Consider the following 72,089-nt stretch of genomic DNA (forward strand, 5'->3'; position numbering starts at 1 on the left):
TTTATATTTTATAGATTTCTTAGGTTTTTTTAAGTACTATTTATCCTATATGTAGTGATAGTTTGACATTTTATTTTCCAATTTGGGTCCCCTTAACAACTATTTTTTTTATCTAGTATCTATACAAAATCTTCAATACTGTACTGAATTATAGTGGTGAGAGTTGGCAGACTTGTATATGATGTTAGAGGGAAGATTTTTAATTTTTTTTTAACCACTGAGTATAGTGTTAACTGTTGGTTTTTGGTAAATTTCTTTCTTTACCTATATTTAGGGAAGTTCCTGCTACTCACATTTTATAAAGAGTTTCGTTTTTGTTTCTCTAATGAATATGTGTTGGTTATTTTTAAATGCAGACCAAAACAATGAAATATCATCTCATGCCAGTGAAATTGGCACACATTAAAAAGAAGAAAACATTAATATTGTATGGATGTGAGGAGAAAATCATCCATTGTTACTGGGGATGCCAACTGGTTCATCCTCTTTGAAAACAATATGGACATTTATTAAAAAATAAGAACTGAGCTTCCATACAAGCTAATAGTTTCATTTATTGGCATATGTTCTAAGGGTCCAAAAACACAATTTTGAAAGTGTGTTGCTGCCTTTATGTTTATTTCAGTGCTATCACAATAACCAAGACCTGGTGAGAAAAATCTAATTATCCTATAACAGACAGTTAAAGAAACAATGGTATGTATTCATAATGGACTTGACTATAAGGAAAAATATAAAAATCGTTCAAGTTGCTGCTACATGCATGAAACTGGAGACTATCCTGGTGAGTGAAGAGTGTCAAATGGAAAGGGACAGATACAGAATATTCACTTGAATTTGTGGTATATAAAGGAATATAATGAGGGAGCAACAAATGACTAAAGGTAAAGAACTGGAGAGTTGATCCACAGAACTCAGCTTAACCTGGGAGGATGGAAGAAATGTGTGTTGAAGGGGTCTTTGGGGCATTGATGGAGAGAAGAAAGTACTCGGGTGATGGATGTTTTGTTGGAACTATGTGTTCATGTAATTATCATAAATATAATATTGTAAATCATAGTACCACAATAAAATGGGGGCAATATATAAAAATAAGCTTAATGACATGTCAACAGTTTTCAAAGTTTGCTAGAATATTATGTGGGATAAAATTGTTCATGTGGATACCATAAATAGTAGAGATAGATATATTGCTTGCCTTGATTTAAAAGAGAGTGGGAATGTTATGCTGAAAATGAAAAGGGGTAGGGTGTGCTATTGAGCTGTAAGTTTGGAGTATGAAAGTTTATCTAATGCTTTTATAAAAAAAATTTATAGCAAATTTTACTTTTTGTTCATTTTTGAACCATACCTGACTATGCTCTGGACCTACTTCTGACTCTCTGCTCATTGCACATAACCGTTCCTTGGACACCATATGCATCTGGGAATCAAACCCAGATTGGGCATGTGCAAGACAAGAACTTTAGATGCTGTACTATCTCCCTGGCCCTTATTGAAAATTTTAGAATTAAATGCGTTGCTTTTATTTGCTTGAATATTTAGACAAAATTATATATAATAGAACTAAATGTCTCTTATTCTTAAGATTCTGACTCTGTTAACTCTTAACCTCATTGTTTTAGGAAGTCATTGTTTTAGTGAGTTAAACAAACCACTCACACAATGACTTCTATAAACAGCATATATAAAACATAAGCTTATTTAATAAGCATGAGGTTTTGAGGTGATGAATTCTTACAGTAAACTAAAGGAGTCTTTAAAAATTAATCTAATTCCTTCTGAAACACTTTTCTAGTGAGATCATGGCATAGTGGGAAGACAATCTAGCTTTGAAAATCCATCAATAGCAGCTATTTTTAATCCGACGGAAATGCCAGTGATAGGTGTCACAAAGTTAATTTGACTAGACGAGATCTGGACTGAAAGCCTTATTGCATAAAAGACTAGTGACTTTTTTCTTTTATCAATTAGCATGAGCAATACTTAAGATTAAGTAGCAAAATGAATGATAATCAAATGTCAAGCTTCTCTAGCTAGCACCACCTATCTGTCTAATGAAAGCAATAGGTAGATTATTATTACCTAATCTAATAGACAGCAATAGATTTATTTATGAGTTATTTATACTTTATAAATTACATAAAAGTGACTTTATAATGCATTCAGTTTGATGAATTTGCAGATATGGATACACTGGTAGAACATCCACTTCCAAAAATCTTCTTTTGTTTCTTTATTTATCTTTTGTGGTTTATGCTTTTACAAATTTCTTTTTTTTTAAATAATGTAGGAGTACTGCTATTTGTTCAGTCATTGATTAAACTGATTGAATTGGGCATGAACTCCACATTACCTTTTTATTTTATTGTATCACCATGAGATAGAGTTACAAAGATTTCATGTTTGAGATTTAGCCATACAATGATGAAACACCCATCCCTCCACCAGTGCACTTTTTCCACCACCAAGTATCACCCCCCACTCACATATATACACATCGCAGTTCTCACCCTGCCTCTATGGCAGACAATTTCCCCAATACTCTCTCTCTAAATTTGGGGCATTAATTTTGCTCGAATTTTCCCACCACCATTCAAGCCTACCTGCCGGGGCAGACACTAAATAATATATTTTCCATAGCAAATTTTGAATATCATGAGAGCTCACGCAGGCACGATTGTAAATGTAAATTTCTAGATTGTAAATGGTTGGGTTCCAGAGACATCTCTGTATGGCACTAATCCATTGGGGATTCAATTAGGAGCCTCTGGGCCAGGGCTGTTGGTGCGCTAAGATGGCATCTGGAGGTAAATTGTGGGCATGACAGCCAGTCTTCTAGGAAGGTGGTGACCCAGGGAGGGAGAGCCGAGGTTCTCTGCCACCATGTGGCCTGGAGATTTAGTCCTGAACCCACATACCTAGGCCTTGCTTTGAAAGTTCTTGGTCACCAGGATTCTATCTGGAGTAGGTGGGGAGACTGCACCTACTCCTTCTGGGGTGCCCCAGTAATATTGACTCAGTGTGGGGCCTGGAGAGATCTCTGGTGCTGTGGTGTTATCTGGGACTTGCTGCTGTGTCTCTGGTCCAGGTCTGTTGGTGTGCTAAGATGGTGCCTGGAGGATAATAGTGGAGATGACAGCCAGTCTTCTGGGTAGGCGGGGACCTGGGGAGGGACAGCCTGGATCATCTGCCAACATGCGTCCTGGAAGTGTAGTCCTGGAACCCGCATATCTAGGCCTTGCTTGTCGAAGCTCTTGGTCACCAGGATTCCATCTGGAGTAGGCGGGGAGACTGTACCTGCTCCATCTGGGGTGTCCTGGTGATATTGGCTCAGTATGGGGCCCAGAGAGATCTATGGTTCTGTGATGTCTTCTGGGACTTGCTGCTGTGTCACTGGGCCAGGGCTGTTGGTGCCAAGATCCACATTACAAAATGTTCAGATTATACATTGGTGAGGTCCATCCTGAGACAGTGGAGTCAGGCTGGGATATGGTGGAAACTTTAGATTGTGGGAGCAAGTGGCTGCCGGGGACTCTGCTTGAGTGGGCACAGCCTAACCCATCTCCTCCAATTTACTCTGGACTCTTTAGCCATGTATGGGTCTCAGCTTAACTGCAGCTTTCGATCTCTTTCAAGATTTATTTAGGGGTCTCTGAGGCAAAGTCAAGGTGGCACTGGAGTTGGTTCATGGGGGTGCCTGACAGTTCTTCCATGTGTATTGGGAAGTGGGGGAGGTAGCCTATCCCAAATCTGAGTGAGCTTGTATAGCTGAGCCGGAGGTGGTTTGTGGGTGTGACACCCACATAGCTAATTTTTGGCAATTTAATTTCTTGGTAAACTTGTTCCCAAGTTGTTGGGGTCTGGCCAAAGACACAGCAGCAATTTTGGGGTATCAGGAAGCCTGAAGGCAACATCAGCCTGCTGATTCATTCCCCTGCAGGTATAGGTTGACCTGTTGGAGGCACCATACCTCTATATCCTTTTACAAATTTCTTATTGTAATATATTGATTTGTTAACCCTAGCGATAACACAGTGGGTAGAGCATTTGCCTTGCTTATGGCCAGTTGGCTGACCCGAGTTCTATTCCTTCATCCCTCTCGGAGAGCCCGGCAAGCTACCAAGAGTATCTTACCTGCACGGCAAAGCCTGGAAAGCTACCCGTGACATATTTGATATGCCAAACACAGTAACAACAAGTCTCACAATGTTACTGAGCCCCGTTCAAGCAAATTGATGTACAACGGGAGGACAGTATGGTGCAGTGCAGGTACTAGTGGCATATATATATATATATATATATATATATATATATATATATATATATAAAGTAAAGGCCCTCCCGTTGATCATTGATTTGCTCGAGCGGGCCCAGTAACGTCTCCATTGGAGACTTTGTTGTTACTGTGTCTGGCATATTGAATACTCTCGGTAGCTTGCCGGGCTCTCCCAGAGGGGCGGAGGAATCGAACTCGGGTCAGCCATGTTGGCTGCGTGCAAGGCAGACGCCCTACCCGCTGTGCTATTGCTCCAGTAACAATTAACATTTTAATGATATAGAAAACTTAGAAGGACTTATATATATTGCAGGGGGAGAGGGATGGGCAGGAATTAAGCCTCACCCAGCGATCCTCAGGACTCACTGCTGGCTTTCTGCTCAGGTATTATTCCTTGTGTATTCAAGAGGTCAATAAGGGATGTCAGGGACTGAACTTGGGTTGGTGGCATGCAAGCGAATCACCCTACCCATGTACTATTGCTCTAGCCCCTTATATTCTATATTTTTGTCTTCTGTTCCAGTGAAATAAGTGTAGCTTTGGGGTCTTGGTGATATAGTTGTTTGGTACAAGCCCTTCCTCTCTAATAGGGTAAAGTTCCATGCCTTAGAGATCTTTTGGGAGTTGCTTTTAGTCCTATGACTGTTTTTTCTTGGCCAGGCTGGGGTCTTTCATTTGTTATGCCCCTTTTCTATTTTAAAAAAGAGTTTCTTATACTATATAAACCACAGATCCAGTAACACTATAAACTTCTACAATGTTCTGATTCTAGTGCTTTTACAACTTTCTCATTTAGTAGTGTAAGTGTGGAAGAAACTGAGAAATGTCTACAGAGATTTTGTGACTGTTCAAGTGTCTCTCCAGGAGGATTTACTTAAGAAAGGACATGTGTAAAAAGACTAAAGAAGAGCCATGCAGCAAAGCAGAAAATGCAAATAAAGGCACAACTCAGAAACACGGAATGAGTTGTATCTTAGGGGAAATGGAAAAGATGAAAGAAAATGGGTTACAAGAGTGAGAACAAAGGTAAGATTTTCAGGTTGTTTGGAGCACCTAACACATAGCTAGTGTACTACCAGGCACTGACCCTGTGTTTTTGGAGGGGCCCTGTCTCATCTGCTTCTTTAAATAAAGAGATCATAGGACTTCCGGGATATGCCTACGTAAGTTAAACCCTTTGTATTGAAATTTCCTGCCCAAAGACCTCTAACCTGCTGTTAATTCCCTTTAGGCTTCTCTGGGTCCATGCTTCCAAGGCCAGATGGCCAATATACAGCAATTTTCAGGGGATAGGACATAGTTTAGATATGTGGTTAAAGTATGCATTAAGGAACACAGATTGTAGCCAGGACTCACAGGAAAATAAGTGAAGTGGGCCCATGGACAACTCAAATCCTTGTGTTTATAAGGACCAGCACAGAAAACTACTCTGTACAATATATATATGCTTCTGTTACTTTTCTGTTATTCTTTAGAATTAAACAAGTAAGCAGACAATATACATTCAAGCTAAGTATGCATTCTTTTCACTACTCATCAGCACCTAAATTTGTGTACCAATATTCATGGGCACCATCAGCCCAGGATTCCATTGGGATTTGATTTATAGGTTTCATACAAATAGAGGGAAACTTCTTAGATCTATGAATAAGTGAGGGTCTCGCAACCTTGGAAGGCATCGATTTACATCTGAACTAGAATTTTCATGAAGAATGGAAAGAAAGACATTGGGGGTCTAAGAAACACCAGCAACCATGGAGTCCTATATATTATTTCTTATTTGTCACTTTATCTATTTATCTATTTTCTTTTATAATAGTTAAGATCTGGGAACAATTCTCGTGTCCATAAAGAGATGAGTAGATAATGGAAATGTAGTATAGATATACAGTGCAATACTATTTAGCCATGAGAAAAGATAAAATCTTGCCATTCACTGAAACATAAATGGAATTGGAGGGTGTCAGGTAAAGTGAAGTGGGCCAAATTAAAAAATAAATTCCAGATTATTTTGTTCATAGGCAGATTATAAAGAAACAAAGGGATTAAATAATTCTCAGTGAAAAATAAACCCTGTGATATAATCAACAAAATTATGAATTCAATTATATTGTGAACTGTGACATCAAGAAAAATAATCAAAAATTGTGCCTTTTTATTATTCAATGACTTATCCTAAAAGTGCTGATACGACTTATCCTAAAAGTGATGATACAACTGAAAAGATAATCTACAGTTTCTCTCTTGTCCATTTCCTTACACACCAGGAAGATATGTGAAAGATCTGTACATATGAAAAAGTGAATAAAACACCTACATTAATTTTTCAGTGTCACCATTGTTGTTGAAACACATGGATGAAGATATTGAAAAATATCAATAGTTATTTGGGTGGGCTGGAGCAATAGCACAGCATTAGGGCGTTTGCCATGCATGCGGCCAGTCAGCCAGCCAGGATGTGATTCCTCCACCCCTCTCGGAGAGCACGGCAAGCTACTGGGAGTATCTTGCCCACACAGCAAAGCCTGGCAAGCTACCCTTGAAGTATTTGATATGCCAGACAGAGTAACAACAAGTATGACAATGGAGACATTTCTGGGCCCGTTTGAGCACATCAATGAACAAAGGGAAGACAGGGACAGTAACAGTAACAATTTGGGTATTGTGTATATGCATTAAATTCTTTAAATATAAAATATTATAAATGTTTATAAATATTTTTAATACATTGCTATTTGCACTTAAAATTGGTGTGCCTAGTCCAAGAATATGAGTCATGTAACAATTTAATTTTTAAATATTTCTTTGCTCAGATAGGAAAGAAAACACATCCATATTCTGATAGAAATGAGAGATGATAAAGTTAGGTACAAGGTATAGATGAATTGGCTATTAGGTATAGAATTGCCAGACTTAGGTATCTTTTTATTCCAAATATTTACAGTTTATTTTATTATGTATATTATATGTATAATTAAATTATATATAAATAAATGTGAATGCCTCAATATTTTCATTTGCTCAAGACCTGGACATATTAATGTTCATTCATATTTGTAATCAACTGCTGTGTGAAAACTAAAAATCAAATCATTCAATTTTTGAGTAAAGGGAGAACTTATACAGACTGATGATTGTTTTCAACAAATCTTCTCTGTCAAAGTCAGAGAAAGTAGACAAACTTACATGAATGTGGAGAACAATGAATTTCAGCCCCTAGAGAAATTCTAGGGCTGAGAGAATGGTGATGACTTGCTCTGGGGTCAAAGAAAGTATAGGTGTAGAACCAGAAATCTACATTTTTAGATATTATATGAGAACTCAGGAGTAGCACAGCACCTAAATGAATAGCTTGGTCTGCAGATAACATGTGGGTAGTCATCAAATCTGGTTGAAGTAAAATAAGTCATCTAAACTTTCAGAAACTACCTTCTATTCTACACGCTGAATGTAAAATCATGGAATGGGTCAAGTCCTTGAACAAAAACATTTACTAGGAGTTTTGCTGAAGTTATAAAGGTGCCTGTCAAGAGTGAGTGCTGGAATGGAGGGCGTATGAGGGTGAACCAGAGAGCATTGGTGGAGTGAGGTTGACACTGGTGTGCTGGGGAACACTTTTCCTCCCAATGGTGGCTGGACACGTTGAGCACTGGGTCTGGGCAGATGTGCAGCGAAGGATAATGGACATGTTATCCTTTCTCTGAAGGATAATGGAGAAACACCCTCTGGGAGCAGCTGATGGCTGTTCCCTTTATTGCCAAACACACACACATATTTTACAGGGGGTCTAGGTTTAAGAGGATGGCCCAATCACATAAAATTTATCAGTATCGGCCTATCACCTTTCCAACTCTTCTTTGCCCTGGTCCAATCCCAATCAAGTCTGGATGCTGCAGTTAGGATGACTTGCTAAACATATGTGACATTTCTGTGTCTAAGGCACATGTGACTAGGAGCTGGAGTGAGGCTGAAGGCCGAAAACAGTGCTGGCTGATGCACTGTTTTTGCCAACTTTGTCCAGACACTCCCTCTTTTGAGGCTTTGCTACTGGGTTGCTTCACTAGGTCAGGTCTTATATGCTCAGTGCCTGTCACCATGCTCCACAACACTGGTAGCAATGGTGCTGCGGTATTGTATGTCCAAAACTCAACTATGAAACTTTGTAAGTCATAGTGCTTTAATAAAATTTAAAAATAATTTGAAAAAAACTCCTTAGAAAATATTTGTTAAAAAAATAAGTCAGGAAATGAAGGGCGCAGAGAAATTTTAGAGAGAAGGAGTCTACTTGTTCTGCCGCTGGCCCTGACAATGCCTAGCATAATGTTGTCCTAGGCCTGCTGTGTCCCCAGAAGTCACCAGCACCTCCAGATATGGTTTTGGAAGGTCTTGATGATTAGATCATCCAAAGAATCTTTAGCCCTGTCAGCCTGAAGAGCCCTGCATCCTCAGGATCTTGAGTTGAACTACAGGACCTTGTTGCTCAAGAATTAGATGGAGAAATGCACACCCCCTTCCAAAAAACAAAAAGCAGGGACCCTTGAAGAGATAGTACAGCAGGCAGGGTTCTCGCCTAGTACATGGTAGACCAGCTTCAATCCCTGGCACCGTAAGAGTGATCCTTACCAGGAGTGATCACTGAATGAAGAGCAAGGAGTAAGCCCTGAGTACTGTCAGTGTGGCACCCAAGCCAAAATAATTATTATTAATCACTTGTATCACTTGTCATCCCACTGATCTTCGATTTGCTCGAGCAGGGGCCAGTAACATCTCCATTCATCCCTGTTACATGCTAGTGTAGCCCAATGGCATCTGTTCACTCCAGGAACACAAAAAGCCTCAAATGGTTTGTTCAGGGTTTTGACGAAGAAGTCTGACCATCTCCCAAGTGGGTGGCCATGCATCCTTTTGACGTCCCGTGGAATCCAGTCAGTAACAGCTCTAGTTCAGCAGTTGTCTTAAATCACATTACATATCTGGACCATCTGATTTTCGACGCCTTGGCAAACAAGACCGTGTTCCTGATTCTTGATCAATGGAGGTCATATCTCCAGATTCCTTCTCTCACTTGAGTGAAATGTGACATTCCAAGCACAGCTCTTTTGATTCCTCTTTGGGATATCTGAACAAACTTCTCGTTCTATTTTTGTAGGGCCTAGGTCTCTGAGGCATTTGTTAGTGCAGGAAGAATGGTGGAGTCGAAAAGATGTGCCCGGAGCCGGGGACTCTTCATCCTCTTAACCACTTCTCTGATGCTTTTGAAGGCATACCACACCACCCTCTTCCTCCAGCGCAGTTCTGGAGCCAAGTCTTTCCTCATGTTGAGTTCTCCACCCAGGTACACAAAGTTGCTACATTCGAAGATGTTTGTTCCATTGAGAGCAAATGGAATGTCAGGGACTAGTTCGTTTTTCATGAACATTTTTGTGAGATTCGGCTGCAGTCCGACCTTTTCACACTCATAGTCGAAGTTGGCCAGCATTTGTGCTGCTTGGCTAATATTTGGTGTTATTAGAATGATGTCATCAGCGAAGCAGAGGTCATGTAGCTGCCAAACGTCTATCTTCACTCCCATTCCTTCCCATTTCAGTCGTTGCATGACTTTCTCAAGGGTGGCACTGAAGAGTTTTGGTGAAATGGTATCACTCTGCTGAACCCCTCTCTTTATGTCGATAATCCTTCCTTGTAGAACGGTGAGGGTATGTAATAAAGCTCCTGGAGGATCCTGATGTACTGAGTTTGAATGCCCTGTTTGGCTAGGGCTTCGATAACTGCGTCAGTCTTAACAGAATCAAAGGCCTTCTTTAAATAGTTGAACTTAAGGCAGAGTGGCATCTTGAACTCTCGAGAAACCTCAAAGAGATTGGTCACCATTTGGATATGGTTGATGTGCTGAATCTTTTAAGGAACATGGCTTTCTCACATGGTTGTCCTTCATCTAGTGTTCTGTCTATTCTATTCAGGATGACTCGAGCGAGCAACTTGTAGACAACAGACAGCAGGCAGATTGGGTGATAATTGCCAATATTGTGGATGTCTCTCTTCTTAGACTACAGAAAAGTCCTGTTGATTTTCCACTGGGACAGAAACTTGCATTCAGACAGAGTATGAAGAGCTGAGGCAGTGTATTGATGACTACTGGTGGGAAATTCTTCAGGTGTTCAGGCCTGACCTTGTCTGGGCTGGGTGCTGTTCACTTCTTTACCAACAAAATGCTGTTTTGTTTTTTTTCCAGAAGGGAGAATGTTGGGAACAACATATCCATCCTGTGGAATTTGGATTGTGGGCAGGTAGACGTGGCTATCAAGGAGATCAAAGTAGAAATAATGGATAATCATCATGGATAATCTTCTCCATTGCTCTTCTGGAAGATGTGATAGATCCATCAGGACATCGGATAGCAGTCATCTTTGTCTTGCAGTTGGTGAAGGACAGGCGAGCATTGTGGAAAATTACAATTGCTCTATTTTCTATTTGTTTTCTAGCAAATTGATTTTATTATAATTTTTATTATTAAATTACTATGGTGTCTTATTATTAAATTATTCCCCAGATGAACACAATCTTTGTATGTCTGTCCCTCTCTTTCTGACTCATTTCACTACTTCATGGTGTTTCACTAATAAAAATTAAAAAAAAAACTCACACAGAAAAAAAAAAGAGTTTCCAAAGACAGGCATCTGTTTATGGCTTTTCCACTCTTGGCATTCCTTGAGCAGTCATGGAGGTGCTGAACCAATTGATCGTATTCCTAGTCAATGTCAATGACAACATCTTCCCACATTGCTGCAATAGTGCCAAAGAGCTTCCAGTTGGTGGTTATTTAGGGACTTCTCTTCTTAAATTTTGCAGCTCTTTCTCCCTGCTCCATGAAGTAGAATTTTTCACAAAGAAGACGGTGATCCAATCTCATTTGGAATTTTGGGACAACAGCAACATTGGTCAGGCAAAACCACCGATTAAATATGATGTGGTAAATTTTGTTGTGGAACTGTCCACCAGGAGACTCCCATGTCCAACATTCAGATTCGGCCTTCTGGAACTGTGAGTTACCATGGATGGTCTTGGTCGACATGATTAACTTAGACAGTATCTCACACTATTCATTCCATTCTAGGCCATGGGTCCCGATGTGGAGTTCTTCAGGCGACCTTTTCAGTCCTATCTTGGCATTAAAATCACCAACAAAGATCTAGTAGAAGGTGTGGTCTTCGTTATAGAACTTCTCCAGCTCCATGTAGAACTTCTCAATTTCTTCTTCATCATAGTTGGATATTGGTGTGTAGACAACGAAGATAGAAACTGCCAGCAATGAGCCACACCTATTCGAGCATAATTGTCCAATTCAGGTTGTTAGGCATTTGAATGAATCAATGCTCATAGCAAAGTTCGTATTGACAAGGACACAGACACCATAATAATTTAATAATAAAAATTGTAATAAAATCAATTTGCTAGAAAACAAATAGAAAATAGAGCAATTGTAATTTTTCTTATAAAACTCAAAAATCAGGACAATAAGAATTGTCATACTAATTTAGATCTGAAACTTCTTAGTTAAGTTCAGTGTGCTTGTTTGTGTGAGCAATTAATGAGTAGTAGAAAAATGTTAAATAATGTTATATTATTTTTCTCTTGAAAAATACTTTAGACTGGTATTGGAAATAATCTTAGTCATAAATGACTATATATGTAGACCCTACTGAGCTACATTTATACACCAGAAGGAAAAAGTAGAATGTCTGTAAATTCTCAAACAATGTACAAAATAAGCAAGAGAAATAGAGAAAAATAATGCTGAAAGTGTAAGAAAATGAAAATATTAAGGAAAACAAAGTTAGTGACCAAAGTATCCCAAATTAAGATTAATTGCAGTTAAAATAAACATATGTTGCATTCAACTACTGTATTAAAATTGCATAATCAAACAATGTGTCCTGCAACTCTTTCTTAATAAAACAGAGATAAAATTTGTGATATTTTCTGAATATAGCTATTAACTGGAGCAAAAGATCTTCACTAAAGTTTTTTAAAAATAGATAAAATAACTAGTAAAAGCATGAGATAAATTATATACACAAAACACACAATAGGTCAAAATATATAAAAGATATCACCTGTATGTGAAAGGTGTAAAATATATAATAAAGCAATCATTGGAAGCATTTGGTAAACAAAATATAGAAAAAAATTAAAACTAGCATTTCAGTGCAAGTTTCTTAAGATTAACCAAAAATATATTAGCAGAAACCTGAATAAAATTCTGTTAAGCTCAGACTACGTAATTTTGCAAGCTCACATTAGCCACAACAACAAAAAGTGATTTTTTTAAAGTTATATAACACTTTCACAAAATATTATTAGAAAGAATACATTATTTTAAAGATATAATTAGGACATCATACCTTGAAAATCAATAACTAAAAATATGTAAATTTATTTACAGACCAAAAAGATAACACTGAAGTGAATTTACTTTCCTTAATTTGGGGCTAGAGCAATAGCACAGCGTGTACGGCTTTTGCCTTGCACGCGGCTGACCCAGATTAGATTCCTCCATCCCTCTCAAAGAGTCTGGCAAGCTACCAATACTATCCAGCCCGCACGGCAGAGCCTGGCAAGCTCTCTGTGGCATATTTGATATGCCTAACACAGTAACAGCAAGTCTCACAATGGAGACGTTACTGGTGCCCGCTCAAGCAAAATCAATGAACAATGGGAGGACAGTGCTACAGTGCAGTGCTATATATGGCAGATACCAGTTTTATTTTGGCACCTCATTTGATAAGCAGAGCAGTACCAAGAGTGATACCTGAGCACAGTATAAGGATTATTCCCTGAACAACAAGGCTACAGCCCAGCTTCGACAAAAGTATAAATTAATTTAGCATCTTATTATTCACTTTATCACTGTCATCCCATTATTCATCAATTTGCTCGAGTGAGCACCAGTAACATCTGCATTCGTCCTAGCCCTGAGATTTTAGCAGTCTCTCCTTACTCATCCTTCCCAACGGTGCCACATTAGAGGCTCTTTCAGGGTCAGGGTAATGAGACACATCATTGTTACTGCTTTTGGCATATCGAATATTCCACAGAAGCTTGCCCAGCTTGGCTGTGCAGGTAGGATACTCTCAGTAGCTTGTCTGGTTCTCTGAACAGGAGAGCTAGATTGTAAGAGGTCACACTGCCGCATGTGGGAGCTTTATTTTATAGTCTCTGGATCTTCGCCTTTGATGGGATTTCATGGAGCTGGGGCAGTTTGTGGGTGTGACTGCCAAACCACGGAAAAATGGGGGATCTGGGTGGAGGAGACCCAGTCCCTATCCGAGCAGGCTTGGAGATCTCAGTCCCGGGACCAATGCACCTTTGTTCCTCTGCCAATTCCTTCATGTGTGAGGTTTGTCTCAGCGTGTGGAGAGTGGCCTTGAGCATGGCTGTGGCTGGGTACCGGAGGTCTTCAGTAGCAAGGCTCTGCTCGGGATGGGGAGGGAAACTAAACCTGTCCTTCTCCCCTCGAGGGGCCCTGGTGAAGACAGCCTGGCACGCAGGCAGAAGACTCTTTAATAACATCTTATTATTAAAAATAAAATTTCAAGTTTTGTGTATTTATTATTTAAGAGAAAATCATAGAAAATTCTCAAATACCTAAAATTAAATGCCATTAGAACCACTATAAGTAAAAATTTATGTCTCAAAGTATTTACAACAAATAATCTACTTCTTTTGACATAGAAAGAGAATGTTGAATTACTCTATCCCCTTGACAATTTTCATTGGGGTTTTGATAAGAGTTGCATTTAATAAATGTGATTTTGCTGTAGCTTGGTCATTTTTCAATTTTAATCTTTTAAACTCATAAGCATGGGATATCTCTGCTTTTCCTACTATTTTTTTAAACAGTGACATAGTTCTTGAAGTACAAGCCTTTCACTTTTTCACCTCTTTAGTTAAGTTAAATCCTAGTATTTACTTCTTTTAGATATAATCGTAAGTGGTATTCTAAAAATATTCCTTATCATTTAGTTCAATGTTTACATGACATACATGTGTTGAAGCAGTCTTACATCTCTAGAATAAATTCTATTTGATATATATGATCCCAAGTGGGATCAAATGACACTTTTGATTTATTAACCTTAATATATTGTTGAAATTTTTTGCAAAATATTTTGATCTGGGGTATTGTTCTGCAGTTTAATTTTCTGTGATAGTCTTGCTTACTTTTTGATAAAAGTTCTCAAAAATTTGTTTGAAATAATTCACTTCTCTTCACTTTTTTTAGAAAAGTTTGAGAAGGATGGGTAATGTCATACTTAAAAGCTTGGTAGAATTTATTACTGAAATAATCTGGTCCTGTGATTTTGTTTTGGAGGAAACTTATTTTGGTTTCAATTTCTTTGTCGGTGATTGATTTGTCCAGGTTTTCTATTTATTCTTGATTGAGTCAGAAGAGGTTGTAAGATTCCGAACTTTTGTCCATTTCTTCAATGTTTTCTAACTAAGTTCCTCGTATGATCCTTTATATCTCCGTCATACTCATTTTATTTTCTCTCCTTTTATTTTTATTCTGTTTACTAGGATTTTCACCTTTTTTTCTGAGAGAATGAAGTTAAGGGTTTGTCAGTTTTCTTTATCTCTTGTGAAGAGGAGTAGTCTTGTGGGGTAAGAAGCTGGTTTTGCTCAGGGTTGACTTATGGCTCTGTGCTAAGGAATACCTTTTGATGATTTATTGGGAACCATATGGGTTATTGGTATCAGAAAGTTGACCATGTCCAGTGAAAGACATGTCTTCTCTTTCTCTCCAGCTCCTTGTTTATTTATTTAAATTTTTTGAAGAAACAACTCTTGGTTTCATTATTCCCTTGTTTTATTTCTGAGTTCTATTTTATTTGTGCCATCAATTATTTTGTTATCTTCTTTCTTCTATCTACTTTTGGTTTGATTTATTGCTTGTTTTCTAATTTCTTTAGATATGTGATTAGGTTGTTTATTCGCATCTTTCTTTTTTTTTAAATTTTTAATTAGTGAATCACCGTGAGGTACTGTTACAAACTTGTCACTGTCCTCCTGTTGTTCATTGACTTGCTCGAGCAGGCCCAGTAACATATCCATGGTGATACTTGTTACTGTGTTTGGCATATCGAATACATCACGGGTAGCTTGACAGGCTTTGCTGTGCGGACGAGATACTCTCGGTAGCTTGCCAGGCTCTTCGAGAGGGGTGGAGAAATCAAACTCTGGTCAGCCATGTCGGCTGCATGCAAGGCAAAGGCCCTACTGCTGTGCTATCAAACTTATGAAGATTCTTATTTTAGTCATACAATAATTATTTACCCATTCCTCCACCAGTGCCCATTGTCCTCCACCAATGTTTCCAATATTCTCCACCCCCACCCGATCCCACCTATCCCACCCCGTGTCGCCTCTTGGCAGGGCATTCCCTTTTGTTCTCTCTCATTTTGGGTGCTGTAGTTTGCAATAGAGGTATTGAGTGATCATTGTGTTCGATCCATAATCTACATTTGGTGTGCATCTCCCAAAATGAACAAGTCCTCCAAACATCTTTTACTTGGTGTTCCTTTCTCTATCTGAGCTGCCTTTTCCCCCAGCATGTGAGGCCAGCTTCCAAGCCCTGGAGCATACATCCTGGTCCTTATCTCTACTACCCCTGGGAGTTAATATCCCATTCTGTTACTATATAGTTCACAGATAAGTGCAATATTTCTATGCCTGTCCATCTATTTCTAACTCATGTAAATTAACATGATACTTTCCATCTTGATCCACTTATATGAAAATTTCATGACTTCATCTTTTCTAACAGCTGCATAGTATTCCATTGTGTAGATGTACCAAAGTTTCTTTAACCAGTCATCTGTTCTTGGGCACTAGAGATTTTTCCAGATTTTGGCTATTGTAAACAGTGTAGCAATGAACATACATGTGCAGATTTTCATACAAAACTCAGAAGATTAATAATTAGGGTTTATTGTATGTTTAAAGTAGATGGTTACAAGTCCCTCCCCCGATGTCCCGACCTCTCTTTTACCCGGAATGACATCCTGTCTCTGAAGTTTTCCATCCTGGGAATGAAGTCTGTCTCTCCCCTATTAGTCTCCCATGAACGCTGACCAGGTCCCATCCTTGAGTCACTCTCTCTCCTGTTTTCAAAGCTTTCCTCAGTCTCCAGCCACGGGCCACAAGTGGCTGATGGAGGTCCCTGCTCTCAACCTTTTGCTGTACCCCTGCAGTCTCTGCCATCCCGTTCTGGCTTCCGTAGTCACGGACCATGGCCATGTGCATGTGGGTGAGTCTCCTGCGTGCAGCACCTTGTCACTACCTGGGTGTCTGAGCCCTTCCTGATCCTGAGCATTTCTGGGTGTCCATGTGTGTAAGTCTGTCCCTCTCTGGGTCTACCTGAACTCAGCCATCTGTCTGGGTGTTCTATCATACTACATGATCCCACATTCTGTGAAAAGAGGGAGGGTCAGGGAGGGAGTGAAGAGAAAGAGAGATGGGACTGGGGACTTCCTTTGATCTGCTACCATATTCCACCCCAGCCATTCCCTGATGTATTCTGATGGACGACCTGTTCCATGGGTGAGTTTTAAAGTGACCAACTAAATTCACTAGGCCCTCCACCTTTCTCCTTCAACTGTATCACCATATCTCAGTCCCTTTTGGCAATTTTTTTATTCGGTTTATTTTGTCTGGTGTCCTTCAAGACTCTTGGGTCTTTTTGTAAATTTTAATTCAATTTTTATAAAGTTGTTCACAACAATTTATCATATTTAATAATGGTGAGTGGAAAACAATCCCATCACCATTACACCTTTCCTCAACTTATTTTGACTATTTCCAAACCCTGCCCCCAAAGCAGAAATAAAATAATTTATTTTGTATTGCTTATTATGAATAATCCACTAAAAACAATCCAAAACACAGTGTGAATATTGTTGTATTTCACCTGGTGCCATTAAGGCCTTCTACAAGAGATTACTAACATGTTGTTAAAGGTTAAGCCTTTTGTGTGTGTACATATATGTCTGTGTGTATATATATATATATATATATATATATATTTCTTTTCCTCCCCCCTGAGATTGGTTGCCATCTACTTTAAACCCCATTAAATATCTTGTGCTACTATTGGTACATCAGTGGTGTAAAGGATGAGATGTCTCTCAGCTTCGAATATGGTTGTGCACTCCAGGAATTTTAAAATAAAAAATACGGTTATACAGCAAATTCACTCATGGGTCAGAACAGCCGTGAGCATGGCAGCAAAAACTCTTCAAAATATACATCTAAAATTAGTAATTTACAATAATTCTAAATATTTAATATCGGCGTTGAAAGAAACAGTTTCATTTTGGTTCAGTAACTTGCTAAAATAAATGTGATAAGATAAATACTATAAATTAAATAAAGAAGATTCAGAAATTCATGGAAAAACAATATTAAACCTACTATCTTAACACTGATATGGGTAAGCTACGTTGTGAGAATATCAAGCTCTCGTGATTATCTACTGTGATGATGATCTGTAATATATGGTAAATGAAGTTCATAAAAGCAGGAACCTCAGCAGTCCCAGAGCTTTTTGTCACTCATTAAACTTTCCAGGTGAGTCTAGGTTTCCAATCGACATTCCTGAAGCCTTTTTTGGAACCAGAAGCAGATTTTCCTCCCTTGTAACTGACAGTGTGCCTGACCTCTGCCATCTAAGTAGACCAAATTTCACATTCCAGACTCTCTACTTTCTCGTCCAAACTCACAGGCTTACAGCTGTACCCTGGACCCATAATTGCATCCCATATTGCTTGTTCCCTGAAGCACAGGCTCGCATGTGTACTGCAGCTGTACTTATTGCATCTCACAGTGCACACATTTGTATCTATTGTCTCTGAGTGAGGAACAGCAAGGAAAGAAAACAACAACACTCAGCTAAACCCTCCCAAACTCACAGAAGGCCTGAGGCAAAGGTTCACCCTCAGAAAATTCAGTGGGAAGCTGCATAGAAGCTCACCAGTCTCAATGAGTGAACATCCTGGAAGGCTGTACCAGTACCAACCAGCAGTTAAAATTCTTAGATACTGACTTTAGAGACATCATGTTAAAGTTGTTTAATGAACTCAAAGAATTGATGGTACAGGTAGTCAGAAAAGCACAAGAAGTTATGAAAGTGGAAATGAAAAACTGCAATCAGAAGTGACAGAAAAAGGGTCAGAAAGCCAGAGCAGCAAAATTATAGCAATCGAGAAAAAGATCAGTGAGCACCAAAATGAGATGCAGAAAAATTATAGTCAACAAACGTAAATGGAGACAATTCTGAAGAAAAATGAATGGATGCCAGCAAAATATGGGATGAATTCTAGAGGAACAATACAAGAATTATTGGAATCTCAGAGAAATAGGAAGATGAACTTGATGTCGTACAATTAGCAAAATAAATTATAGATAATAATTTCCCAGAGAATTGAAGAATATGTGCACCAAGATCCAAGAGTCCCAGTTAATGTCCATGATCCAGAGACTCAGAAATAAAGCCCTCAGAAGAGAGAGCAACATGGATCAACACACCTCAGAAATGTCTCTAGACCCCTTGCCTGTCTGTCTCTTTGAGGCAAACCAGAGGGGCAAGTAAGTTCCCCTCTCTACCCTAACAGAGGCCCCAGAGGAGAAAACCTCCAGCAACTAATTTTGTTTTTCCATTAATTTTTGAATCTTGTTTATTTAAGTTATAGTATATACTTTATAGCATTTATTTTAGCAAGTTATTGAACCGAAATGAAACTGTTTCTTTCAATGACGATATAAAATATTTAGAATTATTGTAAATAACTAATTTTAGATGTATATTTTGAAGAGTTTTGTTTACTTGCATCAATACTAGTTATGGTATTTGCTAAGAAAATTTTGTTTGAAAAGCTGAATGTGTTTATATAGTTATGGTCACTTCTTAAAAGAAAGTTTAAAACAGTTGAAATTTAGTGATGGTAAATCATCATAGATATATCATTTTATATATATATATATATATATGCTTAGTGTAGTTTGAATTGATCTGAAATGAAGGAAACAAAATTAAAGAAAGTTATAACTTTATTAAAATAAGTCACAATTTGTGAATTTAAATAGAAGAGTAGGTATTTAGAAATCCATATATGTAGATGTAATTGTATATAAATCAGAATAATGGATACTTATAAAATAATCCTTTTTACATTAACAGCTTAAGTAGCCTCTTTGCTTTCTTTCTGTTCATCTTAACAATGATTGTATATAATATCACACAAGTAAGTAAAACTCATTCAGATATTCAAACACTATAAATGAAGATTCTCAATTAGTGAGAGCTGGAGTGTCACTATATTAAAAACAAACAAACAAAATGATGATTATAATGTGACAATGCATACAAAATTTAAAGTCCATACTTAAAATTAAATGTTATTTTCTCATCATTTCACAGCTACAGTGTACGTTGAACTTATAATGTTGAAATTTGATGTCAAATACTCCCTACCTGGGGTGGGGAATTGAACCTGGGTCAGCGGCATGCAAGGCAAACATCATACCCACTGTGCTATCGCTCCAGCCCAAAGAACCTAGAACCTCCAGGGTCCATGATCCAGAGACACAAAAAAAATCTCCAAACCGAGCAGCTCATTGCAGAGTTGTCTCTGGATTTTTAGCCAGCCTAACTCTACCCAGGTGCCTTAGACAGGTGTAGGGGTTGTCCCTCCACCTGTCCCTAAAAGCCCCGGTAGCTCCCAACTTTCAGAACCCAATGAGAAGTGCAGATACGAGAGTTCAGTGATGGCAAACTCCAGGCCTCAAGGGACAGGGAATGAGCCGGTTCCCCTTAGCCCCCATCCCCATGGGACCCTGTCTCCAGGCTAATACATAAGCTCCTTAAGGGCCATGATCCAGAGACACACAAAAGGTCTCCAAAAAAGCAGCTTGTGTTGAAATTTCTTCAGACACTAATTATCTGAAAATTTGAAGTCAATATAATAGAACATTTAATAAATTTAGTTATAAAGGATAGTGGAATACTTTTGCATGATACAACAAGGATGAAATTTGAAAAGCTGTCCATTGAATAAAAGCAAAAGCGTATGGTCTCATATTGTTTGGTTCCATATACATGAAATGTCCATAATAGAAAAATTCAGAGTGAAATACCTGAAGTTAGGAGGTGTGGTGCAGAAAAAAAGGATTTAATGTTTGTGGTGTTTCCCTGTAGAATGATGAAAATATTGTGGAAGTAGATAGTGATGATACAATGTACTAAATTTCCCTGGAATTCTTAATAAAATAAAACAAAGGATCCCAGTCCCTCTTGATAGCTTTTAGGTGATTCTGCTGTTCTCTTATCGTAGGATGTAAATTTCAGAGAGACGATAACCTAATGAATATAAACATTTTGATAGACTTATAATTTACTTTTTTTTCCCCCTTGGGTCACACCCAGAGATGCACAGGGGTTATTCCTGGCTCTCCACTCAGGAATTACTCATGGCGGTGCTTGGGGAACTGTACGAAATGCTGGGAATCGAACCCGGGTCGCCCGCATGCAAGCTAAACGCCCTACCCGCTGGGCTATCCCTCCATCGCCAAGCTACCGAGAGTATTCGACATGCCAGACACAGTAACAACAAAGTCTCCAATGGAGACGTTACTGGGCCCGCTCGAGCAAATCGACGATCAACGGGAGGGCCTTTACCTTTTTTACCTTATAATTTACTTTGGTCTCAGGCTTGATCACATTCTACTTATAGTGGATGGCTTTAGAGGAAATTAATTATATACATGATGATAGTATAATATTTATATGTTCTTGTCATTAACTTTGGGCTGAAGCGATAGCACAGGGGTAGGGCATTTGCCTCGCATGCAGCCAACATGGCCGACCCGAGTTCAATTCCTCCGCCCTTCTCAGAGAGCCAGGCAAGCTACTGAGGGTATCTCGCCCGCACGGCAAAGCCTGGCAAGCTACCCATGACGTATTCAATATGCCAAACACAGTAACAATTGTCACAATGGTGACGTTACTGGGCCCGTTCGAGCAAATCGATGAACGGGAGGACAGTCATTAACTTTAGATATTTATATGAAATCTAAAATATATCTGTAATAAATTTATATAAAATAACATTTATTTGTCACATATAGCCATAAAGTTATATAAAATGTGAGATGTATACAGATATGTAAATATTAATACATATTCACATAACATATTCATATTTACATATCTATTTAAATAATGTACTTGAATGATACATTACTTATAGTATACATAAATGTACTTATAGTATACATAAGTATGCACTATTAGATAACATATATAATACATTAATTGCATAATTAATATTCTTATATATTTTATTTGGGATCTATACCAGACAGTGCTCAGTGGTTACCCCTGATTCTTCACTCAGGGATCACTTCTGGTGAGTTGGTGGGAGCATACGGTTTTCTGGGGATTAAACCCAGATCTGTGTGTGCAAGATGTGCCCTACCCACTGCACTCTCTCTCTGGCACCAATATATCTATATATTGCAATTATACATTGCACATATATTTACTATTTTGGGGTGTTTTCACACATAATATTTATGCATGTATAGTCTAAAAAGAATCTGTTAAGGTGCCATGATTAACAACGTTATTCCTGGTTGAATTTTAAGCTCAGCACTAATCCTTCCACTGCTGTTGACTTTCTTTCCCTGGTCCGCTCCCTCCAACACCCTAGTCTGCCCACTGGAAGACACAATTTTAAGTTTGGTTGTTTCAGCTGGTTCTCATGTTTTCAGTGTTGGCGGCTCTGTGGTTTAGATGTATGCATGTAATACAGCTCTACACCACTCATGTGCCCAAATCCCCTTGTTATCTCCCATTTACCTCTTCTTAATCTTCTCGAATTTTTTTTTCCTTCCCTGGGTTTTCTCATATTATACTGGGTCAAGGTTAATCTAGGTATCCCCCCTTTAATATCTTGTATTCCATGAGCCTGTTATTCTATATACCACTGATACATGAGATTATTCAGTATTTGTTCTTCTTCTGACTCACTTCATCTTAACATGATATCCTCCAGTTCCATCCAAGATGCAGTGAATTGCAATCTTTCATCCTTCCTTGCAGCTGTGTAGTATTCTATCATGAGTATACACTACACTTTCATTATTCACTCATCTGTTAGTGAATACCTAGGTTGATTCCACACCCCAGCTATTGTGCTTGTTCAGTGCTTTAATGAATAATGGTGCAGTGAATAATTAGGCAACACATTACATAATGTGTTAACTATGTAATTAATAATATTATTTGTATCATTTTAACTCTGAATATTTTATTTTATATTTGAACCTTCAATAAATAACTTATCTATATCTTAATTTCAAATATATACACATTATATATCTCCATAAGTATATAAAATCTAATTTGTCTTCCATTTCAGTGTATATAAATATAAAAAATACACAGTTTAATACACAGTATATATCTGTGTATGAACAACACCATGATTTAATGTTTATATACATTAATGAATTTCAAATGTATAAAAAATATATCCTAGTCATGTATGTGTAAATAAACATACCTGCATATATACAAAGAAAAGTACTTATTTAAGCAACTGAACAGAGTTCTATATAATAAAAATATTTGTGTCTCACTGTTTTACTAGGTGCAAGTATGTTTAAAACATCTACTTCTTTTAATGGTAGGTTGTTTAAATTTTAAACATTTTTGCCATTATTCGGATCCAAAAGTATATGTCAAATAAGATTCTAGGGAGAAAAACATTTCAATATGTACATTAAATATACAAAATTTATTTTTAAATCCATGAATTATTTCTGAAGTGTGTCATAGAAATTTTGGGATCCATAAATGAATCAACATGAGAAACATGGTAGTCTGACGTGAGAGTGCGCTCCCACTGATTGTAAATTCTGATAGTTAAAACAGCAATTGACTAAATATTATAGGTAAGGTAAAGGTAAAGGTAAAGGTAAAGGCCCTCCCGTTGATCGTCGATTTGCTCGAGCGGGCCCAGTAATGTCTCCATTGGAAACTTTGTTGTTACTGTGTCTGGCACATCGAATACTCTCGGTAGCTTGCCGGGCTCTCCGAGAGGGGCGGAAGAATCGAACTCGGGTCGGCCATGTTGGCCGCTTGTAAGGCAAGCGCCCTACCCGCCATATAGCAATTGACTAAATCTTATAGAGTTAGCCAAAGTGTATATTTTAGTTTATATAAGCAAGTAGCAAAATTTAGCATTTTGGATACTTATATGGTAACTTTCAATCCCACTCTTAAAAACATGGAAGTCTCACAGGACATAAAGAAAAGGCTATAGAATAGACTGCACTGTTCTCATCCGGGATCTGGATTTTATAGTCTCTGAGTCTTGGCCGCTGATGGGATTACACGGCGCCAGGGGGCCAGGTGGTGGGTGTGACCCCCGCCTACTGGAATTTGGAGGATCTGGGTGGAAGATGCTCGACTCCAATTCGAGTAGGCTTGGAGGTCTCGGCCCCGGAACCCGCGTAGCTTTGTCCCTCTGCCAGTACCTTCATGTGTGCGGAGAGTGGTCTCAGCATGGTGGTGGCTGGTCCTGGAGGTCTTTGGCTGCCGGAGCCCTGGTCGGGGCGGGGAGGAAAGCTCAACCCGCTCCCCTCTGAGGGGCTCCGGGAAGGAACACCCAGGCGCGGGGGCAGAGACTGCACTGTTCTCGTCCGGGATCTGGATTTTATAGTCTCTGAGTCTTGGCCGCTGATGGGATTACACGGCGCCAGGGGGCCAGGTGGTGGGTGTGCTATCCGCACACATGAAGGTACTGGCAGAGGGACAAAGCCACGCGGGTTCCGGGGCCGAGACCTCCAAGCCTACTCGAATTGGAGTCGAGCATCTTCCACCCAGATCCTCCAAATTCCAGTAGGCGGGGGTCACACCCACCACCTGGCCCCCTGACGCCGTGTAATCCCATCAGCGGCCAAGACTCAGAGACTATAAAATCCAGATCCCGGACATCTTAACAGAACTTTTTTTTTATGACATCTTATTGTCTTATTCCTACTTTGGACAAACTTGCAGGCTATCGAATGTAGCCTGCCCACAGGGCAGAGTCTGGCAAACTCCCCGTGGCGTACCAAATATGCCAAATACCAGTAACAATGATGGGTCTCATTCTCCTAAATAGCCTTGAATATAATCTCAGGGCTAGGATGAAAGAGACGTTACTGGGGCCTGCTCGAGGCAATCAACGAATAACAGGATGATGAAATGAAATGAAAAATAGAATAGACTTGACCCCAGGTCATGTTTTGCATACACCTGACAAAGATTTGATTTTAATAACCATGATAAGATAAGAAGCAGAGATCAAACTTATCTGTACAGGATGGGAGTTACACCTAAAACCTTCATATTTAATGAAAGAGTGGATAAGGATAATAACTACTGGTAAAAAAGAACAAGAGAAAATTCTCTTGCTTCTAGTTGGGGTATGAAAAAGCTAAAGAAATGAGAATTTGGGACTCTGAATCTCCATTCACAGTGATTGGTTGAAAATGTATCCGTCTTTCTGAAGATGGAAATAGAGAAAATAAAGTGAATCATCAAAGTTGTATCTGGATTCAAAATCACAAAAAGTTTTGCCTATGTTTCCCTTAATATAACTTATGGATTCAGTTATGATATTGACATCTTTCATTTATTTTGAATTAACTTTTATGCATGTGTGAGATAGGGGGTCTGAGTTCCTAATGACATTGGATGAAGAAATTTTTCTTGCTCCACTTCATGTGATCTGCTCCTTTGTCATAGGTAGCTCTACATATATCTGATGATCTGTCTTTTGGTTCTCAGGACTATTCCATTAGTCCTTACTTTAGATCCACACTGGTATGAGGGACTAATTTATTGATGCTGAAATTTGAATTTCCCTGATAAAAAAAATGTACCTAACTTATTATCAGGGAAATTCAATCACAACATTAATGAAATAGAACCTCACACCAGCAAGACTAGCACATATCAAAAAGAATAAAAACAATTAGTGTTAGCAGGAATGTGGGAGGAAAGAAACTGCTGGTGGACATGTCAACTGATTCAACATTTGTTGAAAACAGAAACTAATAATTCAACTTTCATATGACCTAGAAATTTAACTTTGGGGTACCTTCACCAATGGCACAATAACTCTATTCTGAAAAGATCATGTATGCTCTTATGTTCATTGCAGCACTGTTTACAACTGCTAGAATCTGGAAACAACCAAGTGTCCAAGAATGGATGATTGTGTATAAAAAACCTGGTTATATATAGAGTGGAATATATGCTGCTACTTGTCTATAAGAAAAAGATGAAGTCATGCAGTTGGGTGCTAATTTGAAGTATCTGATTCAAATCAAGCTGGTGAATGACCAAAGATTACAAAACCTGATAAAGCAGGGGGAGGGGGAGTGTGAGGAGGAAGAAAGGAAGGAAAGACAGAAGGAAAACAAGGGAGGAAGGGAGGAAGGAAGGAAGGAAGGAAGGAAGGAAGGAAGGAAGGAAGGAAGGAAGAGGAAAAGAAGGAAAGTTCCCAGAAATTTAGGTCTTAAAACTAAAATTCTTTCTTAAGAAGTATATCTTAAACCTGACTTAGAGGATTTCCACAGATAATGTTTATATAAACATTGTAAAAACAATTATAAAATAAATTATTAAATAAAGCAATACCGGGACTGGAGCGATAGCACAGCAGTAGGGCGTTCGCCTTACAAGCGGCCAACATGGCCGACCCGAGTTCGATTCCTCCGCCCCTCTCGGAGAGCCCAGCAAGCTACCGAGAGTATTCGATATGCCAGACACAGTAGCAACAAACTCTCCAATGGAGACGTTACTGGGCCCGCTCGAGCAAAAAGCAATACCAATCTATAATAAATATCATAATTATATATATATCAGAAAAGGCATCAGATGTTATAATTATCAAATGAGCCATAGCAAAAAAGTACATCTGTGTATAAATATATGTACATATATGTATTTGGAATTTGAGAAAGGAATGATTTTATAAATAACTGGGTAGAATCTTTTAAAATTTAAAGACACATAATTTAAACTCAGTGGTTGGGTAAAATGGCAGATTAAAAATAGAAAAATAATGAAATGATGGTGCTCTTAGCAATGTAGTAGATCTTTTTTTTTTTGCTATATATAAATAGATTGATTCTGGGGTGAGATGGGTGAGATTGGGGGAAGCAAATTTGTAATGAATTACTTGCCCTGTAGCAAGTACAGGATATTTCAAAGAACGTTTACCCAAAGATAGTAGAAAATAACAAAAGATGACTTGTCAGTGATAAGTGTCAATAACTGATATAGAGTGAATTAAGCTTTGGACCATAAACAAACCTTGGTTTGTTTTTGGCTTTTTGTTTGTTTGGTTGGCTTGGGGTCTACGTTTATTATTGCTCAGGAATTATTCCTGGCTTGGAATTAAGGGATATGGCAGGTCTCAGGGACCATGTGAAGTGCTGAGGAACAAACGCATTTGTACAAGTCAAACATCTTACTGCTATACTCTCTCCGTGTATGTGTGTGTATTTGTGTGTGTATATGTATATATATATATATACATACACATATATATGTGTGTGTATATATATGCACACAAATATGTGTGTGATCTAATACTTCAATTAAGGTGAAAACTTTAAAGATACTTATATATGTATAAACTAAATGAGAGAAGAAGAGAAGAGATGAACAGAAACTTCCTCAAAGCACTGTACCACTATAGCACTGTCCTCCCGTTTTTCATCGATTTGCTCGAGTGGGCCCAGTAACGTCTCCATTGTGAGACTTCTCGTTACTCTGTTTGGCACATCGACTACATCATGGGTAGCTTGCCAGGCTTTGCTGTGCGGGCAAGATACTCTCGGTAGCTTGCCTGGCTCTCCGAGAGGGGTGGAGGAATCTAACCCGGCTCAGCCGGTCAGCTGCACGCAAGGCAAACGCCCTACCGCTTGTGCTATTCTCCAGCCTCATAAATTTTATTTAAAATTTAAAGTGCTATCAAAATTTAAATGAAAATGTCACTAAATCAAGACAATAAGCAAGAGAACATTTTACAAATGTAGATAACTATAATATTCAGAGAACTGAATAGATCGGAGAAAAAGTATAAAATTAAGGTGACAAGCAGTTCAAACTTGTATTCTTTGAAAACATTTAATAATGAATAAGCACTTTGCTTAAGAAAAAAATGAAAATATACAAGGACAACAAAACAAATAGGACAAAGTTACAGAGGAGATGAAGAAAATATATGAAGGACCAAGAAGATGACACAAAGGGCTGGGGAGCAAAGTATGCATGCTTGTCGAAGCACAAATTTGATCCTAGGCACTGCATGGTCTCATTAGCCCTGCTGGTCTGACCCCAAAACAAAAGCAAACAAAAAATAACATATGACATACTAATGAAGTTGATTCTTTTATTATAAAACTATTTTAAAATCTATAACTTTCCCTTGCAATTATATCTTTGGAAATAAAAATAAATCTCAGAACATTATGCATCTACCCTTAATGCGCTTGGTCCCTATGTCCTGCTGCTTCTCATCAATCTCTTGCTTTATATTCCTAGATGAGATTGAAGATAAAAGGTAGGTAAGTTTTCTGTTTAGAGATTGTAGCATTGTTGCACTGTCCTCCCGTTGTTCATCGATTAGCTCGAGCGGGCCCAGTAACGTCTCCATTGTGAGACTTGTAACTGTGTTTGGCATATCGAATACATCGCAGGTAGCTTGCCAGGCTTTGGCGTGTGGGCAAAATACTCGAGATTGTAGAGATTGTAGAGATAAGTATTGATGAGATAAATATTTGCTAAATGCTAAAACAGAACTGATTTTTTTCAAGCTAATCATATTTTTTTCTTGATTTCATAGTGGATCAACAGTCAAAATACTTTCAATAACACAAGTTAAGTAAAGTTATTTTTATTACAAAACAGAATCTGGTAGTTTTCCTCAGAGAAAAACTGGTAAGCAAATGTGGAAATTTCTGTAGATTTTTAAAGAAAGACAATCTTGTGTTGGAGGATAATTTTTCTTCTCTCATTGTAGAAATGAATGATTCTTGTGCTAAGACAAAATGTGAATGTGAAATGGAGAAAATACCTGATTTGAACTGTAGATTTGGGTAGTATGAGCTATATAATTCAAGATTAGTTGTGTAATATTACTCAATCTCACTTAATGCTTATCTTACAAGATGTTATGCAGATGAATGTTCTGTGTTTCGTCTCTGTTGTGTGCTGTTGCCATTGTTATTATTGAATAAGTTTATGTCCTTAAGTAATTCACCATGAAGAGAGTTACTTTCGTGCTGAGAGAGTCCAGAAGGATCAATAGTATCTATATTGTAGATGTGAGGCTGCAAGTTATGTCCTTGCATCTTCGTACAGCTCTAAGCTTGCTTCACGCTGCACGGCCACTTGAGATCTCTGGTAATGCCACAAAAGGTCTCTCCTCTTCCACAATCTAGTCTGTGTGAACACTGCAATGATAAACTTTGACTCCGATGACCCCCACAGCTAACCCATGTGAGCCTGGGTGACTCACTCACAGCACTGCACCTAGTCTGTGATCCTCAGTGAGCACCTCAGCCAAGCAACCAGCAACCTAATCAAATTGAATACTCATGGTTAGCCACTTCAGTGATGTTAGGAAGGGAGGATAAGTGAATGTTTAAAATAACTCATCTGTCTTGGATGAAATTTGTCCATTGCCTCAAATTTATCTTGAATATTTCAGAACGTGATATATTTGGAGGTAGACTTTTTTGGGGGGTGGGTTGGGTTGGGGGTGGCAGGCTGAGATGCTCAGGCCTTAGTCCTGACTCTGCACTCAGGAATCACTCCTGGTGGGTCTCAGGGAACTGTATGGGGTGCCGAGGATCAAACTTGGACTGGCCAAGTGCAAAAAGCCCCCTACCTACTATCCTATTTCTCTGGCCCTTGGAAGTAATCTTTTTTGTTTGGTTGTTGGTTTTAGTTTTGGGATCACACTTGTCTGTGCTCAGGGCTTACTCCTGGATCTGCTCTCAAGGCTTACTTCTGGCTGGGCTCTGGGGACCTTTGTGGTGCCAGGGATCAAACTCAGGTCAATCACATACAATGCAAATGCAATAACAGCTGTGCTATTTCTCCTATTGTAGAAGTAGTCTTTAAAAAAGCAACTAAGGGGTCCAGAGAGATAGTACATGGGTAGGGTGTTTGCTTTGCATGTAGTGAACACAGGTGTGATCCCCAGAATCCCATATGGTCACCTGAGCACCAGCAATGGTGACTCCTGAGCACAGAAACAGAATTAAGCCCTGTGCACAGCTGGGTGTGGCCTCCAAAACAAAAATAACACAAAATCAAAGAAGTGATTAAGTTTAAAGAAGATCCCCAGGGTGAACGCCAACATAATCTTATTGGAAGAAAAATATCGGACATGAATATACAGAAGGAAGACCATATGAAAATATAATAATTTTCACTTACAAGTCAAGGGAAAAGGCAACAGAAGAAAGTAGCCCAACAGCAACTAATCTTAGATGTCTAACCTCCAGAAGTGAGAAAATATGATTTAACCCACTTGCCGATGATACTTTGTTATGACAGAGCTAACAATTTAATACACCAATATAGTTCAGAATGGCAGGATATGAACAGTTCTGAGAGCATTTCTGGGGCATCAACACAAAGAACACGTCAAATCAGAGTTGAAAGAAATTTCCTACAGTGTGTGATGGGCGGGTTCGCATTGAGGGAATAAAGTTCACCAGAGAACATAGACATCATCACAGGAATTTTCAGTTCTGTGGACCACAGGACCATAGATAACTTGGAGTAGAGTGAGAGAAGAGAAGTAGATGGAGAGAGAAAGAGGGCAGGCAAGACGAAGTCAGATGTAACATGCCAACCAAAGGCAGGAGTGTGCTGAATGCTGTGTTTTCACAGAAATAACTTCAACTTTACACTGAATCAAGAACAATCTAGCGTCCTCTGAAGCCCAGCATTCAGACAGCTACTCCTGGTACAACTAACTTTAAGATAATTTTTCTGAAGGTGAACCTTGCTGAAACTGATACTGGCCACTACAAAAATTCCCTAGGAACAACAAAGGGAGTAGAAAAGCTACTATTGTGGGTACATGTACCCACAATTTTAGTCACTAACCAAATAGTTTGAGCTATTACGCCCCATAACCTACCAGATACCAGCAGATGTGAACCGTCGGCCAGAGCAGGACTTTATAATATCACTAAAAATCACCTGCTTTCATCAGGTGCATTAATATTTCAAAGGCTTAAGATCACCAGAATGTTAGGATGCTAATGTAAGCAGGACTCAAAAAACAGCTACGAAATTTTCCTGCCATTTTAAAGTGGTGTTTTTCTCTGCTTCAGTGTTTGCTTGGTTTCCTGTAAATTTTGGATGTTTTCTAAAGTTGATTTTGACAGTTTCTGCTTGTTTTTCAATGCTTCTGTGGGGAGTTATTTACCATTTTGCTGATGTGACTGTATCAATGGCTCTGAGTGTTTATATTGCAAGTGGTTAAAAATAATTTATTGGGAAATACTATGGAGAATTCTGTCTGTAGAAGTTTAAGACTGAATTAGAGAAAGGGAAAAAAGGATAGAGAGTCCAGGTCTCTTCTTGTGTTTAGAGTAGAGAAAAATTCCAAGAAGAGGGAAGTCTTATACAATGTTATAGATAATAAGATATTAATAAATAATGAATTTTAGAGCATAGAATACAATATGATATGTACAGTATATATTTTTAATGAACTGTGCATATTGCTGGATACTCTCCAGAAAGTGCCCCAATTAACTTCACTGTATTATGCCTTCAGTTCTTGAGTCCTTCTGTAGTTTCCTATTACACCGAATTTTGTCTGACCTATTCTGTTATTAGAATGAAATAAAAGTGATGTTAGATGACCTGTGACTAGATTAAGACTCAACATTAAACCACCTTTTCTTTTTTTTTAATTTTTTTTGCTTTTTGGGTCATACCCAGCGATGCACAGGGGTTACTCCTGGCTCAGTAATCATTTTATGCATATTTCTTAGAATAGGAAATAAAAACAATAAGAAAAATTAACATGGTAATGTACTTCATTGAGTTGGAATAAGAATAGGAGAAAATCAGGTTACTAGAAGGAAAATAAAACTAAGAAGACAAAAAATTCCAAAGCAAGTGAAAAATAAAAGCAAAACTAAAAACTGAAAGCAATGTGAAAAATAAATGTAAAAATTTAGTAATGTGGAGAACAGAAAACCAAGATGCATATTTGAGTGACCTTGGGGGCCACACCCGGAGGTGCTCAAGTCTTACTCCTTGCTTTATCCTAATGTATCACCCCAGGAGGGACTCGGGGGGAATATTAGGTGTCTGAAATTGAACTTGCATTGTCAGCATGGAAAGAAAATGCCTATCAAATCTCAAATATCTCAAATTCTTGAATTTGAGATATAATACATTGGGATATAATACATTGAGATATAATCCAGTACATTGAGATATAATACATTGAGATCCATAATCTCAATATAATACATTGAGATATAATATATTCCAGAATTTGAGTGGTTTGAAAGCAGGGAATATTTGCTCTCCCTTCATATTTTTTTGTATTTTGTTTGGGCCACACTCCAGTAGTGCTCAGGGCTTACTCCTCATTCTGCACTAAGGGATCACTCCTGGCATGGCTCAGGGGACCAGATCCAGTGACAGGGATCAAACCTGGATTAGCTTTGTGCAAGGCAAGTACCCTGTCCATTGTAGTATCAATTTGACCCTTTGGTTTCTATTATATCTGGAGCGCTTCCATACTTTTTTTATTTATTTTTTTGAGTATGAGTTTTTAAATTGTCAGAGAAAAAGGTGGTTCTCATTATTTTTAGATAAGGAACCAAGAGCAGCTAAAGTATCTTTGTTCTGATCTCTAGTTGAAGTCATTTCTTGGAAAGAAGAAATGCCCAGTGTAATTTACTTCAAAGTACTTTTGTGGAGGAAATAGAGAAAAAAAGATGCATAATTTTATTCTCTTAAATTAAAAATGCATGCAGTGAGCCAAATTTTTAACATAAAATCTTTTTCATATTTATTAACACTGTAGCTACATCCGTGAGAAGCTGATTATAGAATTCTGAAAAAATTACAGAATTGAGTTAAGAAAGAACAACAAAAGCTTCATGTACACTGTTGAAATAATAGTACACTTGGTTGATTTCATTTACTCTTATAAAACTCTCAGTAATTTTAGTGAAAACTCTATTGAGTATATATAACTGTGGGCTAAGGAAATCTAAGCCTTCTCGGCCGCTCATATTTTCTTGGGTCATTTAATAAAGACTAAACGTCGGGGTACTGGGAAAAGTTGTGGGAAAATCAATCTCTCCCATACAAAGAAATACTCTCAAAAGCATATGAACTGTTGTAGTTACTTTGCTCTCCTAGCCTCTAATATCTTAGTCTTAACCTTGGCCCTACATGGAGCGTAATTCTTTTTCAAGTCGCTACCAATATTATCCCATACATGCTTGTTGAAACAGAGAAAACCAACTCGTTTTCTCTTCTTTCAGCTAGTACCTTTATCCAAAAATCCACTTGGGTTGTTATTGTTTAACCTTGCCTGACAAAGGACTTTCAGAATTTTCTTATTGTTTGAAATTTTGATCGAAGTGTATAAAATAAAAGACGTGATAATCATACATACCGATGTGTATGAGTATGTGGACTAAATATATTAAAGTACGTGAAAAAAATTTCAAAAGATAACATACCAGTTTTCTTGTCATTTTATTTTGGAAGTAAGAAAATAAATTGTCAATTAATTGTTTCTAGTTAGCTTACTGTTCAAAAGCTCCTTTTATTCATATTTATACAAAATAAAACACACTTTACCTTGAATTACTTATAATGATTTTCTTGGCCTACCTTTGAAAGAAATTAAGTGTATTAAAAATTAAGTGTATTAGCAATTTTAAAGTAGTGCATTTTGTTTAACTTTGTGAAATAAATGGTAGGCATGCAAACTGGGAATATGGAAAGGTATTTAAACTATTGTATGATTAAGTCAGGATGAAGTGATATTAAAAGAGATGGTGAGTATAATGTGAGCAGAAGTGGGAGAACATAGATTAATACAAAGAAGGAAGGAATTTTGTCAAAGGGAGAGAATTCAACAATAGAGTAGGTTTTATTGAAAGAAGCTGGGATGGAACCAGGGCTAGCTACATGCAAGGCAAGCACTTTATCCCCTGTACTATTTCCTTTGACATTTCAGTATACATTTGTTAATATACTCAAAACTACAATCAATAGTTCTTCTTTGTTCTCTATTAGTTCTGATTTTTTTTATTTTTGGGGTCACACCTTGTGATGCTCAGGGGTTACATCTGGCTCTGTACTCAGAAATTGCTCCTGGAGGTGCTCGGAGGACCATATAGGGTGTTTGGAATTGACCCCAGTCGGCTGCGTGCAAGGCAAACACCCTACCTGCTGTACTATTGCTCCAGCCCCCTAGTTTTGACTTTCAACAAAGACTGTTTTACAACTTATAGGTGAATTCCTATAATAAATGGGCCTTTTTAATTAATATCTTAAAATAATTAAAAGCCTTGTTGGTGCTGGATTCATACTGTTCACCTAATAGGACAGATAATTCAAAGGTGACTGTGTTTCCATGGATCCATTCCCAGTATCCAAACAAAAGAATAAATCCTACTTTCATTGCCCTAAAGAATAAAGTGTTCTTTAATGATGAGATTCTAAGATTTAGAAATCACTATTCAAACAAATACATTTGTTCATCTAATATTATTAATTTTTTGGAGGGATGTTGGGTTACACTCTGGCTCTGTTCTCAAGGGTGGAGTTTGGGGAATGAGATGTGGTGCCAAAGATGGTTCCTGTGTTGACCCAAACAAAAAGCCTGTCCTTACCTGGGGTACTGTCTCTCAGTCTCCTCTCCCATTTTATAATTTTTTGTTCAAAATAACCACTAAAAAACTGCATCAAAACAGTTCCTTTGGCTCTGTCCAAAGGAATCGGTTGTAGAGAGTAATTCAAACATAGGCAGTTCACCATCCAAAAAAATGTTTTAGATTCTTCATATGTACTACATTTATGAGTTTTTTTCTGAGTGGTGATTATATATCCATATATATATATATATATATATATATATATATAACTTATATATCACTTGATCACTTGATACCCCGTTACTCATCGATTTACTCGAGTGGGTGCCAGTAACGTCTCCATTTATCCCTGTTGCGTGCTAGCATGCGAACAAGCAGCAAGCAGTGGCAACTGCTTGTTCTAGGAACATGCAGATGCAGAGCCTCAAACTGATCATTCAGGGTCTTGACAAAGAAGTGGGAGCATATTTAGGTGGGTGTCCATGTGATCTTTTGATGTCCCGTGGAATTCAGTCAGTAGTGGCTCTAGTCCAATGGTCATCTCTAAACCTTATTACTTGTCCAGCCCATCTGATTTTTGATGCCTTGGCAAATGAGACAGCGTCCCTGATTCTTGAGCATTGACGGAGATCGGAACTCGGGATTCTATCTCTCGTTTGAGTGAAGCATGATACTCCAAGCACAGCTCTTTCGATTCCTCTTTGAGAGACCCAAATAGCGTTCTCATCCTGTTTTCGTAGGGCCCAGGTATCTGAGGCATATGTTAATGCAGGAAGAACAGTGAAATCGAGGAGATGTGCTCTGAGCTAGAGGTTCTTTGTCCTCTTAGTTATTTCTTCAACGCTCTTGAAGGCATTCCAAGCCGCTCTCTTCCTCCTGCATAACTCAGGTGCCAGGTCATTCATCATGTTGATTTCTCGGCCTAGGTATATATAACTGTTGCATTTGGAGATGGTGGTTCCGTTGAGAGCGAATGGAGCGTCAGGAACGAGGCTGTTTCTCATAAACATTGTCTTCGTAAGATTCAGCTGTAGTCCGACCTTTACACTCTCATGGTCCACTGTACTGAATAAAAACTGGAGGAACAGCCAATGCATTCAAAAGTGTGTGTAGTGAGAGACTGTGAGCACAACCTTTTAAATTGTTGAGGCACAAGCATCTAGAAATGTGTTTCGAACATTTAATTTGACCAACCAGAATAATGACAATCACTCTGGAAATGTAGCTAAATCTGAGCAGATAAATGAAGTTGCCAAAAGGGCCTGGGTCCCTTAACATCACAGAAAGCACAGCCCTCAGCTTCCTCTTTAACTGTCCAGTTTAGTCCTTTTCTTTGGATCACAGCTTTTACTAATGTTGTTAGAGCATTTCTTTCTAATGGCAATGTTTCATCTAATCCTTAACAATTTCCCATCATATTGGACCAGGAATAACTTCCCTTCTAGCATTGCCCATTATTTCTCTTTGGAAGTTTTCTTATTAATAAAAAATATTCTTTGAATGTGGTATAAGTTCCATAACTGAACAATATTAAAGGGCGGTCTTTCTAGCTATGGATCCACTTGGTCATTTTCCTTAATTATCTCGTTATTTGCTTTTTGATGGTCCCTGCAGTGCATAAGTACTGTTTCTTTTGTGGTCTGGACTGTTTCCAAGCATTTTAAAATTTCCTCCCTATGCTTTATTGGACAATTTTTATTTGCTAAAAATCCTCCCTCTTTCCAAATATATGCATGTGCTTGAGAACTAACAACATATTTAGAATCAATATAGGTGTTTATTGTAAGTCTTTCTGCCAATTGGCAGGCTTGGGTAAGAACAATTATTTCTTTCTTTTGAGTTGAAGTTCCCATGGCAAGGCTGTGGTTTTCATTATTCATGAAACTAGTGGAAATCCTTTTCTTCTTACTCAATCTGCCCAGCAATGAGGAATTTACCCAAGGGCACTTGTAGCTTGATTTCCAGGATACATTGGTTCTTACTGAAACCTTCACTGAGTGGATAGAAGTGTTCTCTGCAGGTTGAAAAAAAGCAGAGAATATTTAAAATGTTAAGAAAATAATCCCTAGATTTGACTTACTCAAATCTCTGCAGAGTGACAATGGGAATTCTTTCACTTTTAAGTTTTCCAGGATTTAACTTCCGCTTTAAAAATTATCAATTTTTAACACCCAGGTATCTCCAATTATCAGGAATTGTAGACAAATTAAATCACACCCTAAAAGTAATACTGGGGGAGTTATGTCAAAAAACATCTGAGTTGTGGTTCTCACTCTTAACTACAGTCCTACTTGGGTGCAGAATAGCTCTTGGGGTCAAACTTAAACTATCAACTGAAACTTAAAGCTATTGTATGGTAGACACTTTTTAACCACACATTTCTTATTTTACTTAGAAAGTCTAGAATTAACTACTCATGTCATTAACCTAGGACAGGTGCAGAAAGCAATTCAAGAATATGAAAATGCTGTTTAGCATTGTTGGTCCCCTTTGGATCAACAGCTAAGTGGAAATGAACTATCAAGATATTCTGAGAACCTCTCAATACTTCCAGAATAAAATGTTACATATGCCTAAACTGAGGACCAGACTCTGATAGGTAACAGTTAATCTACTCCTGTAAATCAATCTGGGACTTATAAAAGTCATTTTTCAGAAAACCCATATCTCACTCTTCAGCTCTAAAAGCCAAGTTACACGTAATTCTCCTAGTAGGCCAGCAGATGCAGGAGATAGCTGCAAGGAATGATGAAAATACACAATTTACTGCAACATGGTTGAAACTGTGTGTATCTTGTTGAGTGAAGTAAGCCTGAAGAATAATAAGTACAGGGTGATCTCACTTAACTGTGGTATATAGAAAACTGTATGAGGAAATGCACTGTAGGAAAAGGGGGAGGCCTAGATCACCCATTACTCCAGTGTTTGGAGAGTAGAAAGACAGAGAACAAGGGAAATCTGGCAGCAGGTGGAGTGGGGGAGAAGAGAATGGGAGGTAGTGGGTGAATGGACATCAGGGCTTCAGTAGCACTAGTAATATGGGTGAGTGGTATAGCCATATATACAAAACACAGACTTTAGAATACTGCAATGTGAGTTCTAAGTTGCAACCACTGAAATCAAAATGTGCCTGTCAAGTTTATAAGGGGGATGGGATTGGGGTGGGAATGGAGAGGGGATTGGGATGGCGAGGGACTATGGGACACTGGTAAATGGAAATTGACACTGGTATTGAAATATTACTGCCCTGAAACTCAACTATCAAAAATTTTCTGAATCAAAGTTCTTTTACTGTGACAAAAATGAAAACACAATTACAATATATTTTTTAAAGTAAGAGATAGCACTTTCCTTTGGAGAAACTAATCAGAACCAAGCAAGAGGACAATAAATTGTGATATAGTCATTATTTTATTGTTTTCTAAATGTTCTGTTCTCCTTGAGTCAGAGAAAGTCTTTGTTTCTTCTCCATGGCCTAATATTTTATTTGTTTGTTCGTTTGTTTAACCCCTTTTCTCCTCCCCGCCCCCCTCCCCCCCACCCACGCACATCCACAGTGGTGTTCAGGGATTACTCCTGACTCTGCACTCAGGGATCATTCTTGGCAGGGCTTGAGGGATAACATGGGTTTCCAGGGATTGAACCTAGATGAGCTGCATGCAAGGAAAGCACCCTACCCACTGTACTATTTGTCTAGCTTTGATGACTTAATAAACAAAAAACAAACAACACTGTCCTCCTGTTGTTCATCGATTTGCTCGAGCGGGCCCAGTAACGTCTCCATTGTGAGACTTCTTGTTACTGTGTTTGGCATATTGAATTCTCTCGGTAGATTTCCAGGCTCTCCTAGAGGGGCAGAGGAATCGAACCCATCTTGGCCGGGCTGGCTGCGCGCAAGGCAAGCACCCTACCGCTGTGCTATCACTCCAGCCCAAACAAAGACTGTCCTCCCCTAATGTCCTGTAATGTCTCCATTTTGAGACTTGTTGTTACTGTGTTTGGCATATTGAATACGTCACGGATAGCTTGCCAGGCTCTGCTGTGTGGGCAAGAAACTCTTGGTAGCTTGCCGGGATCTCCAAGAGTGGTGGAGGAATGGAACCCAGCTCAGCCAGACTGGCTGCAGGCAAGGCAAATGCCCTACCGCTGTGCTATACCTTCTATATATGCTATACCTTCATATACATACAGAAGGTATATGACTTAATAATGAAAACAAAATGTATTGTCTAATTACTCTGATTTTTATTTCAGACTGAAAACTTTGAAAACCAACAAACTATCACTGGGTTATGTTAAGTTAGCATGAGATTCATTCCCTTACACAGACAGGTCCACACCCTTTGCCCGTAGGAAGCAGATATAGAAGATGGACCTTCAGCCATATGGCCCATACAATTTAAGGGATAAGAATACTAGAGGTAATGTTACAGTCAAAGAGGGAGAACATGGTGATGAGTTTTGGGGGAATAATGGAACTGAGAAGAATCTACCCATACCTGACGTATCCCAATGGCACAAAGACCACATCCCTTAGAAATTTAGATATAGAACATTTTGGAGATAGAGAAAATGGGCCACCACCCAGAAACATAGGTTCCACCAAAAGAAGGCTGATACACTCAGAAAAGGAGAAACTTCAAGATAGTCTAAAAGTCGCTATAAGAATGTGGAATGGAAGGGCCATCAAGCATTCAAGGCTTTTTCCATATAACACATTCTTATATGAAGGCAAGTACAGACGAAGACAGTTTGGAAGAAACACTACTATAATACCAACCTTGTAAAGGCATTCTCAATCCTGAAAAAGATGTGTATTTAGGGATTTTTCTTTTGGGAATGACTGTCAGGCCAAAGAAAAATAATTAGATATTTTTATATATAATTAGATATAAAATAATTAGGAAAACAGCAACCATGGATCTAAGAAAAGTCTTTCAAGACACAAGTGTGTTTCCAACATTGATCAGAAGACATACAAATAAGAAGTCACAAACATTTCATTAAAATTTGGAAGCCTGAAGGCCCTAGAGTGCCCACTTTCATCAGTCCCTACTTTCATCACTAAGGACCATCAGGATGAAAAAAAAAACTATCTATTTCTGCAAGAGTCACCCAACAATTAAGAACCTGTCCTTGACTGGATTAGAAAAACTGGGACTCTCCTAACCATGCAATATCCATCATATGCCCCACTGCCAGATCTGTCTACCTTCCATACTCAGGGCCCACCTATCAAAATACTCATGGTATTTTGTAAGGGGATATGGCCAAATCCATCCTTTGATGACCTCAGTATTCCAATTTTCTAGTCACAAGGCAGCACAGGTTTTCATTTGTCACAAAACTTAGAATCTCCCCCATTCATAATGAGCTGCTGGTCACCTCTCCCCTTCCGCGTCCAAGAGTAAATGGAATGATTTGTGAAAAGCTCATAAATTTTCAGGTAAAACTCTGGATGAGAATGCTCAGAGCCTCGTCCAAATTTGGAGGGACCAGCCCTGTGTGTAGAAGTTCCTGAGTCAGATCAACTATGCTCATCCTTGGAAAAGGAAAGTCCTGCCTTGCCTTCATGCCATCTTTATTACCTGTGAAGTACTTCATAGGTGTCGGCAAATATCTTTGAGCAGCAATCTCAGCAAATGAGGGATAAATCTTCCTCTGCAAATTATAACCAAGAACAGACTTCTTTTCAGTGCAAAACTCAATCTTTTATGTGAAACGACATGCCCTTTTCCTATGTGCTATTGTACACATGTGGTGCAATGGACTCTAAGAAGCACCTAAGTCCAAATCATCTGTACAAAAGAGCTTAAAAAGATTCAGTGTGGAGATGCATGCTCATTAACTGTAATATCACTGAATTGACTGACCCTACCTCTTACATGGATCTCAGAACTTGGAATTGGCTGTATGCCAACTACTTCTGATTGTATTGGCTGTTGTTCAACCTACCCATTCTCCAAGTTTTGTTCCTAATTTATGTATTCCTATGCATTAATGTATCAGATATATTTGTATAAAACTTCATTCTTATTAGTCTGCCTCTGTTCCTACGTCTCTACTCTTCAACTTATTTGTGGTGTAGAATCTAACATTCAAACGGACCAAAGCAAACTGCAAAATTTCTTGTGTTCCAGTGCCTGGGCTTGAAAGTAATCATGCAGTTAGCCTGCATGGCTGACTCCTGAGTCCTGTAGAGGATCTAAGGAATGTGTGCACTGAGGAGAAAATCCTAAGGAGGGAGTGTTGGGGTGACGGTGACTCCTCTCTCTATGCTTCCCTCTTCTCTCCTACCTCTCTTAACTCACCCAAAGATAGTTTGGCCCCTTTTAAACACACTTCTATATTTTTGGGGGTTTTATGTATGTATTGCGGTGCTAGAAATCAAACCCAGAATGTCACACACATGAATTATGTGGCAAACTACTGATTCACAGTCCTGGTTCTTTTGACTTTTATTGAAACATAGTCAGAAGCCAGTCATTCTCTCACATTTCAGTATCACAGTATCATCGGAAGAGAATGGATTTGGCATTGAGATTCTTCCATTAGAATTACAGGAAGAAAAACTATGTATCTTCTCTGTAAGTATTGAGAATTTAAGTTTTCTTAGAAGTTATCCTGCTGCTGAAAATTATCCAAGGTGGGGTTCGAGAGATAATACAGTTGGTAGGTCATTTGCCTTGCTCACAATTGAAGTATGAATCAAGGCACCCCATAGTGATCCTCCTATGCAACACCAGCAGTGATCCCTGAGTGCAGGGTGAGATGAATCCTGACTACTATTAAGTGTGACCCCAAAACAAACAAACAAAAAAATAAGAAGCTGGAACTCTGTGCATTAAAATAATATTTCCGGCAAATTCTGAAAACTGAGATACAGACCAGATAGAGAAAAAACATTGGCACCTGAAGATAGTTCCTTGTAAATGAGCAGGACTAGCAACTAAAGGTATTTGTGGCTTCAGTTCCAAACAGGATGGGTGATGGCAATACTGTTTTCTCACACTATGACTGGTCGAAACTGAATGCGTTTTTACTGGGTCATGGTAATAAGTTACAGGTTTTTGATTAGAAGCTGAAATAAGGATATCACAATTGCATTCTGGTATCATCTTAAGCAAATTAGACTTATTATGAAGAAGATTTTGATACTTTCTATCTTAACCACAAGATAGCTCTTGTAAAATATTAAAGTAATACAGGTGTCTTTGTTTCAATCTATTTTTAATATATTTGCACTGGTATTTGTACTGACTTAAAGGAACTCTACAGAATGGGCTACAAAATATTTCATGTCGTGTGTCCACTACTCTTTCACTAAAACTTCTCAAAATATAATAAATAATCTGCCTATATATTGAGGCAGACTACCAGGGAACTCTAAGTATTAGATGTTTATAATTTAATAGTACAATTAATTTTACTTTGTGGAGTGATAGCACAGTGTTAGGGCGTTTGCCTTGTGCACAGCCAGCCTGGCTGAGCCAGGTTCGATTCCTCCGCCCCTCTCGGAGAGCCTGGCAAGCTACCGAGAGTATTCAATGTGCCAAACACAGTAACAAGAAGTTTCACAATGGAGATGCTACTGGGCCCGCTCAAGCAAATCGATGAACAACGGGAGGACAGTGCAATATCAGAGGATTGTGCTACACTGCAGACTGCACACACTTTGTTGTGGAGCCAGGGATTCCAGCCCAAATGGCAGCTGATCACACTCGACCTGTGAGAGAATTCCCAGGTTCAAATTTGTAGCTTTCTGATAGTGATCTACCACTGAGTTCTCCCAGAAACACTTAAAATGTATTCTTGGGGACATAAAGATAGTAAGGGGTTAATGGACTAAATCTCATGCCTTAGGAAACTTATTCCATTTCAAGTCTTGGCCCCAGGTGTTGCCAGGTGGAGCCCTGGGGAGACCCCAAGCACCACTAGATGGGGCCTAGAAGCACATTTCTCCCTGTTCCCCTCTCCCTGCCACTGTACCACTGGAATGATTCAGGTAATTCCCAGGACCACAGCTCCAAGACATAGTACCTTGTTGTGTCCTTGCATGAAACACCAGCCCAGCTGGGCAAGCATCACTGATAAAGACCTCAGGCCTAAGCACTGCTTGGGAGGCACTCCTGCCTCCAAGCTCTTCTTCCCTTTCATGATGAAGACCTGAAACAAAACGGAGACCATAGAATTTTGTCTTAATACTATAAAGGTCATATACAACAACAAATCCACAGTCAATATCATCCCCAGTGGGGGAAACTGAGTCTTTCCTCTAAAGTCAGGCACAAGACACGATGCCCACTTTTACCATGACTATGCAATGTAGTGTGGGAAGTCCTTACCACAAGGAGGCAAAAAAGAGAAATCAAAGCAATGATAATTAGTAAAGAAGTTGAACAAATACTGTCTACGAATGACATAATATTGTACATAGAAACCCCTAAAGACTCCACTAAAAAAATCCTTGAAAAAAACATAAAAAGTAAAGTAGCAAGTTATAAAATAAATGCACATAAAACTGTTGCATTGTCTTTGGACATTCATTATTTCCCTGTTATGTTTTCCTTAGACTCCACATTGAGAGATCTTTCTGTGTACCTCTTTCTCCCGCTGAAAAACTTCACTCAGGGTGATACTTTCTAAAGACCAAGGAAACAAAGAAAATGAGAGCTAGTATTCAATAGGAAACATACCACTTGAGGAGGCTGGGAGATACGACAGGGAGAGGGCAATTAGTATTGTGAAGGGAAAATCAAATTATTGAAGTCGGATGTAGTGCTCAAAGGTGATAAAGTGTGTTGTATGAAATCCTATCAGCCACAGAACAGTAAACCACAATACAAAAACATATAATTCATATAACCCAATATATATGCTTATATATACTTTTATATATAACCCAATATATATGATTATATACATGACCAATATATATGTACTCACATATACAGTTACATATACATATACATGTACATATACACTTGCACATATACATGCACATAGGTGGTTTGGGAGACATACCTGGCAGTGCTAAAGCCACTTCTGGTTCTGAACTTAGAAATTACTCCTGGTGCTGTTTGAGGGACCACATGGGAGGTCTGAAATTATACCGAGGTCAACTGCATGCAAGGCAATGCCCTACCCACTGTACAATCACGCCGGTACAGCAAAACCACATACTTTTTAAAAAGTGTCTCCAGTATAGACAGACGAGTAGATAGGAGGCAAAGTGGGCAAGTAGTGAAAATTGGCGGAGGGCAGTGGGTACTGGTGAAGAAACTGGTGTTGAAACAATATGTGCCTAAAACCAAATCATACATAATTGGTCATTTCATTGGTGACTAATACAGAAAGAAAGAAATCTGTTGCATTCTTATACATAAACAACAATATAGAAGAAGGAAAAAATCCCTGCCTTTTATTTGGTGTCAGAAACTCCAAATACCTAGAAATCAATTTAGCAAAAAATGTGAAATATCTATTTAGTGAAAAATATTAGTCAATTCTGAATTACGTCATAGAAGGAACAAGAAAATAAAATCACATTCCTTGTTCATGGATTTGATGAAATAATACAATTAAAATGACCGTTTTATCCAAAGCAATTTATAGATGTAATGCAAAACCCACCAAAATTTCCATGGTAATTTTAAAGAAACAGAACTAGTACTCCTAAAATTCAAATGTAATTATAAAACTCCCAGAAAATCCATAAGAAAGCAAAAGAAAAGAAGGGAAGCATTGCATTTCTAGACTTTAGTCTTGACTGCAATACTCCAATAATTAAAACTGCATGATATTAGGGGGTATGTTGCCAATAGCAGGTCAATCTGTACCTGTGAGGCAAGTGTATCAGCAGCCTGATGTCACCTTCAGACTTCCAGATACCTCCAAATTGCTGCTGTGCCTGTGGCCAGACCCCAAAAACTTGGGACAAAGTTTACCAAGAAAGTAAATGGCCAAAAGTTAGGTATGTGAGAGACACACCCACAAACTACCTCCGGCTCAGCTATATAATTGGAGGCAAGTCCTCTCTGGTTCCTGTTCGAACTGCTTAACGTCCAGGATCCCAGAGACTCAGAGACAAATCTCGGAACCCAGCAGCTTTGGGCAGAGATGTGCCCAGTCACCACAATGGATTACTGGCACCGGGGGGTGGGGGGGTGGGTGTTGTCACTCCGCCTGCTCCCCCTTGGTGGCTCAGTGGCCACCATCCCGAGAGGCCAATGGACAGTCAGGTTTGGGCCCCAGTGACAGGACACGCAGGGTCTCACAGGATAGGGGTTGAGCTGGCGCTTCCTCCCCCCACCCCAACGAGACCTTGAGTCACCACCCACAATAACTCCAAGATGAGGAAAGTCTAGGAAACAACAGAAAATGGACAATAGCCTGAAGATAAATAAATAGCATACCGGAGAACTGAGTTGAAGAGGAACAATAGGAGAATCATAGGGGTTCCTGAAAAACAGGAAGGCAAAGGTGATGAAGAAACAATAGTTACAAAATTATCAATAACAATTACTCAGAGTTAAGGTTCAAGGATCCCAGCAACAAAGGATTTTACTAGGAAAATTCAAAGACATATTATACTCAAAATACAAAGGTAGAGAATCTACAGTGTCACAAATGGAAAGTAACCACACACACTCACACACACACACACACACACACACACACACACACACACACACCCCAAAAGATTTACAGCAGAGTATAGGTGGATATAGTATAGAGTATGGAGGAATATAGTACAAAAACTCAACAAAACGAACACCTCACCAATCATATCTTATCCAGCTAGATTAACATTCAGATTTAAAAGAATGATACTGAGCTTCATAGACAGGCAACAATTTAGGGAATTCATAGCCTTGAAACAAGTTTTGCAAGAAGTGCTAAAAGAGCTTCTCTCAAGGACAGGATAAACTTGTGGCATTGAGTATGACACTCACGAATGATGCATATGGTTGCCTGCCACTAGATTAAGAAAGGTTATTTTTGCTTGCTAAGGGATTTGTACATTTTCCATGATGAATGTTCTATTTGTATTGGTTAAAATCAGCAATCCAAAAAAATCAGCAATCATCACAAATGGACTCTTACTGATTTATTTTCTGATAATTCTATTTGCCATTTCTTTGAGTTTTGATGGAGCAGGTAGTATGAAATAAATTTATGATGTGAGTGCCAAGGGGGCATGCTGGGGCTGGTGAGAGGGAACGTGGGACCACTGGTGGGCAGAGGAGGATACTAGTGGTAGGATTGATGTTGGAACATTGTATGCCTGAAAAAACTTGTTGTGCATTATGCTTTCTTAAAAGAAACAAACGACAAGTTGAGGAATAAGGCTTCCTTATGACCCTGAGTTTCCATTTCTCTATGCCTAGAACACAAAAACGTTAATCTGACAGGAGATAATGCACACCTATGTTCCTCATGGTTTATCAACATTAGCCAAGATCTGGTAGGAACTCCTGCCTAAAGATGAGTCAATAAATAAACTGAATTATATTGGGCAAGAGTGACAATGCAATGGGCATGGTAATTGCCTTGCATGTGACTGACCCAGGGTTGATCCTCAGCACCCCATATGGTTTCCGGACCATCACCAGGAGCGATCTGAGCACAGAGTCAGAAGTACGTCGTCAGCACTACAGGATATGTGGCTCAATAATAAAAAAATAAATAAAAGGTAATTGTAATAGAAAGATAGGTAGACACTACTCAGCTATTAGAAAAGAATTTAAAAAAAGTAACCTACTAAAAAATGTGGCATCTACTCAATGATGATCTTGAGCAGGAAGTGGCAAATTAAGGACCCACAGACCCAATAAGATTGTTAGCTTGTATGTCTTTGAACTATGTACTAATAACAGTTTCAAATTATGAAAGGTTTTTGGAGGAGAAGGTGGGAGAAAGTGGAGGAGGAGGAGGGGATGAAGCTACAGAAATTATACATAGACAATAATTGAAAATTTGTAAAATATTTTTCAATCCTTGGTATAGAGCATTGCGCAATCATTTTGAAGAAAGGGTATATGAAAAATTAGTTGCTGCAAATATTGAACCATGCATGGGTGAAGGAGTCAAGAACACCCATGATTTCATCCACAATCAACAATACCATTTCCAATGAGATTTTTAGAATAAAATATTTTAAAATGTCAAAATAGTAAACCAGAAGTCATTTTCTCACATAAAGTCATAAACATCCATCAGGTAAAGTCATTTGTAATAAATGAAATGATATTTTTAGACATAAACCTTACAAAGCATTTTATGTTCATTAACATTTAATTATCATCAACTCCATGTGACATGTATTATTCCCTCTCAAGAAAATATCGCTCCTAAATCCTATAGTAAAGGTTATGAGGCAGAACAGCCAGTGAAAACACAGTGACAAGTCTATTATTAAATGAATCCCACAGATCACTCTATCTGCATCCTTATTATCCATGAATTACAATGAATTACTGTATACAAGAAAATGAGGAATGAGTGAACTAAATTTTGTCAGCTAGTATACCGTCATTACTACAAATTCTAAGTCATGCTGTCACATACATTTGATATGTCTGGAGATTGGTGTTTAAAAATGAATCTTACCTGGCAACAGCATCATGATCACGACCATCCTGTTGTTCGTCGATTGCCTCGAGCAGGCTCCAGTAACGTCTCCTTCGTCCTAGTCCTGAGATTTTTTTTTTTAAAGTGCCATATTCAAGGCTCTTTCAGGGTTAGGAGAATGAGACCCATCATTGTTACTGGTACTTGGCATATTGGGTATACCACGGGGAGTTTGCCAGACTCTGCCGTGTGGGCAGGTTACATTCGGTAGCCTGCCAGTTTGTCCAAAGTAGGTATGAGATGATAAGATGTCAGTAGCTCAGTCGGTAGAGCATGAGACTCTTAATCTCAGGGTCGTGGGTTCGTACCCCCACATTGGCCAATGCCATGATATCTGTTATTACTAAAATTTTGCTGTTCTTTTGTTTTTTGTTTTAGTGAAGAAAATCTGGATTCTCCCTCTCTAACTCCTGCCTGCCTGCCCAAGCAAACCGTTTGACAGGAAAAATCAGGTGATGGATTTTTCTGGGATACCATTTTTTCAATTCTCTTTTACCATACCAAATCCTCGACACTCATCATACATAGTTTTTCCCAATCTCAGGAAAAAAGATTTTTTTAATTGTAGCAATAAACTTATTAATTTTCTGCACATCATGGTATTTTACAAGTTTCATAGAATAATAAAACAAACACTTTGCATTCTTTAGTACTGTATAATTTTTCATTGTTACGGTTACTCTAGTTTTTCTATCTCAGGTACACTTTTCTGCATGTGGATATTATAATAGTTGACATCATTATAAAGACGTTCTAATTTTTTTTCTTTTTCGTTAGGTAACATCATCTCAAAAAAGTGCACATGATTTTAAGTTAAGGGGTACAATGTTATCATTACATAACTATTTTTTTATTAGTGAGACACCATGAGGTACAGTTGTAGACTTACAAATTTTTGTGCTTGTGTTTCAATTATACAGTGATCAAATACCCATCCCTCCACCAGTGCCCATTTCCCACCACCATGGATCCCCGTATCCCTCCCACCCCTCATCCCCCTCATCCCTCTCAAAGATTTTAAAAGCAGCATAATTGATTGTTTTCATGGCAGTTTAGCATATGCAACACTCTTGTATTCAACACTTTGCAGAATTCCTGTGATAAACCTTGCTCATAATAATAACATCAGGACAGTGGTAGAGGGTCTCTGGTACTTTTGTGATGGTGGAGTGCAATCAGAGTCCACCGAAGTATAACATGAAGATGAATGTCAACCATGATACCTCAATAAAATAAAGCAAAACGCAACTTACAATAAAAAATCTTCATTCAAAATTAGTATGAGAGCATGCCATGTGTGTTCATGCAAGTTTAATTAAGAAATTAATTAAATTAAAATTATAATTTATATTTATAATTTTATAAATTATAAAATAAAATTATAATTAAATTAAAAAATTAAGAAATTGGTTCTTATTGAACAATCTCTAATGATAACAAAAATTGTAATTTAAATTTATAGTTGTAAATATTTTGTTATCATGGTGAGGTTTCTGTGTCCTATGCTATACCCTACATTTCAAAATCATTCTGAATGTGAGCAAAACCTAATATGATTTACCATGCCTCAAAGTTTGTGTGGAAGTCCACATTTACTCACCAATGCTCTTTTCAAGAAATCTCATGAACAAAGGTCACAAGTTCGTTTCATATATGACCAATATCCAACATTACATAGATTGTCAACTAAAAAGTTTTTTTTCCTGTTTTTGGCTCACATCTGGTGAACAGAGCTATTGAACCCGGATTTCCCATAATTGCAAATGCCCTTACCTGCTGGATTTTGTCTCCATCCACTGAAACGTATTTTTACTGCTCAGTATGATTTTTGGGTCCGTAACTTCTGCTTGCCATATGCCATAATACTCAGCAGCAGCCAGATGAAAGATCCCAGTGAAATAAGCCAGAGAAACAAGCTGCAGAAGAGTATCTAGAGACAGATTTAGTTGCCAATAAGGTCCTGTGAAGATTGCCCCAAGCTGCTTTGTGATCATAATGACAATCTCCAGTGGGAGAATTTTGTTTGGTTGATTTGGGGCCAGATGCCTCTGTACTCAGGGCTACTCCTGGCTCTGTGCTCAGGGATCACTCCTGGCTGGACTCAGTGGACTGTAGGGATGGCAGGGGCTAAACCTGCACTGTCCTCACACATGGCAAGTGCTGTACCCATGTACTCTCTCTCCAGTCTTGTTCCACTACAGTAACTAAATAGACACATAGGATGTGCTTGTGATAGCCACCCCACAGCCCTGACCAGTCAGATAACTCGGACTAAGTTCATATCCTGGGTAGACCAACGACCACCTGGGTTGACCTAGGGGCACAGCTGAAGATGTAATTACATGTTTTCAGTTGATTTAAAATCTGTAAAAGCGCCTGCCAAAGAGGCAGGCAAGGGACGGGGGTTCAGGGGTGGGGTGATGGGAGAGAACCTGGGGATATTGGTGTTGGGAAATGTACACTGGTCGAGGGATCAGTGTTGGAATACTGTCCGACTGATATTCAATCATGAATGGCTTTGAAATGCTCTAAAAAAAGTTACTCACCCGCCCCCCCCCCCCCCCGAAAAAAAAAGCAACAATGTGTAGAATGAAGTGGAGATGGAGTGAGAGGTTAGGTCTGGGCAACTCATCCATCCTTGGAAATTGGAAACTCAGAGGCCTGAGTGAGCCTGGGAGAATGTCCATGTGACTCCAAGCCAGGCAGACAAACTGAGGGAGGACAGGATCTGGGGTCTCCTCTCCGGACCGAGGGAGGGGACAGCACCAGGCGCCCAGGGCCTTGCATGCACAGACTCCGGGCGCTGAAACCACACTCTCAGCAACGTGTGCCCCGCGCAGTCCCCAGCAGACCCCTCACGGATTCGATCAGGTGCCAACCCACCCTCCACAGCACAAGTCCCAGGCTCAGGAGAGCCCTGAAGGGGCTGGGCAATGGGGCCTCAGCGCTCTGCCCTTGCACGTGGTCCCTGAGCCGTGTGTGGGTGGTGGAAAAGCTGCTACATTGTTTCCACTGTGACGTGGGCCAGGCAACGTCACAATCACCTCCCAGTATATCCTGACCTCGCAGAGGCCAGGAGTCAGAAGCCTGGTTTCAGCCGAGATTCCAGCGCGGTCCTCTGCACTTTCTGGGACCGTGGCCTGGAAACATGGGCAACGTTCTGAGTCGACTTCGGCTCCTGCTGAGCCATCGCCGACGTCCCCCAGTGGGTCGTCCAGGGCCAATTCCTGTCTCCAGAAACCCCGCTGCTCGCCCTGGCCGGGGCCACCCCGGGGCTCCTGCACCTGCCGACCAACCGCACCAGCCACGGAGGCCCCCGCCCGCATCCTTCACCATCACGCCCAGGAGGCCCTGTCCCCTGCCGCAGACCAACAACTCCCGGGTGGGGATTCTCTCATCATACGGGGCCAGTCGGAAGAAGATGGTCCTCAGTGCCTTCAGGCCAGCGACATGCGGGTATGGGAGCAATGTCAAGATCGCGGCTGCGGGGCCCAACTTCGACATCCTGTGCGTCCCATCCGTTCAGATCATGAAACCGACAAAACTCCCACAATCTGCCAAAGCAGAGACGATCCAAGACCACCCCCCCAAGAGGGCAGGAAACCGGGAAGAGGGTGCAGAGACGCGCCAGGACGACGACGAGGGCACCCACAGCGCCAAGGCCCTTTGTACCAGCGGCCTGCAGTCCAGTGGCACCGGCCCCACGTGCTCCCGCCCCCGGCCTCTCCACCTCCAGGCCTTACCAGCAGAAGCAGAGCCAGCCTCGGCTGCATCTCCCGAGCCCTCTGCCCCGCCCCGGGGTGCACATGTCCAGCCTCCTGGAGAGCCTCCGGCCTGCGCGTCGGTGGGGTCCGTGCCCCGCTGCTCACAGCCAGGGACGTCTGCAGCAGGAGAGCAGCCTGCAGACGCCCGGCGCAGCCCTGCCGGTCCACCAACAAGAACCAACGTGGCCGAGAAGAAGCCTCCAGAGCCTGCACCGGGGAGTGCTGCTCCGCAATGTGAAGGCAAGAGGGCCTGCAAAAGGAAACACCCTATGCCAGAGGCACCACAGCTGCCTCCTCCCCAACTGCCCCGGCAGTGGGGCCGCGGTGAGTTTCCCCCTCCTCCCAAACTTCCCTGTGTACTCAACAAAAAGTTCCAGGCAGCCAACCACAGTGAGCGTTCCAAGAGGCTGCGGCACAAAAGGGCCATTCCATCTTTCAGGGCCGGTCGGAAGAAGCTAGCCCTGAGTGCCTTCAGGTCAGCGACATGCGGGGACCGGAGCAATGTCAAGATCGCGGCTGCGGGGCGCAACTTCGACACCCTGAGCGTCCCATCCCTTCAGATCATGGAACTGATAAAACCCGCACCATGGGCAAAAGCTGAGATCATCCAAGACCACCCCCCCAAAAGGGCAGGACACGGGGATGTGGGTGCAGAGACGCGACAGGAGGACGACGAGGGCACCCGCAGCGCCAAGGCCCTTTGTACCAGCGGCCTGCAGTCCAGTGGCACCGGCCCCACGTGCTCCCACCCCCGGCCTCTCCACCTCCAGGCCTTGCCAGCAGAAGCAGAGCCAGCCTCGGCCGCATCTCCCGAGCCCTCTGCCCCGCCCCGGGGTGCACATATCCAGCCTCCTGGAGAGCCTCCGGCCTGCGCTTCAGTGGGGTCCGTGCCCTGCTGCTCACTGCCACGGATGTCAGCAGCAGGAGAGCAGCCTGCAGACGCCCGGCGCAGCCCTGCCGGTCCACCAACAATAACCAACGTGGCCGAGAAGAAGCCTCCAGAGCCTGCACCGGGGAGTGCTGCTCCGCAATGTGAAGGCAAGAGGGCCTGCAAAAGGAAACACCCTATGCCAGAGGTACCACAGCTGCCTCCTCCCCAACTGCCCCGGCAGTGGGGCCGCGGTGAGTTTCCCCCTCCTCCCAAACTTCCCTGTGTACTCAACAAAAAGTTCCAGGCAGCCAACCACAGTGAGTGTTCCAAGAGACTGCGGCACAAAAGGGCCATCCCATCTTTCAGGGCCGGTCGGAAGAAGCTAGCCCTGAGTGCCTTCAGGTCAGCGACATGCGGGGACCGGAGCTCAACCTCTCTGTCTGATATGGCAATGGACATAGATCCAACAATTCCCACTCAGTCCCCTGGAAATGTCCTGTATTCACCTGGGTGGAGAGTTTAGAAGCCACATGCCTCTTTGCCAAGCAAGAAATGTAGCCCAGAAACAACATGCAGAATTACCATCTGATGCAACCCGTTCTGAGTAAAACTTATCCATGGTCTTCGCCGGTATTTTGAACTATCTGCCGGAAGCATCAGTGTACATACAAACTACAATTCCCAATCAGTCCCATCAAACTGTCCGGTACTCATCTGGGATGAGCGTTAGTAGACACACAGCAGCTTTTTGATAGCAACCGAAATTCAGCTCCAACAGAGTGTACAAAACTTGCATCAGTCCAAGATCATCTATGCAGAGTACTGTCATCACTAATTCGGGGGAAGACCCAGAGAATACCTAGCACTGGAGACCGAAGTGCATCGTCTGCTGCTGCTAGTAAGAAAACATCTGTATTCATAGAGCCCTCAATCCCAATGAGTGGTAGAAACATCAGGAACAACCTACCCTCTTCAGACCATACTCATCCATGGTCACACAGTTCACTACGGTAAAGAAAGAACAAGGCAACTCTTACTGATCAGGGAGCCAGTCTATCCTTTAGTTTAACAGATGCTGTTTAAAGAAACAGAAGTCCTTCTGACAATGGAAGAACTTCAAGAAACACCTTCATTTGGAACAGTACCAGTTGGAACATCACTTGTCTGTTCTGTGCACACTTTCCACCGTGTTTCCCCTGTCTCCCTTCTTCCCCCAACTGCCTTTACCTTTCCATCTGTCCCCTGTACCGTGGAACCCTATTCTTCCTGTCCCACTGTTCCCACATGTCACCCTTTTCCCATCCTCTGTCCCATTGCCTCACATTTTCCAGCTGCTGTGCACGACCTAAAATTGTGTGATCAATCAAAGGTCCCAGGAACCAACAGGCAAAAGGGAAGTGATTAGACGAAGATGAATGACAAGCACTACTTTAAGAACCATCTTTCAACATATCTGTTTGTGTTCATCTTTGATTATGGGACAGGCAACTCAAAAGTCAAAAGCAGTCCAAACTATTTGAAAGATTGAAGATCCAGGAATGCCCAGTTTCACTGGTGCCACTGAGGACCACCAGGACCAAGAAAACCACCTAACCATCTATGCTTGTATGACTCACTGCAACAAATGAGAAACGTGCCCTTCACTAGATCAGAGAACTTGGGACTCAGCTAACCATGCAGAGGGGGGCAGACAAGTATGAAAATTAGACAGAGCTGACAGTGGGACATACAATGGATATTCCATGGTTAGGTGAGCCCCAGGTTCTCTGATGCAGTCAAGGACACGTTTCTTATTTGTTGTGGTGACTCTTACAAGTGTAGGTGGTTAGGTGGTTTTCTTGATCCTGGTGGTCGTCAGTGGCACCAATGAAACTGGGCATTCTGGGATCTTCGATCTTGCAAATAGTTTTGTAATGTTTTTGACATTTGAGTTGCCTATCCCCTGATCAACGATGGACACAAACAGATGTGGACAGTGCTACAGAGCCTGGCTCCGTTCCCAACATTTGAGGACCACAACATTCCAACATTTTAGCCAGCAAGTGAGTGCATTGGATGTCATGACGCACTGGACTTCAAGTATCAGTACCCTGACTTGTAGATTCACCAGAGTGATGTATTTTCATTGACTGATGTCTGCAATTTGACGGGCTCAAGCTCTGCAGTGGGCTCCTCTCAGACCATGGGTTGTATTTTTGAAGAAGGTCATTCCCAACATCTCAACACCTCAAGAGTCCAACATTCTAACCAGCAAGTGAGTGCATTGTATGTCTAGCAGCACTGGACTTCAAATATCAGTACCCTGACTTGTAGATTCACCAGAGTGATGTATTTTCATGGACTGATGTCTGCAATTTGACGGGCTCAAGCTCTGCAGTGGGCTCCTCTCAGACCATGGGTGGTATTTTTGAAGGTCATTCCCAACATCTCAAGACCTCAAGAGTTCGACATTCTCGCCACCAAGTGAGTGCATTGGATGTCATGGAGCACTGGACTTCAAGTATCAGTAAACTGACTTATAGATTCACCAGAGTGATGTATTTTCATTGACTGATGTCTCTAATTTGACGGGCTCAGGCTCTGCAGTGGGCGCAGAATTAAATTGGCAGGATGACAACTTCTACTACTTATATTGCTTGGCTTTTATTCTTCCCTACCCATTTTCTCAATTTTTGTCCCTAATTGATTTCTGTGCATTTATGTCTTAGATGCACTTGAATAAAAACTCATTCTTATTAACCTCTCTCTGCTCATGTGTCTTTACTCGTCAACTTAGCTGTCTTGGAGATACTGACATTCACATGGTAATATGTTGGACCAAAGTAAACTGCAAAATTGTTGTTCCAGTGCTTAGGCCATGAAAGTAATCATGCATTCTGACTGCATGGCTGACTCCTGATTCCTGTAGAGGATCTAAGGAGTTTGTCAGCTGAGGAGGAAGATGATAAGGAGGAAGAGTTTGGGTGACTCTCCCCTCTATGTTTCTCTCGTCTCTCCTACCACTCTAACCTCACTTGAAACTAGTTTGGTCCCTGATATGCACAGGAAATCAAGTTTTGAAAAACATTTTTAATGTTGTTTTGGGTTTTTATGCATGCTCTTGTGTTGTGGTACCAGGAATCAAACCCAGGATGTCACAAATATGAAGCATGTGATATACCACTGAGCCATATCCCTGGTTCTTGTGGCTTTTAACTTATTCATACGTCCGCATTGTCACTTTCTTGCTTCATTCAGAGAAAATGGATTTGACACTGGGTTTTACATCTGGAGTAACAAGAACATTTTTATATCTTCTCTGTAAGTTTTCAAAATTTAACTATGCTTAAAAGTTATGTTGCCACAATTGTGCCAGAGAGATAGTACAACAGGTAGGGTACTTGCCTTTCAGATTGGCTGACCAGGATTGATCATTGGCACCACTTATGTTTTTCGGAGCCTGTCAAGCATGATCCCTATGTACAGCCAGGAGGAAACCTTTCTATTTCCACCTTTCCTCTATTCCTTTCCTTCTCCTCCCTTTCCCTCCCCTTGTGCCCATCTCCTCCCCTTTCCTCTCCCTTCCCTTTTCTTCTCTTTACCCCCCTTCCACCTTCCTTCCCACTTTTCTCTCTTCCCCTCTCTTCACTCCTTCCCTCCTTTCCCTCTCTCCTCTTCCCTCTCTCCTCTTCCATCCTCCTCTCTCCCTCCCTGCCTCCTTCCCTCCTTGTTTTCTTTCTAGACCACATTCAAGGTACTCAAGGCCCCTCCAAACCCAGCGTCTGGAGTGGGGGTGGAACACCTGGGGTTGCTCTGTGGACCATGTGATGTCAGGGGCTAAAACCTGGCTTTCCACGTGCAACGCATTATGATCACATTCATGATGATCCAATTAATTAAGCATGTGTAGCCTCTGGTGTTCAACACATAAAACAAGGAACATTGACTGTTATTTCTTATTTGATCAACTTGACATCTAACGTCAGGGTTTTTCCTCCACATGTGGGTGCTTCCATAGTTTTCATTTTTTCTTTCCCTTGTCCAATTGGCCATTGGTATGTAGCTGGAGTCCAACCTAAGCTCTTCTTGGATTACTTGGAAAACAACCTGCATGTGAAGCAGACTAAGAGAGCAGAAGAAAGAGGCAGGTAATCAAATTAGTGGATAACAAGTACACAATGGTAGTTACTTCGGTTTTTGTTTTGGGCAATCTCAAGATGTTTTCCTTCAAATGCAAAGTTTCATACAGACTTTTCCCGGAAATACATGCAGTGCCAGTAATACAATACCTACATCAAAGCTCTAGCCTTGGAGCAGAGTCTGGAAAGCACATACCTTGAGACAGATATAAAAAGTGTCTGCCCAGACCCAGCATCTGGCTCAAATGCATGGTCAGATCTGGCATGGGGTGGAGGGGCCTATGGTGAGTGCCTGTCCACTCCAGAGAGAGTGCAATATTTGGGGACCTACTGGACTTGTACTTGGCACTTTAGAGTTGTGGTCGTGGTGTGGTGATTCAGTGCTGGGGATTAAATTTAGGTCTTGGATCTTGCATGTCAGGCACAGAGCACTGAAGTCACATCCCTAGCCATCGTGCATTCCTTTGATAGCCTTCCTCAGTACATGTCTGCTTTTGTCTATGCGGCTTATTTTTATTTTATTTAATTAACTTATTTATTTATTTTGCTTTTTTTGGTCACACCCAGCGATGCTCAGGGGTTACTCCTGGCTCTTCACTCAGGAATTACTCCTGGCGGTGCTCAGGGGACCATATGGGATCCTGGGATTTGAACCAGGGTTGACCGCGTGCAAGGCAAATACCCTCCCTGCTATGCTATCGCTCCAGCCCCTATGCTGCTTATTTTTACATCATAATAAGCAACGATAGCAAAGTATCCTGTGTTTTATCCAGAGTTTTCCTCAAGATTTTCAACCAATAGATTGTTTTAACTAAGTCTTAGTCTGAAGAGGATTGTATTTTCATTTTTGAAGCAGTATCACCCCTACTGTCTTTAACTTCAACTGTTTAAAACGATCCTATATTTTAGTTTGGTTTTGATTCAACTATTATTTCTTCATATTAATTTTATTGCTTATCCTGATAGTTGAGTAATCATTCTTTTTATAACTGCTCATTATTTGTCCAAAGAGATTTTTTTTGGAACCTACTAATAACGAAAGGCATCTGAGGATCAAGTCGAGAAAACAGATGCTCAGGAGTAAATAGGATTCAGAGTCAATTTATTCCCAAGTTACAAAAGAATAGCATTAACTGTTTTCCTGTGTCTATACAAAAAGGGGCATTGGTCTGAAGTAAACTATGCAAGAGGACATAGGGAAAGAGAGAAGCAATATTTCACTTAGGTAAAGGTAGGGTAAAGGCCCTCCCGTTGATCTTCGATTTGCTCGAGCGGGCCCAGTAACGTCTCCATTGGAGACTTCGTTGTTACTGTGTTTGGCATATCGAATACGTCACGGGGAGCTTGGCAGGCTCTGCCATGCGGGCGAGATACTCTTAGGAGCTTGCCAGGCTCTCCGAGAGGGGCGGAGGAATCGAACTCGGGTCTGCCATGTTGGCCGCGTGTAAGGCAAACACCCTACCGCTGTGCTATCAGAAATACAAAATCAGAGATTTCTGAGGAATTTGACTTTACAAGTCACAAGGGAGGTCAACTAAGGTTCACCAATCAGATGCAGGTAGGGATGCCCCCTATATAACCCTTCCGTAACTGTAATGCAACACTTATGTAACAGCAACTTATAACCAATCAGCTAAATACAAGTAGTGGAAAGCCTGTTAGACTGCATCCAAAATGGTGGTCCATAGAAAGTTTGTTATATTATGATATGCTATCAAAGTCACTCACTTTTGAGACTTGGGGCCGCTCATTTCCAGAAGGCTGCCACTGTGTGGGTGAGCCAGACGAGGGCCCTAGCTCAGGCTAGCCGAGCTAGTCAATAAAGATTCTTTGCTTATTGCATCACAACTTGTCTTCGTGTGATTCCTCTGGGCACTGATAGAGGGATGGGTACTCAATCATTGTATATGATATGGCAAAAGGGTACGCAAAACAAATGGTGAACATTGCTATCATCAGGGAGATGCAAATCTTTCTCTCTTTCTTTCCTTCTTTTGTTCTTTCCTTCCTTCCTTTCTTCCTTCCTCTTTCTTTCTTTCTTTCTTTCTTTCTTTCTGTCTTTCTTTCTTTCTTCTCCTTAATCCCTCCTCCTGTCCCTCCTTCTCTCCCTCCTTTCTCCTCTTTCTTTCTTTCTTTCTTTCTTTCTTTCTTTCTCTCTTTCTCTTTCTTTCTTTCTTTCTTTCTTTCTCCTTCCTCTCTCCTTCTATCTCCTTTCTTTCTTTCTTTCTTTCTTTCTTTCTTTCTTTCTTTCTTTCTTACTTTCTTCTACTTAATCCCTCCTTCTCTCCCTCCTTCTCTCTCTCCTTCTCTTTCTTTCTTTCTTTCTTTCTTTCTTTCTTTCTCTCTCTCTGTCTTTCTTTCTTTCTCCTTCCTCCCTCCTTCTCTCTCCCTTCCTTCCTTCCTTCCTTCCTTCCTTCCTTCTTTCCTTCCTTCCTTCCTTCTTTCCTTCTGTTCTTTTTTATTTGCCTTTTCATTTTTGCTTTTGGACCACTCTTGGTAGTGCTCAGGTATCACTCCAGGCTTTTTGCTCAGGTTCACTCCTGGAGGCCATTAGGGGACCATGTGCCATGTCAGGGACCATACGCCGGTCAGCAGCGTGCAAGGTCAACACCCTACCCATTGCACTATTGCTCCAGTTCCTTAGTCCTGTTCTAATTAGTCAGTGGATTAGTCGAAACTATTATATAAGAATTTGGGAACTTCAATTGTGGTGACATACTTAAATTACTCACATGAATAAGTGAAAAGTACTTTTCTGGAGACACATCCACATTACATAGCTGCTGCCATGTAAACTCATCAGCCCAGCTTCCCAGATTCACAATTAATCTAAGAAGACATGTAAACTATGCTGCTAACATTTGCAGGTACATTGGTCATCCAGCTGAAAACTTTTGGGCAGTCTTAGGAGGTGGCTAGGCCCAGACCCCACTCTGCCAAAGCTCCAAAATCCACATCTAATCACCCCATAGCTGCTGTCATGCCAATGGCCAAACTTCATTGTTTGACAACTAATTTCTGTAGAAACACAAAAATGTCAAAACTTCTAGGTACTTCAGTTTTCAGGCTGAAAATCAGGAGTCTTCTCAGGGTAAGGGCAGGCAGCCACCTCCCACGTTCCCCATACTTCCAGAAGCCCCAGCAGCCACAACTCATCCCACAGTCACCACCATGTAAACTGATTTGGACCAGTTCCACAGTTCATGGAGCTCCTGGAGAAGGACACCTCCAAATTCCACAATACTGACACGCCCATAGAAACACACCAAATTACATGAGAAAGTAACATGTCAGTCAACTAAGCTCAACAAACAGAATAACATAGCAGGCTCAGCTAGCAACAAACAACTTAGTCTACCCTGAGACAAAGACTTAATGACTTCATGGTTAGATTAAACAATTTTCACAAATTTTCTTCTCCTGGAGTCTTTTTCAGTAACATCATCAGCCAGCCCTTTAGTTGTAACAAGCAAGATGAAATAATTATGTGCCTGGACAGTGGCCGTCTTGGGCATCTGGGAAACTAGGGACAATGGTGGGGGGAAGGTTACACTGGTGGTGGGATTGGTGTAAAGAATTAAAAAACTTCACAAAATCACAAATCATCCTGTTAGTCTTCGATTGCCTCGAGCAGGCCCCAGTAACGTCTCCTTCATCCTAGCCCTGAGATTATATTCAAGGCTCTTTAGGAGAATGAGACCCATCATTGTTACTGGTATTTGGCATATTGGGTACACCATGGGGAGTTTGCCAAACTTATTTAAAAACTTAATTAAAATTAGTTTTCTGGGTGCCAGAAAGATCATTCAGTGGGCATGGCTCTAACCTTGCATGTGGCAAAACTAGGTTCAGTCCTGGGCACTACATATGGTTCCCTGAACACTACCAGGAGTGATCGTGGAGCAGAGAGCCAGGAATAAGCCCATACAACAGCTTCTCCAAAAAAAAATCATTTCTGGATAGAAATATTATTTTTCTTCCTTGAATGTTTTACTTCATCACTCTATCTCAAAGACAGTAGAATCAGTGTCATGCTTAGAATTTACAAATTATTATCAATAGGCACATTTTTAGGGTATACACTTTGATAAACTCCAAATATTTAGTCAATATTAGCTCAGTAATCCTAATAGCAGCATGTAGGTAGATATTTCCTAAATACATATGATATTTCCTAAACACATATGGTATTTCCTAAACACATACACACACATTGTACATGTGTGTATACTTTGGAATTGGAGGCCCAAAATTTAAATAAATTGGTCAGGCTCGTCCTTCACGCCCTACTGAAGTCACGAGTTGCCCCACACGAGCGGCTCTCCAGCACGGCCATGGCTCCAGAAGCACAAGGACTTAATGCAGAGCTCGGCAGCTTGCAGCAGAAAAGTGAATGGACTCTGCGTTAATCCACGCCACCATGCCTGCCCGGGAGGGAAAGGGTGTTGCCCTCTTCTGCCTTTTTCCCTCTGGACAGCAAGATGGCGGCCGCCTTGGAGATTTTTGGAAATCCAGGTATGAGCCGGTCGTGACGGGCAACTGAAACCTCATGGAAAGGGGGACCTTTCCGGCTTGTCCTTCACACCCTACCGAGGTCACAGGTTTGCCCCCCATGAGCGGCTCTCCAACACGGCCCTGGCTCCAGAGCCACAGAAACCAATCTCATAATTATCTGACTTTCGGCAGAAGTACTTCCAGGCTTACTAAGTAAAATATCAGAAATCCAAAATCTTTTGGTTCTTCTTACCAGCTGTAGAAAACACATTATTTCACAATGCCTTTTCAGCAGGTCTGATTTGGGGGTGTAAACTCTAAATAATAATGGTGCATCTTTTGTCGAAACAATGAATCTAATCAAAGTAGATAGAGTGTTAACTAGAATTTATCTGCCTCACAGGCATTGGAAGGGTTGGGAGGGCAGGTATATTGCCGTTCTTGGTGGTAAAAAATAAGTACTGGTGAAGGAAAATGTATTTGATGATTGCACGACTGAGATCTAAACCTGAAAGCTTTGTAACTTTTCCCACAGTGATTCAATAAATAAAAATAAATTAATGAATTCATTTAATTAAAAAACAGATTGGTCAATTTTATACAATGTGAAGGTGTCAAAGACTCAGTATTCAAAAACATGTTGTGTAATCACTTTTAATAAGCTATAACAATAACATAATGAGTCATATTTATAGGAATTAATTCACAAAAAATCTGAACTAAAGGCAGAGAGAAGTACAAGGAGTCATGTTGGAAACTGGGAGTTCTGAAATTTCTAGTGAAGATTCCTAGAAAGAAGGGTAAGAACGTACTTTAATTAAGTTGGTATCACACAAGAATTCATTACAAAATAGCTGTATTCCTACAAGCTCAGACATGAGCGCCCCCCCTTCCCATGAGATTTCAGGTGCCCATCACGACCGGCTCATACCTGTTGAATGAGTAGTTTCTTTTCACTTGATCACTTGATATCTGGTTACTCATTCATTTGCTCAAGTGGGCGCCAGTAATGTCTCCATTTGTCCCTGTTGCATGCTAGTGTAGCCCAATGGTGTCTGCTCTCTCCAGAAACATGAAGAGCCTCAAACTGATCGTTCAGGGTCTTGACAAAGAAGTCTGACCATCTCATAGGTGGGCAGCCATGCAATCTTTTGATGTTCCATGGAATCCAGTCAGTAATGGCTCTAGTCCAGCGGTCCTCTTCTAATCGCATTCCGTGTCCAGCCCATCTGATTTTTGACGCCTTGGCAAATGAGACAGCATCCCTGATTCTCGATCTTTGATGGAGGATGGAACTCCATATTCCTTTTCTCACTTGAGTGAAGTGTGATACTCTAAGCATAGCTCTTTAGTTCCTCTTTGGGAGACCCGAATAGCGTTCTCATCCTGTTTTCCTAGGGCCCAGCTCTCTGAGGCATGTTAATGCAGGAAGAATGGTGTAGTTGAAGAGATGTGTCCGGAGCCGGAGGTTCTTCGTCTTCTTAGCTGTTTCTTTGACGCTCTTGAAGGCATTCCAAGCCGCTCTCTTCCTTCTGCACAACTCAGGTGCCAGATCGTTTGTCACGTTGAGTTCTCGGCCCAGGTACACATAACTGCTGCATTTGGAGATGTTCATTCCATTGAGAGCGAATGGAAGGTCAGGAAGGAGACCGTTTCTCATGAACATTGTCTTCATGAGATTCAGCTGCAGTCCAACCTTTCCACAGTCACAGTCAACCTCAGCCAGCATTTGTGCCACTTGGCAAGCTACCAAGAGTATCTCACCCGCATGGCAGAGCCTGGAAAGCTACTCGTGGCATATTCAATATGCCAAACACAGTAACAATTGTCACAATGAAGACGTTACTGGGCCTGCTCGAGCAAATCGATAAACAACAGGAGGACAGTGACAGTGACAGTGGCTAATGTTTGGTCTTATTAGAACGATGTCATCTGCAAAGCAGAGGTGGTGTAGTTGCCGACCATTTATCTTCACTCCCATTCCTTCCCATTCCAATCATCGCATGATATTCTCGAGGGTGGCACTGAAGAGTTTCGGTGAAATGATGTCATCCTGCTGAACCCCTCTCTTGACATCGATGATCACTTCTTTGTAGAATGGGGAGATCCTGGTAGTGAATCCATAATACAGCTCATGGAGGATCCCGATGTATTGAGTTAGAACCCCCTGTTTGGCTAAGGTTTCAATGACCGCGTCAGTCTCAACAGAATCAAAGGCCTTCTTTAAATCAATGAACATTAGACAGTGCAGCATCTTGAACACCCGAGAAACCTCAACGAGCTCGGTTACTGCGTGGATATGGTTGATCATGTCGACCAAGATCATCCACGGTAACTCGAAGTTCCAGAAGGCCAAATCTAAACATTGGACATGGGAGTCACCCGGTGGACAGTTCAACAATGAAACTGACCACATAATATTCGATCAACGGTTTTGCCTGACCGATGTCACTGTAAATTCCAAATGGGATCAGGCCACCTTCTCCTTCGTGCAAAATTCTACTTCACGGAGCAGAGAGAAAGGCCTGCAATGTTTAAGAAGAGAACTCCCAGAATGACCACCAACTGGGAGCTCTTTGGCACTATTTCAGCAACATGGGAACGATGCCCTCGTTGATGACATTGATGAAGAATATGTGTGCGAGGAACATGGAGGGAGATAAAGCCACCAAAAGACGCCTGTATTCAAAAACTCTCAAGCTCATTCACCAACGTGACTGAGCTCGCAAAGCAGTGCAGGGAAGCAATAAAGGAAGACCTTAAAGAGAGAAGAGAGCGGCTTGGAATGCCTTCCAGAGTGTCGAAGAAATAACTAAGAGGACGAAGAACCTCCAGCTCCAAGCACAGGTCATTCGTCAGGTTGACTTCTCGACCTAGGTACACATAACTATTGCATTGGATGAACAGAAAGTAACAAAATAGGAGACTAATACCCAAGTATAGTGGAGAGTAGTACCAGGAGGTTTACTCCATGGCTTGCAGGCCAGCCACACATGCTAGGGGAAAAGACAGCTCAGATAGAGAAGGGAGCACCAATAAAGGGTGTTGGGAGGATCCTCCCAGGATGGGAGAAGCATGCTGAAAGTAGACTATAGACCAAACATGATTGCCACTCAAAGCCTCTCTTGCAAACCACAACACCCAAAAGGAGAGAGAGAACAAAAGGGAATTCCCTGCCACAGAGGCAGGGTGGGATGGGGGGACGGGGGGTGGGAGGGTGCTGGAACACGTGTTGGTGGAAAATGGGCACTGGTGGAGGGATTGGTATTTGATCATTGTATAATTGAAACCCAAGCACAAAAATTTGTAAGTCTACAACTGTACCTCATGGTGATTCACTAATAAAACATATATATATATATATATATATATATATATATATATATGAGCAGCAGTTCTGGTTGATGCTGCAAAAGCCAGGAAAAGCATTCGCAACACTCACTTGTCCTTCGCCAATTACAAGACCAAGAATTTCTTTCACAAGGAGAAAAAAATAACAGTTGAAAAGTAGTAGTCTTTTCTCTATGTAACAGCAAAACTTGCCCAGGAATAAGCTAGAATGCTTTCTGTGAGAGGCTGAGGCACTTTTGCCACCAGAACGAATTTTAAAAATCTTACTCCATAGCTTAGATGCAGCCAGGCATTCTAGGGGGAAAGGCAGCTCAGATAGAGAAGGGAGCACCAAATTAAGGGTGTTTGGAGGATCCTCCCAGGAGGGGAGATGATGTTGAAAGTAGACTATGGACTGAACATGTTTGCCACTCAATGCCTCTTTTGCAGACCACAGCACCCAAAAGAAGAGAGAGAACACAAGGGGTTGCCCTGCCACAGAGGCAGGGTGGGATGGGGGGGATGGGGGTAGGGGGCATATTATCTATGGTGGTGGAAAATGGGCACTGGTAGAGGGATGGGTATTTGATCATTGTATAATCGAAACCCAAGCAAAAAAAATTGTAAATATACAACTGTACCTCATGGTGTTTCACTAATAAAAATTTAAAAAAAAGAGAAACAGAATAAATCCCCATTGAATGTCATGCATAGGGTCCGGAAAGCTGAAATTTTAAATGAAGTGAAGTACAGCATTTTTTTTTGAGTAATGCTTGGTTCAAAGTTGTCAATGTTTGGCCAAGATCATTTTTCCTCATCAACATTATAATAAAATTAAGCTAAACAAAGCAAAAAAAATCATGGTTTATATTTGTTACCTAGAACATCTCATAAAGAGATGCTCGAGCAAATCGATGACTAACGGGAAGTTGAGTAAGTGATAAGTGACCTAGAACATCACCACAAAGTTAAAACAGAACACCCATTCTTGTACAGTTTTGGATATCAGAAGTCAGAGATCGGTTTCACTGGACTCAAATAAGATGTGGTCAGGCTGTGTTCCCTATGGATAGTCTAAGAGATAATCCATTTCACTGGCTTTGAGTCATGTTAGTCCGATCTCTTTTTTCATCTCTTTGTAGTACACTATTCCTCTGTCTTTCTCAGAAGAATATTTGTAATTAAAGGTAGTTGGAGCTGGAGTGATAGCACAGCGGGTAGGGCATTTGCCTTGCACGTGGCTGGCCTGGGTTCGATTCTCAGCGTCCCATATGGTCCCCCAAACACCGCCTTCCTGAGTGCAGAGCCAGGAGCACTGCTGTTTGTGACCCAAAAAGAAAAAAAAATACAAGTAGCACTGTAGCACTGTTCTCCCGTTGTTCATCAATTTGCTTAAGCTGGCACCAGTAATGGCTCCATTTTGAGACTGGTTGTTAATGTTTTTGGCATATCAAACATGCCACGCGGAGCTTGCCAGGCTCTGCCATGCGGGCAGAATACTCTCCGTAGCATTCCAGGCTCTTCTAGAGGGACGGAGGAATCAAACCTGGTTTGGCCGCATGCAAGGCAAACACCCTACCTGCTGGGCTCTCGCTTCAGCCCATACAACTTAAAGGTATGCCCATACAATTCAGGATAAACTTCCCCATCTCAAGGTTACTAATCTGTTTCTAAAATCATATTTTCTACTTAAATGGAAAGGATACAGGAAGTAGGATGTGGATATTTTGGGGCAAGGCATTCAGTCTGCCATAAAGCAGATTATTTTTTTCAGATGCAGGTGATAAGTTATAGGGAAACAATTTGTTCTAGGCCTTTTTATTGATTGATTGATTGATTGATTGATTGCATACACCTGACTATGCTCAGGAATTACTCCTGGCTATGCACTCAGGAATTGTACCTGGCAGTATACACAGGGGGCCATATGGGATTCTGAGGATCGAACCCAGCTCAGCCACATGCAAGGCAAGTGCTCTCTCCTCACTGTACTATTCCTCTGACCCATCCTAGGTCTTAAACAAATTCAGAATGTTTAATGTTCATGAAATTCAACTTTAGGATACTCTGAACCATCCTTAGTCCTCCCTCCCTCCCTCCCTCCCTCCCTCCCTCCCTCCCTCCCTCCCTCCCTCCCTCCCTTCCTTGCTTCCTCCTTTTTCCCTGAGCCACACTTGGCAATGCCCAGGAGCTACATGCCTGGCTCTGTGCTCAGAGGTTCTTTAACTCCTGGTAGGGCTGAGCAGATCTTATAGGGCTGGGAATAAAACCAGGCCTTCTGCACACATAGCATGTGCTCCTGACTATTGAGTGCGCTCTCTCTCTCTCTCTCTCTCTCTCACACACACACACACACACACACACACACACGCGTGCACGCGCGCACACACACTCTTTTTCTCTCTCTCCATTCCTTCCTCCTTCACTCCCTCCCCCCACACCTGCATTCTTAACCACTACATGCTCTTGGTTAAGAGACCCTCAGGTACCAAGGCCACATTGGATAAATTACTGCATACTCTTTCATCGCTCTGTTCAACTGTTGTATTTATGAAACTCACCCAACCTAAAGAGTTCAGAAAAATGTTTAAAAGGCTTGTTGAGTTTTTACTATTTAGTTTATGCTTCATAATATAGGACTTCCTTAAAGGGTACAACACCAAGTAGTATTAGCACCACTTCATATATTTAAACAAACAACCACCACCAAAAACAGTAGATGAAAAGGTGTCAGGATCCTATCAAGAGCCATTCTGGAAGACTAGGATCAAATACCCGATGCCCCGCTCTGGATTAATCATATCCAGTCCTGGTTAATCAATCACATATTTAGAGGAAGAGTGAGTCTGAGTCACATCAACTGAGACCTGATACCCCAAATTCAGGATCACAGATTCTTGTACTAATCTGCTATTCTCATTTTGTATGAGAAAGAATTTGCTCAGAACTTTTAAAATCCTTTCACACTTTAGAAAGAACGAGCAGCTTTAGTCCTCTGGCTATGGCCTATAATATGTTGGAAAGGTAACTGGCAAGTTCATCTGCAAACCCACCCACTATGTGTATGGAAAATTCATCAAGTTTTTGACCCAATCACTACATTTTTCTGAGGATCAGTAATGATTTGCTGAAAAGATCAGCCGCGCTTTTCATAAGCCTGCTCACAGGGCATGATCTCTTTCTTCCCTTCCCTTACATCTGCGGGCAAGTGTTTGTACAAATATTTGAGACAGGTATAGTTTCCCTAGCTGCCTTTTTTTTGGTGTCACACACAGCAATGCACAGGGGTTACTCCTGGCTCCGCACTCAGGAATTACTCCTGGCGGTGCTCAGAGGACCATATGGGATGCTGGGAATCGTACCTGGTTGGTCGTGTGCAAGGCAAACGCCCTACCCGCTGTGCTATCACTCCAGCCCCACACCAGCTGCTTTTCAATATATCATCTCATCTCTTAACATTTTTCAGATGAGACTATAAAAATTCAACTTGGTGGGTTATCAGAGGCATTCTTTTTTCCCCTGTTCCACATCTTTTGAATTATGATGTCCTTTATGCCCTTTGGGGCTCTAATGTGGGGCTGGAGCACTAACACAGTGGGTAGAGCGTTTGCCTTGCATGCAGCCGACCCAATTCGATTCCCAGCATCCAATATGGTCCCCCATGCACCACCAGGAGTAATTCCTTAGTGCATAAGCCAGAAGTAACCCCTGTGCACTGCCGGGTATGACCCAAGAAGAAAAAAAAAGACTCTAATGTGTTTTTAATCGCTAGTACTCATTATTATATTTTCAGGGCTACAAAAAAAGATAGTTGGTACATTCATTAAGTACTCCTGTTGGTTTATGAGTGATTTGCTAACGATGACGTGTTTTGGTGTTTTGCAAAACTCAAGGCAGACACAGTCTTAGGAAAAATTCTCTTCATTGTTCTCCTTGTGTTATTGAACACAAAGTAGATTCATCTAACGTAAGTTTTTTGTTTGTTTTGTTTTGGCCATACCCAAGGTGTTCAAGGCTTTGCTATTCTTTGGGATCACTCCTAGCGAGAGCTCCAGGAACCATAATGGTGCTGGAGATTGAAATGATCAGTCACATGCAAGGCAAGATTTTTAACAATCTCTATACTATTTCTCTGACACCCAGGTTTTGCTATATATATTTGCAAATGAACTGGATCAGATTTGCAGCATTTAATGTTTTCTGATGGGAGGTACTTTGCATTTCATAAAATAAGATTCACTCCATGTGAGGAACTTCGTTTAGTTTTTTATCTGCTATCTCTCAGATTTCTCCTCTGCATATTGCTGTACAGGAAATGTCTGACAAAGTCATTGGTCAAATGACATATTTTCTAGTTCACCATTTATTCTTTACACTTTGGATTGCACTTGCCTATGTGAAATTAATTTTTTAATATTTGATTTTTCCCCTACATTTAATTATTTATTTTTTGGTTTGGGGGTCAAACCCAGTAGTGCTCAGGACTTACTCCTGGCTCTGCGCTCAGGGATTGCCCCAGGCAGCAGGGAATACCACAAGTAGTGATGGGATTGTACCCAGGTCAGCCCCATAGGAGGCTGTTCACACAAGGTAAGCGCCTTACCTGCACTGTGTACTTTGGCTCCTGCCTCAGAATTCTTGGATTTTTGTGAAGCCCATCCACTGTCTTTTTAACGTTTCACTGACTTAATCATACTTAATCACACCAAGACTATGCTTTCTTATTCTCTTTTGTATTTTTCTAAAGAATATTTTTCTTTCAGCGTATCTTACCAAATGGATTACAGAAAGTCCGCACTTTATCTTTCAGCTCTGCGTGAATTTCAGTTATAACCGTTCGGTTAAGTAACTCCAGTTCTGTCGGGTGCACTCGCGTGCTGGAGCGGGTGGGTGTGGAAGGATCACTGGAGAGGGCTTGCTGCCTGCTCCCCGCCCCTCTCAGCTCCCCCCTCCCCCTCCCCCGGCTGAGTGGACCCAGGTTCAGTCTCGGTTAAGGAAATTCTCATCTTCGATCAGCACAGGAGGCAGCAATTCTCCACTAGCAATTCTCTACTTCGTGTCCAAGAGATCAAAATGTTTGTAATTTCCTAGAAAGAGGATTATTAATTGGAGGATCTGACCACAAACTGATTTGTGGACATTATGCAATATTATATTTTGCCTTCTGCGTGGATTCTTCAGAAAGTGAACTTGGCATTCTAGACTTAACTCAAGTATTTGGAAACACTAGACACTTGATTTGCAAAATTTTTGTGAACTGGATTTAATTTTCCACGTAATTTCCATTGCATTTTCAAAGATTCACAGTAAAGTTGCAGAAATGGTGAGGATCTTGGAAACTAACACGAATGAGACTGTTACACTAATTAGTGCAGAAAGTAAACTGGAGAAACCTGAGGCTGGAGCTCCAGTCAGTGCTGTATCAGATGTAAAGAATATGAATCTTTTTGAGATCCCCAAAAATATTAACATTGGTGACAGCTGTAGAAGAGTGTCAAACCTGCCTTCTTTTAAATTAAAAAAAAAAAAAACTAAAAAAGGGCGTTTCCAAGTCATGTTCAGGGGGGACAAGTCATCTAAGTTTACCATATAGTTGTTTACCAAAAACAAAGAGCAGAGTCTTAACTTTTGCTCCTAAATCAAGGTACTACATAGAGGTTTTGTAAAATCAGCATAGAAGTTCAATGCTTCTTTTCTAGCTCAGTGGTTTTTAAAGAAATTGAGTAGATCTTGTGTGATTCCCCTCCCCCCCAGAATGCATTCTCCTGCCCACCTAAGACATCCCTCAAGGTACAACAGTATTTCTAAAAGTATTTGTTACAAATGTTATAAAATACACCTAAAATTCACTTACTACGAAGTTACCTTGTTGATGTCACTTAACTTTGGGACAGCCCCTTCTTTGTCCCGATTAGTTCCCTTTATGTTGATTTTGTCTTTACTAAGTTCTGTTGTATACATAAATAGTCTTTCTAAGATCTGCATACTCAGCATTACAATGGTCATCATTTTTCCTAAACCCCATTTAAGTTCTATGAGAATTTCACTCCAAGGGCCAGAAGAATAGTGCAGTAACTTTCATTTTTTTCATTTCATCATCCTGTTAATCGTCGATTGCCTCGAGCAGGCCCCAGTAACGTCTCTTTCATCCTAGCCCTGAGATTATATTCACGGCTCTTTAGGAGAATGAGACCCATCATTGTTACTGGTATTTGGCATATTTAGTAGGCCACGGGGAGTTTGCCAGACTCTGCCCTGTGGGCAGGCTACTTTCGATAGCCTGCAAGTTTGTCCAAAGTAGGAATGAGATAATAAGATGTCGCGCATCTTAAGGAGCATACCCTGCAAAATAACTGGTTTTTCTGCCCCTGAGCAAGGAATTCAGATACAGGTACTCGAAGGGTGGGGGTCAGACCAGATAACCGGATGTCTCTCACAAGACCCATGTTGCAAGACCCAGGACTGCCTTAAAAACCTGTCAGTTCCTAAGCACCGACGCAAAATGCTGATCTTTAAACTATAGGCTAAGAAGTGATGTACCCTTAACTGGATTGGTTAGGAAAGCATATGTTGCCACAAATCTATTGGCCATGAAATGCGTGGGCTTTGCTGCAACGGCCAGTGCAGTAACTTAGCTAAGCATTTGTGCTATCCCTGTCATCCCCTAAGTCATTTCAATAAGGAAAAGGGATAGGGTGGAATGGAATTTTCGAAAAGAAGAATTTTACTTTTACTATCATCACTTTATTTTGCTGCTTCTTCATCTTTGCTGCTCAGATTTGTGACATCATAGGAGAGTCAGTGCTATGACATCTTACTGTCTGTGTGTGAATAGAAAAACAGTAAAGAAGCACCCACAGCTTTTCTTATGTACCAGTAATGATCACAATCACAATCACAAATCATCCTGTTAATCGTCGATTGCCGCGAGCAGGCCCCAATAACGTCTCCTTCATCCTAGCCCTGAGATTATATTCAAGGCTCTTTAGGAGAATGAGACCCATCATTGTTACTGGTATTTGGCATATTGGGTACGCCACGAGGAGTTTGCCAGACTCTGCCGTGGGGGCAGGCTACATTCAGTACCCTGCCAGTTTGTCCAAAGTAGGAATGAGATAATAAGATGTCATAATAAGATGTCAGGAGACTGCACTGTTCTCTTCCGGGAGCTGGGTTTTATAGTCTCTGAGTCTTGGCCGTTGATGGGATTACAGGGCTCCAGGGGGCCAGTTGGTGGGTGTGACCCCCGCCTACTGGAATTTGGAGGATCTGGGTGGAGGATGCTCGGCCCAAATCCAAGTAGGATTGGAGATCTCGGCCCGGAACCCGCGTGACTTTTTCCCTCTGCCAGTACCTTCACCAGTACTTGATCACCAGTAATGATACATATCTTTTATTTGCCTGGTGATTTTTAGATGATAGACTAACCTCAACAATTTGTATTTTATGCACTTGTCTTGCTGTTGTAAACAGACATAACCAAAATTGGAATGGTGTTCAAAGGACTGGAACTTTTTTATAATTCCAGTTATCTTGGAGTTTATTTCAACTGAGAGAAAAAGATATCTAGTGATATTCCCCTCATTCATTTCTAATTTTAGTAACTTATTCTATTTCTTCCTCCATTCCCTCTTTTTAGTGATATTGTCTAGGAGTTTTTAAAGTTTATAAACAATTTCATAATATCAACTTTTAGTTTATTGTTTCACTTGTTGTTTTTTCCCTTATTTTCAATTTCATTGATAATTGATTGAACTCTTTCTAACTTTTTTTCTGGCTTATTTTGGATTAATTCTGATTTTCTCTAGTTTTCTAATGTGGGGCTTTCTATTACTGATTTATATATTTCTCCTCTACCTTCATCATCTCTTCTTCCTCTTGCTCTCTCTCAGTTTCCTCTGTTTCCTTTTACCTTTTCCTCCTCCATCTCTTTGTTTACTAACTCAACCTTCTTCTGCTTGCAGGAGACACAATAGGACTTTAATAATAAACACAGGATAAAAATATAAGGTTGAAAAGCAACTGTACAGGTAAAAGGTAGCCTTAAAAAGGGAGGGGCAGTCTTACTCCTTTCAGACAAAATACATTTTAATCTAAAAAAGGTAATAGGAGACAGAGATGAACAGTATGTAACCATCAAATTAGTAACAGAATTCAACACTCAATCACATAATTGCACTAAATAAAGTGACATCAAGCAACAGTTTGATTAACAGGTATTATGATAACTTGCAGGCTATGGAATGTAGTCTGCCAAACTCAGAGTCTGGCAAACTCCCCATGGCGTACCCAATATGCCAAATACCAGTAACAATGATGGGTCTCATTCTCCTAAAGAGCCTTGAATATAATCTCAGGGCTAGGATGAAAGAGACGTTACTGGGGCCTGCTCGAGGCAATCGAGGAATAACAGGATGATGAATGAATGAATGAAAAAATGATTAACAGTTTGTATTAACATTTTAACAGGCCAAAAGAAAGACAACAACTGCAACACAAGAGAAAAAGATATCTAGTGATATTCCCCTCTTTCATTTCTAATATTAGTAACTTATTTTATTTCTTCCTCCTTTCCCTCTTTTTAGTGATATTGTCTAGGA

This window comes from Sorex fumeus, unplaced genomic scaffold (assembly GCF_029834395.1).
Source record: "Sorex fumeus unplaced genomic scaffold, SorFum_2.1 ptg000106l, whole genome shotgun sequence".
NCBI classification, from domain to species: domain Eukaryota; kingdom Metazoa; phylum Chordata; class Mammalia; order Eulipotyphla; family Soricidae; genus Sorex; species Sorex fumeus.